A 72089-nucleotide genomic window follows, 5' to 3' on the forward strand; every position below is an offset into this window, starting at 1 on the left:
AAGATAAGCGCAAGTCAAGGGTGGGGGTAAGATGAGTTGGAGGTAATTTTTTCATTCCTAATGAGATGATTTGACATTAATGAGATAAAGATTTTTTTTTTTTTTTTTTTTTTGTAGATATTAATGAGATAAAGATAAAATAAAATAGAAAAATGAGGAGCATTTTTTTTTTTTTTTTGAGAAACTAAAGGAGGACCATTTAAGAGTGTATTAAAAGAGAGAAAACAAGTATTTTGGGATCATAATAGAATAGAGGAAAAATATATATAAATTCTACCCTAATTAATCTTGTTGATGATCCATAATTGATCCTACAACTTTGGAACTAAGGTTTTATTGTTATTGTATATATATAAAAATAAATAATATATATTATATTATATTATTATATAATAAAATTTGAGCTTAGAAGTCGTGATTGCGCAAAGTGGCTACTCTTATTAATTAGTAAATTAATTATATATTTTTGTTAGGATATATTTCCTCAATTAAGGGATAATGTTTAACAATTGTTTAATTTATGTAAAAATTTATCATTTAAATTTCAACAAATTTAAATCCTATTCAAAGTTTCAAACTAAAAGTCTATTATAAAAAATTTATAAACTTTAATCCCACACAATAACCCATGTTTTCTTTCTAAAAAAAACAACTCATGTTTTGATTAAGGGATAAGATTTAACAATTGTGGGCGCCGTTCGATCAATAGGCCTATTAAGGTCAGGATTGTTGGGCTTGTGGCCCATCCGAGGATGCATATCCGTCCGAAGAAGCCAAGTCCAGTCATAAGGTAATTATTGAAGGGGGTGGTAGTCAATATCATGAGGGTGAGGTGCTGTATTCGTCCGAGGACGCCATACTCCTCAGCACTGTGCGTCCGAGGACGAACAGGGCGCTGTCTTGTGGCAGCCGGGCCTCAGAATTATGTCACCAATGCAGATAGGATCATAGACCAAGGGTAAAAGGGAAAAGATAAACAAATATCTATAGTCACAGCTGCCTCCGCATTAATGACTTCTTAACCAACTCTCTGACCGCATTAATGTGGAGGTGATACCTGAACAGTAAGGAGGTAGCCTTACAGCTGCCCATAGGAAGTTCCAGGAGGTGCTGGATGGGACAGAAAGAAATCCTCTGAACCCAATCTACACGTGTGCGGTGAGGATGGAAGGCAAAGGGTGGTATATAAACTGAAAGAAGAACATACAAGAAGGAGGATCGAAACAGAAAAAGAAAAAAAGAAAGAAAAACACAGACAAAAGAAGAAGAGCAAAAAGAGAGAAAAAGAACTGTACCGATTACCAAAGGGAACGATCGTTGTACCAACTTAAGACTTTCAATATACGTGGGAGTAAATCTTTTCATTATACGAAAGTTAACCTAGTTCTTTACACCCACGCTCTACAAATCATATTGTTTGGGCCTTTTTACGTGCGAACCCAACACTGTTACGGGTCGTTACAAATCACGTCCTTACAATTGGCGCCGTCTGTGGGAAGAGCTTGTGTTAGCTTAGAGGACTTCCAGTGCAACGTTTCTGATGGAGGAAGTGGGTCCACATCACCCCGTGGCGGGACCGCATCAGGAGGATGTCAACTTGCACCAGGCGGAGTCAAGGGGCTCTCAACACGGTGGTCCTCGAAGGAGTCCTGAACGGGAAGAAGGCCATGAAGGGAGTGTACATACAACCCATACAACCAGGAGCCACTCTCGTGGGAAGAGTCACGTCTCCCACGCGAAGCATGATGGGAATCTGCAACGTGAGATTGCAAATTTGAAGAGAGAATTGTGCCATGCACGGCGGGAGCGTTCCCCACCTTGCTCCGAGCCATCGTCTGAGGAATCGGATGGAGCTAGTTATAGGCGGAGATCGAGAACTCTGCCAAGCGAGACTTTCTCCTATGAAGAGGAGCACCGCTATCGACGTAAGCGTAGAAGTCCAACTAGCAGGGGCTTGGGAAACGATGCCATGAACAAAGCCTTGAGCCAAATTTCCAAGTCGCCCTTTACGAGAAACATAGACGATGCTACCCATCCTCGGCAGTTCCATCAGCCTACGTTCTCTCTGTATGATGGCCATTCAGATCCGGTGGAACATGTAAGCTATTACAGCCAAAAGATGGCTATTCACTCCAGGGATGATGCTTTGATGTGCAAGATTTTTCCATCGAGTTTGGGTCCGACGGCGATGAGGTGGTTTAATGGCTTAAGGGCCAATTCTGTTGGATCTTTCAAAACACTGACTCGGGCTTTTGGTGCTCGTTTTATTACATGCAGCAGGACTCCTCGGCCTTTGGGATCCTTGTTGACTTTGTCTATGCAAGAGGGCAAGACTCTCAAGAGTTACTCAGATAGGTACTGGGAAATGTTTAACGAAATAGAGGGAAAGAATGATCCTGTGGCTATAACCACTTTCAAGGCTGGTCTCCCAGCTGATCACGATTTGAGGAAATCCTTGACGGGTAAACCTGTCACTAGTGTGCGCCAGCTGATGGACAGAATAGATAAGTACAGAAGGGTAGAGGAAGATCAACTTCAGGGGAAAGGAAAGGCCAAGGTGATCCCTCAGGAGAGGAGGGATTTCAGGTCGGACCGTTATAATAACAGCCGACCACGGAGGGATTTTGTTGGGCAGTCAGGCTCGGCGGACGCCTAGGTTGTTAATGCAGTATTTCGGGAGCCTGTTCAGCAGGTTTTGGAGAAGATAAAGAACGAACCATTCTTCAAATGGCCGAACAAGATGGCGGGAGAGCCTAGAAAACGCAACCCGAGTTTGTATTGCCATTATCATCAGGATCATGGGCACACGACGGACAACTGTAGGAATTTATGGGACCACTTGGAACAGTTGGTCCGTGAAGGGAAATTAAAACAACTCTTGCATCACTCCAATGGAAGGGCGAGCCAAGCAGGTTCCGAGGTGCGTGGGGACGCTTCATCAAGGCTCCCCCTAGGTACGATTAACGTTATCTTTGCGGCCCCGGGAAGGACTGGATCTTGCCCCTCCAGAGTGTTGTCGGTGTCCCGTTCCCCAGCCGAGGATCGCATTGAAGAAGGCCAAGAGGCGTGTCCCCCTGATTTTGGGCTTTTCAGATGAGGATATGGTTGGGACCATACAGCCCCATGAGGATGCCTTGGTGGTAACGTTGAGGATTAGCGGGTATGATGTCAGAAGAGTGATGGTTGATCAGGGAAGCGCTGTGGATGTGATGTATCCAGATTTGTACAAAGGGCTAGGTTTGAAACTAGAGGACTTAACAACCTATAATTCCCCTCTAGTAAGTTTTGAGGGAAGGTTGGTCACTCCCATGGGGCTAATCAGGCTGCCCGTGCAGTCAAGTACCGATGTGGTGGAGGTGGACTTTATTGTCGTGGATGTTTTTTCTCCATACACGGCTATTGTGGGCAGACCTTGGCTTCACACCCTTAAAGCGGTTTCGTCCACTCTACATCAGAAGGTGAAGTACCCATCCGGAGACCAAGTGCTGGAAATAGTAGGGAGTCAGGCGGCTGCTCGGCAGTGCCTAGTAGCGGCTATACAGCATCGGCTAGAAGCAGAAACCTCGGTTACGGCCGACAATGAGTTATAGCAATTAAAGTCCCCAGTATCAGGCTTAGACGTGCCAGCCAATGGGGTAGAGTGTGAAGATTTGGAGAAGGTAGTTGTTGCTGATGATCTAGAAAAATTCTTCCAGATTGGGGCCAATTTGCCTTTGCAAGAGAAAGCGAGTTTGCTGGAATTCCTCCGATCCAATGTGGATGTTTTTGCATGGGACCCGTATGAAGCCCCGGGGGTGGACCTGAATTTCATTTGTCACCGACTCAATGTGAACCCTGCCGTTATGCCCAGGAGACAACCTTCTCGGCGACCATCGAAGGAGCATGCCGAGGCGGTTAGAAGCGAAGTTACCAAGCTCAAACAGGCTGGGGCTATCAAGGAAGTTTTTTACCCTCAATGGTTGGCCAATACGGTGGTGGTAAAAAAGAAGACAGGAAAATGGCGGGTGTGCGTGGACTTCACGGATCTTAATAAGGCCTGCCCCAAAGATCCATTTCCTATGCCGAAGATCGACCAGTTAGTGGATGCAACCGTGGGTCACCCCAGGATGAGTTTCTTGGATGCCTTTCAAGGGTATCACCAAATACCGCTGGCCGCCGACGATCAGGAAAAGACTGCTTTTGTGACCCCGATTGGGAATTACCATTACAAAGTGATGCCCTTCGGCTTGAAAAACGCTGGATCTACCTATCAACGCATGATGACGAAGATGTTTGAACCACAACTGGGTAGAAGTATTGAAGTTTATATGGATGATATGGTTGTGAAAAGTAAAGTAGTGTCCGAACACGTGGAAGACCTCACGAGTATCTTCGGGATACTGAGAAAACACAAGTTGCGCTTGAATGCTTCGAAGTGCTCCTTTGGTGTAGGTTCCGGGAAATTCTTGGGGTACATGGTGACCCATAGAGGAATTGAGGTGAATCCAGACCAGATTAGGGCCATTAACGATTTGCAAGCACCTCGGAATCCAAAAGAGGTGCAGAAACTGATGGGGATGACTGCCGCGTTGAATCGGTTCATCTCCAGGTCGGCTGAGAGGTGTCGTCCTTTTTTCCGCCTACTACATAAGTGTCAAGGATTTAAATGGACTGCGGAGTGTGCTGAAGCGTTCCAGCAGTTGAAAGATTACTTGTCCAGGCCGCCTATCATGTCTAGCCCTGAGGTAGATGAGGTGTTGTATGCTTATTTGGCGGTAGCCCCTCATGCAGTTAGTTTCGTCTTGATACGAGAAGACAATGGTGTCCAAAGGCCGGTTTATTATGTAAGTAAATCCCTCCATGAAGCCGAGGTGAGATATCTGTCGTTAGAAAAGGCTATACTGGCGGTAGTTCATGCAACACGCAAACTTCCGCACTATTTTCAAGCCCATACTGTGGTTATCTTGACCCAACTGCCTCTCAAGTCCATACTCAGAAGTGCTGACTACACTGGAAGAATTGCCAAGTGGGGCATGATTCTGGGTGCTTTTGATATCAAATACATGCCTCGCACTTTTGTAAAAGGTCAAGTCCTTGCCGATTTGGTGGCTGAATTCGCTGAGTGCCCAGAGGAAGTTAATAGGAATCACGATCACATGGATGAAAAATTGGTTGGCCTAATATCCGCACAAGGAGAGTCTTTGTGGAAAGTGTACGTGGATGGGGCCGCAAACCAACGGGGAGCAGGATTGGGATTGGTGTTGATATCCCCCGAAGAGGTCATCATCGAGAAGTCGTTAAGACTAGGGTTCTTAGCTACTAACAATGAATCAGAATACGAAGCTTTGATAATGGGAATGGGTATGGTCCATAAAATGGGCGGAAAGTCAGTGAAGTTATTCTCAGACTCGAGATTGGTGGTCGGCCAGGTGAGAGGAGAATTGGAGGCCCGGGATCCGAGGATGCAAGGGTATCTGAACCGGGTTAGGCGTCTACGAACGAAGTTCGAGTCTTTTGACTTGTTGCATATTCCTCGAGGTGAAAATACCTATGCTGATTTCTTGGCGACCCTTGCCACCTCCTCAGTACGAAATTTTCCTCGGATGATTATCGTCGAAGACCTGTGTTCCCCTACCTCACCAGAGAAGGAGGTTTGCCAAATCAGACAAACTAATCTGTCGTCAAGCTGGATGGATCCCATATTAAAATTCCTTGAAAGTGATGTATTGCCCGACGATAAGATGGAAGCTGAGAAAATACGAAGGAGGGCTCCTCGGTACTGGTTATCCGAGGATAAAAAGTTATACAAATGGTCCTTCTCTGGGCCATACCTGCTCTGTGTGCCTCCTGAGACAGTAGAGTCGATACTGGAGGAATTGCATGAGGGCATTTGTGGGAGCCATACAGGGGGAAGGTCTCTATCATGTCGAGCCCTCACACAAGGTTATTGGTGGCCAAATATGTGGATGGAAGCGCAGGAGTACGTCAAGAAATGCGATCAGTGTCAAAGATATGCTCCGAATATCCACCAACCGGGAGGAGTTCTTAACCCTTTCTCTAGCCCTTGGCCTTTTGCGCAGTGGGGGCTAGACATTGTCGGCCCTTTTCCTAAAGCCATAGGAAACAAGAAATACCTACTGGTCGGCACAGACTACTTCACTAAATAGGTTGAAACTGAGCCCTTGGCGAACATCAGGGACGTAGATGTGAAGAAGTTTGTTTGGAGGAACATTGTTACACGATTTGGTATTCCTCGAATTCTTGTCTCAGATAATGGACTCCAATTCGATAGCAATGCCTTTAGGGAATATTGTTCAGAGTTGGGAATAAGAAATAGATATTCCACTCCGGCTTATCCACAAGACAATGGGCAGGCTGAAGCTGTTAACAAAGTAATAGTCAATGGGCTTAAGAAGAGACTGGATGACGCGAAAGGAAAATGGGTGGAAGAATTGCCACATGTGCTTTGGACGTATCGGACAACACCCCGACGTTCGACGGGGGAAACTCCCTTTTCCATGACCTATGGGGCCGAGGCCGTCATTCCCCTGGAAACTAGATTCCCAATGTTAAGGACCAGTACATTCTCTTCGGGTAGCAATGATGCGATGTTGGAGAAAAGTTTGGACCTAATTGAAGAACGAAGGGAGAGCGTGATGGTTCGACTAGCTTACTACCAACATAAACTCAAGCAGGGCTATGATAGCAATGTGAGGATGAGGTCGTTAGCCATAGGAGATCTGGTGCTGAGGAAAGTCCTGGGGGCCACTAAGAATCCAAATTAGGGAAAATTGGGACCTAATTGGGAGGGGCCATATCGGATCACTTCTGTAGCAGGAATAGGAGCCTACTATCTAGAGGACCTAGATGAAAAACTTGTACTCCATCATTGGAATGTAAATAATCTCAAGAGGTATTATTATTAATAAAAGTGTTTCAATTCAAATATTTTCTTTTAACTTATGTCAATCATACATCCTGTACTCCTGCATCTTATGATTTATATTGAATTGTTAAATAGAAACTAAGTTATGCCAGGTCTTCGAATCGCCAACTTAGTGGAAATTAACATCCTACATTGTATATTGAAATGTTAAACAGAAACTAAGCTATGCCAGGTCCTCGGATCGCAAACTTAGTGGAAATTAACGTCCCATAATTTATATTGAAATGTTAAACAGAAACTAAGCTATGCCAGGTTCTCGGATTGCAAACTTAGTGGAAATTAACGTCCCATAATTTATATTGAAATGTTAAACAGAAACTAAGCTATGCCAGGTCCTCGGATCGCAAATTTAGTGGAAATTAACATCCTATATTGTATATTGAAATGTTAAACAGAAACTAAGATATGCCAAGTCCTCAGATCGCAAACTTAGTGGAAATTAACATCCCATAATTTATATTGAAATGCTAAATAGAAACTAAGCTATGCCAGGTCCTCGGATCGCAAACTTAGTAGAAATTAACGTCCCATAATTTATATTGAAATGTTAAACAGAAACTAAGTTATGCCAGGTCCTCAGATCGCAAACTTAGTAGAAATTAACGTCCTATGATTTATATTGAATTATTAAACAGAAACTCAGTTATGCCAGGTCCTCGGATCGCAAACTTAGTGGAAATTAACATCCTATATTGTATATTGAATTGTTGAACAAAAACTAAGTTGTGCCAGGTCCTCGGATCGCGAACTTAGTGGAAATTAACATCCCATAATTTATATTGAAATGTTAAATAGAAACTAAGCTATGCCAGATCCTCGGATCGCAAACTTAGTAGAAATTAACGCCCCATAATTTATATTGAAATGTTAAACAGAAACTAAGCTATGCCAGGTCCTCGGATTGCAAACTTAGTGGAAATTAACATCCCATAATTTATATTGAAATGTTTAACAGAAACTAAGCTATGCCAGGTCCTCGGATCGCAAACTTAGTAGAAATTAACGTCCTATGATTTATATTGAATTGTTAAACAGAAGCTAAGTTATGCCAGGTCCTCGGATCGCAAACTTAGTGGAAATTAACATCCTATATTGTATATTGAATTGTTGAACAGAAACTAAGTTGTGCCAGGTCCTCGGATCGCGAACTTAGTGGAAATTAACATCCCATAATTTATATTGAAATGTTAAACAGAAACTAAGCTATGCCAGGTCCTCGGATCGCAAACTTAGTAGAAATTAACGTTCCATAATTTATATTGAAATGTTAAACAGAAACTAAGTTATCCCAGGTCCTCGGATCGCAAACTTAGTGGAAATTAACATCCCATAATTTATATTGAAATGTTAAACAGAAACTAAGCTATGTCAGGTCCTCGGATCGCAAACTTAGTAGAAATTAACGTCCTATGATTTATATTGAATTGTTAAATAGAAGCTAAGTTATGCCAGGTTCTCGGATCGCAAACTTAGTGGAAATTAACATCCTATATTGTATATTGAATTGTTGAACAGAAACTAAGTTGTGCCAGGTCCTCGGATCGCGAACTTAGTGGAAATTAACACCATATAAGGTATATTAAAACGGTGAACAGAAACTAAGTTATGCCAGGTCCTCGGACCGCAAACTTGGTAGAGATTAACCTCCTATGTTGTATATTGAATTATTGAACAGTAACAGAGTTGTGATAGATCTTCTAATCATAAACTTGACGGGAAATAATGCCCTGTAACATTCATTGAGGAGTCAGAGGGGGATCTTTGGACGCAAGTTGGCATACAATCAAGAAGGTGGTTGAAATGAACCCATCTAAAATTACAATGACAAAGTGAACGAGTGCAAAAATAATATAGAGCCGCAAGAGCGATAAGAAAATAAGTAAGGAAGTCCTCTACTAAGTGTCTAATTAAGTTACAAAGCAGGTTCTACTTTTTTAAATTTCAACTAGATCTGTGGGTTCTGGCTGGCGGGTAGGTCTGCCTCTGAAGTTGAGATTTCATCTTTGGCTTTGGTAATGCCCCCAGTGGGTAGAACTGTGGAGTCCAATTCCCGTTGAAAACCCTGGGAGGCCATCTCTGCCTCTGAAGCGGTGGTGGTCTTGTTTGGGGAAGCTCCTAGAGGAGCAAGTCCCTCTTTAGCTGGTTCCGGTTGGCCGCGAGGAGGAGAATTGCGAGGCAAAACCTCCTCGTTTAGGTTAATAACTGGGGAAGGAGCATCAGCCTGATGGGGTTGAAGAACTGAGGGGCGTATCGCCTCGGGATAATATATGTTCTCCGGCCTACGTAACTCGGATGAGGCTTCAACCCCAGCACGGTTAAGAGCCTCGCTCCAAGTTCTTGCGTAGTAGATACGGCATACCTCTGGAACCTTGGCTCTCAAAGCCTTCTCAGTTTCAGCTATACCAACTTCGTAGCCTCTCTGCTCAGCTTCGTTCATTGCCTGTTCGGTGTTGATTTTCGCTTTCTCGGCTTGCTCTTTGAGCTTTTCAGCTTGCTCCCTTAGCTTATGAGTTTCCTCCAGGTGCTTCTTAAGAGCAAGAGCTTGCTCCTGAGTCTTCTTTAGCTCGGCATTCGCCTCGCGCAGAAGCCTTGCTTGGTCCTCAGCCTGCTTCTGGTAGCCTTTTAATGCCGACTCGGCACTCTTGCGAGCTTGCTCTTCGACCTGTAGTTTTTTTCTTGCGTCGGCCAAGTCCTGATTAGATTTGGACAAGGTCTGTACAGCCATTGCCCGTCTTTTCCTTTCGCCATCTAGCTGATCGGAACAGGCATTGAGCATCTCATCTAGCTTGAAAGTATTTTGAATGATCTGTAAAAAAAAAAAGGGGGGGTTAACACTGTAGTCAATGAAAAGTGCATATTAGTGAGTAACAGTCATAGAATGAAAAAGGATAAAAGATAGTTTCTTACCATGCCCAAATATCGTTTGTTGTCGAGGACGAGTTCATTCTTCCTCATATTCTTTATTTCGGCCATGTCTTTCGGGAGCAATAAGGCTTCCTCTATGGCCGAGGCTACGTGACACCCTATGCCGCCGTTAAAGTCCCTTATAGAGGCATCATCTCGCTGGGGCTCCCCACCGTGCATAGGTGCTGGCAACCATGCTTATGGCTCAAGATGTGGGGAATCAGATTTCTCTTGGCCCCGCGTGGATTGGTGCTTAGTTTTCTGCTGCTTTGCAGCTCGTTGGTCATCCTCCTCTCGAGTGGGACGAGACTTGCTCGTATCCGCCACCTCTTTGCCCTTCTGTTCTCTGCACCTTTTCTGCTCAGCAACGTTGGGAAGCGCTGGTTGTGGAGATGACCGAGGAGGGTGACGAGGAGCAGGAGGAGGAGACCTAGCTGGAAGAGATGAAGCCTGGGATGGTATTGTTTTTGCAGGTACAGTCTTTCCCGGCTGACCTTCCATCAGCTCCAACAAGCTTTTCTGGGGTTTTCTTTGTATCCTCATCTCGTCAGGGTCTTCCTCGGGGCTTGTGGGTTGATCAAAAATCCCGAAATCGTTCGAGGACTCAGATACTGTTACAACGGTTTCCTCGCCTCTTTCCTTTTTCCTTCCCCTTTTTATTCCCTTTTTCCTGAGGGAAGGTAAGGGCGAAGAAGTTCCCGCCGAGACGCTGCCTATGAAAAGAGGCTCTGTGCGAGGTGTGTACTAGGGAAGCGGAATACCCTCTAGAACAATGAACCCTTCGTAGGCAACACTGATACAGTGAAACCGAGGATCGCGTGCTCTACTCACGCACTTCGGCGCCTGAAAGGCAAAAGAAAGGGGGGTGTAGCCGAGAATTAAATGTGCTGCCCGGAGCTGACCGTTAGCCTCATTCACGTATATTTCAGCCTTCAATAACTTATCTAGGCTCGCCTTATTGACTAACCTGAGATTAGGCTTCGTGTAGCGTCTATCTGCAAAACCGTTGATTCTAAAGTTAAAATTGTAGGAGACAAAAATAATAAAAGTAAATGAAATGTGTTCACGAACTAAATAGTATAGATCTATAACTACACGCCCACCTGGTGTTCCCTCTACTGTTAGACAAGGCAAACCATCATGCCATTCCCCAGAGAGAATAAGGAAATCCTCCTTTAGGTTCTTATTTGAAGTGGGGAGGCACTGAATTAGCCTTACTTCAGGATATCTCGACTTGAGATAATATCCCTGGTCAGTTAAGCGATGAAGGTTGTACACCTAATTCACGTCATGGTGGGTTAGCTTTAGGTCCATTCTCTTATTCAGAGCGTCTATGCTTCCCAAGACCCTAAACATATTCGGAGCACACTGGGTGGGGGATAGCCTAAAGAAGTTGAGGTAACTCCTAGTAATACTACCCATGGGGATAGTCATCCCGCCCTCTATAAAGGCGATCATGGGGATAACTACTTCCCTAGTTTGCCTGGCATCAACCCACTCCCCTTGGGCTGCATACCTCATCCCTACCATTGGGGGGATCTTATACTTAGAGCGAAAGTTTCTAATACCCTTCTCGGACTCAACGAGACATCGAAATGGATTCTTTTGTTTTCCCATTTTTCTAAAAAACTTAGTAGAAAGGACTATTGGGTTTGAAACGAAAGTGGTAAAAACTTCAAGAGGACTTACAGGTTCAAAGGAAGGACCTTGGACAACGTACGATTATTTGTAGTCGCCAGGAGAATAGCGAAGACTGGAGAGAGGCAGGTTCAATGTATGAGCTCTGGAACCATGTAATCATCAAAGGTAAAGTACAGGTTTAATTAGGGAACGCCTTTATAGTCATGTGAGGATTGTGAGCGGTGAAGTTCCCGCTCATAAAACAAGGGAAGCCTTCTGCCGTTTGATTTAGATCTCACCGTCGAACGTGGGAGACAGGGGCGTTGTCAAAATTTAATGCTGCCAAAATCGGGATGCTGAAGTGTCAGGGGCATGCCCCAAAACATGCATAGGTACGGGCGTATGACGTCAAAATCCACCTTCTTTCCCGAGGAGTCGAAAAGTAGGATTTTGAGGGGCTATTGTGGGTGTCGTTCGATCAATAGGCCCATTAAGGTCAGGATTGTTGGGCTTGTGGCCCATTCGAGGATGCATATCCGTCCGAAGAAGCCAAGTCCAGTCATAAGGTAATTACTGAAGGGGGTGGTAGTCAATATCACGAGGGTGAGGTGCTGTATTCGTCCGAGGACGCCATACTCCTCGGCACTGTGCGTCCGAGGACGAACAGGGCGCAGTCTTGTGGCAGCCGGGCCTCAGAATTATGTCACCAATGCAGATAGGATCACAGACCAAGGGTAAAAGGGAAAAGATAAACAAATATCTATAGCCACAGCTGCCTCCGCATTAATGACTTCTCAACCAACTCTCTGGCCGCATTAATGTGGAGGTGATACCTAAACAGTAAGGAGGCAGCCTTACAGCTGCCCATAGGAAGTTCCAGGAGGTGCTGGATGGAACAGAAAGAAATCCTCCGAACCCAATCTACACGTGTGCGGTGAGGATGGAAGGCAAAGGGTGGTATATAAACTGAAAGAAGAACATACAAAAAGGAGGATCGAAACAGAAAAAGAGAAAAAGAAAGAAAGACACAGACAAAAGAAGAAGAGCAAAAAGAGAGAAAAAGAACTGTACCGATTACCAAAGGGAACGATCGTTGTACCAACTTAAGACTTTCAATATACGTGGGAGTAAATCTTTTCATTATACGAAAGTTAACCTAGTTCTTTACACCCACGCTCTACAAATCATATTGTTTGGGTCTTTTTACGTGCAAACCTAACACTGTTACGGGTCGTTACAAATCGCGTCCTTACAACAATAATTTAAATTAAATTTAAAATTTATTCAAACTAAATATTTATTATAAAAAAAATTTATAAACTTAAATCTCACACAATGCTTTTTTTTTTTCCTTTTCTTTTTTCTTCAAGTTGCATGATTTAACAATCATTTAAAACAAATTAGGATAATTTCCTCAATTAAGGGATGATATTTAACAACTGTTTAATTTAGGTAAAACTTTATCATTTAAATTTCAACAAATTTAAATTCTATTCAAACTACAAGTTTATTATAAAAAAATTTTAAACTTAAATCCCACGCAACAACTCATGTTTTCTTTTTTTTAAAAACAATCCATGTTTTGACTAGGGTTTAGATTTAACAATAATAATTTAAAACAAATTTAAATTTTATTCAAACTAATAGTTGGTCATGTGCCCTGGACACATATCACTTTAAAATTTTGCCACCTACCCTTGTATGCAGCAGCTCCAGCAAACTTGTTTGCAACAAATCATTGTCCCCATCCAAATAGGAATGGTCAAATTCATTCCATGTCTCATATTAAGAAATTAACACAAAACACATAGAGAATTTTAAAATATAAAAATAAATAAACACTAATAAAATCTAAATTCTAAACAATCAAAACTTAAATTAATTTTTTTATTAAACTTATTTACTTATTTTATAATTTATTATAACTATTTATCTAATCATTTAGTTTTTAATTATTTTAAAAATTTTGAGCTTACATATAAATCTTATCTAACTATTTATCTATTTATCTAATCACTAGTATACTAAATAAAGTTATAAGAAAACTTGTGCAGGACAGGCAAATCAAATGGGACGTGAAATTTTTGCAATCCTAATCCCACGTATCACCAGCTAGGCAACAGTCGGATGTTCAAAAAACTGTTTACATTACACCCATCTTAAACCCCAAAAATAGGAACTTCGTTAGTACCGTCGCAACGAAAAAATTACTGTCGTTTTGTAAATGTCAAACGAGGACTTTCCGTCAGTAATTTAAAAACATTAGACATGTTGCTCACAATCGTGCCGCCGTTGCCTACAGGCCCTACACAACCAGAGCAAGCAAAACAAAATCAAAAAGCATAAAAAACACAGAAAGCAAAAACACAAACGCAACTCGGCGTTCTTATTCTCACCAGTCAGTCAAACTCAAAACTCAACACCATGACCCCAAAATCCCTCTTCTTCTTCTCCTCCACCCTCGCCCTTCTCATCCTCCTCATACCCATCTCTGCCCAAATCTCCGACCCGAACCCGAACCCGAAACCGACACAATCCCTATCCGCGGCCCACACCGAGCTCACCAACTATGGCTTCCCCGTCGGACTCTTACCCTCCTCAGTCCATGGCTACTCCATAAACAAGACCTCCGGCGACTTCTCCGTCGAGCTCGGCGGCGACTGCAAGATCACTCTCCCGCCGGACAACTACCTCGCCACCTATTCCAGGACAGTCAGGGGAAAGATCGTTGCGGGTAAGATCGCTGAGCTCGACGGGATTCGGGTCCGTGCGTTGTTCAGCTGGTGGTCCATCACCGGGATCCGATCCACCGGCGAAGACTTGGTGTTCGAGGTCGGCATGGTCAGCGCCAAGTACCCCTCCAAGAACTTCGACGAGAGCCCCGATTGCCAAGGCAAACACTCCTCTTCGTGAGTGAGCGAGTGAGGTATGAATTCAAATCCCAATTCAATTCAATTCAATTCTCTCTTAATTAGGGTTTTGGATTGATCAGAGAAATTCGAGACTAAAGTATGTGTTGTGCGTTATGATTAGTATTGAATTAACATCTCTGAGTGATAATTCTTAATTAGTAATTATTGATTTAAAATATAAAAATTGATTGAATCGAATTGTGCTCTATGTTTCTCGATTATTCCTGAATATTCTGTATAGCACGAGCAAAATAAAATAGTTGCTGTCTTTTTTGATTTTGTTTTAATTTTAGTTTACTAGGCATCTGTTTGTATCGAATATGTTCTTTTCCAGATAAATTCCCTATTTGCAAATAAAAACATTACTGGAAAGTTCCCAAATTTGTCAATATGCTTTAGGGTTATAAAGTGTTTGCTAGTTGTACTTTTTTTTTTCTTTTTGTTTTTGTTTGGTTAAAGGTTGGTTATTATTATTATTTTTTTGAAATTAAAAGATTGAAAAGGGTGGTTAGCTTTTAAATTATGGGAAATTGCTAATGTCACTACTAATCTTACTACAAAAAGCTTACAAAGTATCACTTTCAATTCAACATCATATTAAATAAATGTTTGAATGGTGACACATCAGTTTGTAAGGAAAATATAGTAAAATGTATAATATTCCTAGCATCAATCTTTCTCAAGATATATGCGTGTGCATTATATAATTATTACTGGGATTATGGTGTTTTAATCAAACGTAGGTATGGTACATTCCCAGGAATTTGTGAATGCTGAGTAATGAACCAAATGGTGGTAATATAATTCTAGGAATCTATAAAGATTCTGCTAAACGAAAGGGCCACAAAAGCTATGGGATTGCTTGAATCGTCAAGATTATATAATTGGATATTGGATATGACTTTTTTGTATTATGAATCTTAGATGATTTACTAAAAACAATATATAATTGGAAGCTATGAATGCAATTAGAAAAACTCTTACGATTTTAATTTAGTGAGCTCTGGGGTATTAGCCATTCTAGACTATTGATGATTTGATACAAAATTGGAGGAAAGACTACTTACCAATAAACTCTCTTAGTCTCCAACAAAGGAGTAGGAGTTTTGTGCAATAGGTACGACGTTTATTGATGATTTGATATACTAGTGCTATCTAAAAGGCTTAGCATAATTTAAGATATGATGAGAGATTTCTTCAAGCCTTTAGATAGCACTAGTATGATTTAAGATATGATTTGTCTTTTGTTTTATGTTTTTTTTATTTTTTTTTGGTGTTCATCCATGCTGATGAGTTCTTTTTGTATTACTACCTTTGAATATAGTAAAATAACATTTCCAGCCATGCTATTTGTCTTAGAGGATTTTTGATTTGTGGATCTGTTATCTGTTATTATTTGTTTAATCTGGATTATGCAATTCTAGACCTGTTTGTTATTTCTTGTTTGGACTTGTATTGTGATATCATACTTATGCTCAACTTTCCTGTTTACCGTTCATTTATTATTGCTGTCTTTATAAAAGTCTGGTGCCTACAAAAGAACTTTTGTTACTTGGATGCATCTGCCAAAAGTGTATGCTAGTCTCAACCATATGTCAATGACAGAAATTCCAAACAATTACTGGAGTTACACAGCTGGATTTGATGAACTACCCCCGCAGCTAATAAGTAGACAAATAAATTATATATAATGAAATTATTTTAAATTGTGGGAAAACTAGAAAAGTACATATTAAGCGCTACACTTTAGGTGATTTCAGTCTTTCAGATTAAATTTTTATACCTTTTAATTTAAAAAGTTTCAAATTAAACTCTGAAGTTTACAATTGTTATAAATTAAACCCTATAGTTTTGTTTGTTTCAAATCTAACCATGAACTTTTAAAATCCTATTAATTTAACCCATTGTTGGTAGGAATACTTTTCACCTTGTTCTATTATTTTCTTTAGATGGTTATGGAGGCTTATGCGGTATGGTATACTTTGATGTAGGCACTTTCTAGATTTTATTTATTTAGGGTTCTGAAACACTTCATAGAAAGTTTGAGTTCTTGTTCAATTTTTTGTGAAATCTCAAAGCTGACGACTGAGTTTTTGTGCCCATATGTTTACTGCTGTAGTACATGCATTCAGCAGTGATAAAGTACATTTAGATCAAAATAACCTTGTTTTTAATGTTACTAAGAGCTAGAGGTTTGAAATGATATGAATTCTTTTTTGATAAGTTCAAATTGATATGAATACAGGGGCTCAAATTCAATCAATCTTCAGAACCTTGGTTCTTAGTTCTTACTTTGTGCTTATTACCTGAAATCTTCTTTCAAATTTTCCTTGATTTTGCTTTGCCTTCAAGCTATCTTTTTTAATGCTAATTAAAAACTAGGTGAATCCTTCAAATTCTCTGCATCCAAATGTGAAGCTTTTATCACTCTATGTAGGTTCTTCAGCTTTTGGGTAATAGAATAGTTAACTAGTTGACTTCAAGAATGCTAAACCTTTGTTGTTGTTGTTGTTGTTGTTGTTGTTTTTATTTTTTTTTTATTTTATCAATTGGCAGCAGACTGACTTCTAATTGGTCTCTTTCCTCTGCAGGGCATCTATTGCTGCTTTGTTGGGCATAAATTATGTGACAGTATCCGCTCATAAGGTTGGAAGTACTTATCGAACCAAAGTATTCGGTGCTTGCAGCATCTAATATTTGACTGTAAATCACTAGATTGTAATAATAACCTCAAAATGCTCCTAGACTTCTTTATTGTGTAGTAGATGCCTCGGTGTCTCTGTAGTTATGTGTTACTTTTTCTTGGTAATGAACACAGGGTTTTCCTCGTCTTTAATATATATTATCTTTAATTAAGAAAATGGAATGACCTCCGTGGCCTCCAAATTTGCCACGTGGAGCTAAATTACGGTTAGTTTTGATTGCTTGTTAATTTTTATATACATATCCTAAAGTAAAGTAAGAGACTTTAAGAATAAAAATGGGTTAATTGAATGATCGCTTGCTTTTTCCACTTTTGAAGTTAGGAGTAAAACACTAGTGTATAAATAACTCAAAATTAGTGATACGTATCAAAAGGAACTTGCATAACCTTTCAAAAAAAAAAAGGAACTTGCATAGTAACATGCACTTTCTTTGTGCTGCCTGCTGCTACTCTGTTGTTGGAGGCAGTATTCTGTGAGTCTGTGGGTCTCACAGCCACAGGTGAGGGCACAGTTTGGGGACAAAGGAGGATGGGAGGAGAAATGCTTTTAAATTAATAATATTAGACTAAGTAAAGTTTAAGATATAAAGTAAAGGTTTTTTATTTTTTGGGTAAAGTAATGGGTTTTGATTTGAGGAAAATAAAATGTGACCAAGTTTTTATGCATTTTTAATAGGTGCGGTTGGTCATTGCCTCAACTAGAGTTTTGGAATAGGATTATAAGAAACATTATCATTTCTCAATCATGTCAATAGGGATCGATTGAAGCAATTTACTGTTGTGATTGGATCTTGTGGCTTATTGAAAACGTTATATAAAAGGATAATTTATAGCACGAGAATTATTGGAGGTTGTCACTTTCGTTTGCGTTAAATCATACCATGCTTAAGAACCATTTGAGTTATTTAGTGTACATGTTGCACAGCATACAACCAGAACGTTTTATGTCTTAACAAGGAACAATGAAATTTTTATCAAAATGAGAAAGAGGAGAAAATTTAAATTGGAGGCCAGTGACCCTGTTTATTATTGCTAATTCTTCTCTTCAGAATAGCCTGATGATTGTCGCCATGAAGAACTTCTTACAAGTGGCAAATCATGCTATTTGTTCAAAGTTTTAGTAAGAAAAAAAAAAGTTTTGTTAATTATTTTTACTTTTTTTCCTTAATATTCATTAATTTTACCAATATTTCATTATGCAGAGATGACACATTTTATTCACATTTTGGTATAAAATGTGTAGCAGTAATGGATTTATTCATAAAAGAAGTGACTAAATTTTATATTGACGGTCAACTCACCGTAATCTATTTTTTGGGTTGGGAATCAACCATAAATAAAATATATGATACTTAACCGCTAACATTGACATTTGACACATTTCATGAGATATACTTAACTATTAAAATTTTGAAATTGAAATTTGGTTATTTTTTTGAGAGAGTTTCAACCTATAATGTCCACTCCTGATGATAGTTCTTTATCATCAGATCAAGATACCAATTAGTTTTTGGTGTAGATGGGGATTGAATTTCAGATCTCTTATACAACCATGAGAGACTTTACCAGTTGAGCTAATTAGAACTCACGAGTGTGTAGAATGTCATGTGGAGTCTTTTTAAGAATTCATATCCTACTAACGAGTTCTAATTTATTTTAAAATAAGGTCTATTTTCCTTGCATCTATTCTAATAGAAGACAAACCCTGTATCAAAAAAGAAGAAGAAGACAAACCCTTTCCAATAGACAACTGAATTACTCACCTCCTCTCTTTCTTTTGTGTGTTGTCTTGGACTTGCATTATCACCGATGGGAGGATAGACAATTCAAAGGATGGACCGAAAGGGACGGGAGAGGGAAAAGAAGGAAGGAGTGAAGATTTTATACTCGAAAACAAAATAGGAAAGTTGAAAAATGTATTTAAAGTTTTTTATTAATAAATCCATCCCTTTTTATAAAGTGGGAGGATTGGTTTTGGTGGGGACCTTGAACGAGCCTCATCGTTCCCTCCCTTTTTTTTTTCATCACTATCCAAGGGTCAATTTTTTATTAAACTCCGGGTTTGATTCTCTTTCCAGAAGAGTTAATTTTTTAATTTATTTTTTGAGAATCACTTGGCAGAAGAGTTAGATTGGGTATATATGTACGATGGTATTAGTAAAAAGGGATCGAGGATGCTCGAATCCAGTTTTTGTGAAGTGAACGGAAGTAAGGTGGACCAAAGGAAACCGTACTTAATTACTTATTAGTTATTAATAGCGAATTAGCAATAGATGGCAGCTTGGTGAAAGAATTTTCTTTTTTTTAGTTTTCAGTTTTTGGAAATTTATTAGAGCATTCACATCCACTTGTTCAAAAATATTTGCTTATTTTAGGGTAAGAACATATTTTTTATTTTATTTTATATAACCATTTTTCAAAAAATCTATTTATTCTAAATCCTATATCATTAAAATATCAAAAAAATTTATTGTTTATCTCTTTTTACAAAAAAGAACCATCATCCACTCTCTTAATTGATCATTGGGATATCATACGATACATAAAGAGAGAGAGAGAAAAAATAAAAAAAAATAAATACAAAATGAATAGTACCAATGTAAATTTAAGCAGTTACTTTAGTAATTTTGCAAATTTACATATCTTTAACTTGACTGATGTGAGTGATTTTGAGGTTAGATGTGTAAAATTGAGCTCTTTCTATATTTTGCATTGTTGGATGCAGATGCTCTTAGGTTATTACTTGATGAGAAAGTTTAGGAATACAACAAGATCTCATAACATTTCATAACATCCCTAGAGCATTAGCATCAACTATGCTAAAAAAAAAAAAAAAAAAAAAAAAATTATTTTGACAAATCAAAAAAAGTTATTTATTTTAACACACCACTTTACAGTATACCACACATCACATCTTCTATTCTTTTACCATTTTATTTGTATACTCTTTCTTTATTATTATTATTTTTTAATTATTATTTTTATTAATAGAAGAGAGAGAAAGTAATAAAATAATATGTAAATTTTTAGTACATTAAAATTGTGGGTTAAAATAGCATTTTTTAGCACATTTGATGCTAATGCTTTTAGTCTTGCCTTCTAAAAGTAGAATATCACTATAGCATATAGCATATGCCAAATGGTACAAATTTAGCATTTGACATTTTTTTTGTTGTTGAGAATACTAAGTATTTTTTAACACACACACAGGGAGAGAGAAAAATGTTTTTTTTAAAGAAACTTACAGTGGTGTATATTTAAAAGGGTCTAACTCTAGGATACACAACACAGATTTTAAACCTTTTTAACTCATACTCATTTTCCAATGTGGGATTAACCCACTATTTCCAAGTATTATATATATATATATATATATAATTTTATTTTAACCTATGATACATCTTATATTGTTACAAAAATGTTATAAGATTTTGTTATCTGTAAAGGAAGTATTCTCTACTTTCTCATAAATGGTTTATCTCCGTGTATTTAGTTAGTATGACTTAGTATCAGTGGCGGAGCCACTTAATGACCAAGGGGGGCCTAGGCCCCCCCAAAATTTTTGAAAAAAATAATTTTTTTTTGAAAATATCCTTAAAATTTTGTAAATTTTTAAATAACCTTATCATTTTGGCCCCTCATACTTGATAATATACATATATATTTAAGAAAGTCTAAAAATAAACTTCATTTTCATTTAAATAAAATACAATCTATAAATACATATGTCAACAAATTACAATAAGTAAATATTCATCATCTTTAAAATGAACACATAAGTATTTTAACAATTATCTCAACAAATAAAAGGGAAAAAATTGAGTTATGAAGTATTGTATTTTACTATTTTACATTTCACACACACACACACAAAAATTTATATATGGCCCTCCCAAAAATAAATTCCTAGCTCCGCCACTGCTTAGTATTACGTTGTTATATTCTTGGAGTAAAGTAATTTAACTTACAATTTTTTTTTTCTCGAATAACAAATGTTATTGCCAACAAAAGGAAAAGACAAAAAAAGGAAAAATACAATATTCACTCCCTCCAGCTCAGCCACACCCAAGTTGTTCTTCCTTGCTAAGAGCCGTTTGGTAGTTAAGAGATTTATCATTATTTATGTGTTGTAAAAATACGTATGGTTAAAAAAATATTATAAAAATACATGTTATAATATTTAAAAATATTATAAAAATACGTGTTATGATATTTAAACATAAAAAACTGTTGTTTAAACAACTGTATCAAACAAACCCTAATATTATTGTTCTTCCTTACTAATAATGTTAACAAAATGAGAAGGACCCGTCCCATCAACAAAATAGCCAGGAACAGAAGTTTGATAGAGACTACTTTGCTAAGACATGAGTAGCTTAATTTATTTGCATTCCTATACACCCACATAAACTCCAGCCGGTCAAAGCTTGCTGAAAGCAATCTGACTTTATTAACAAAGTCAGCAAATCTCCAGTGCACTGAACTTCGACACAATTCTTAGAATCACCCTCAATTATCACTTTCTTAAACTGCATTTGGCTTGCTAACTGCACAGCACATAGAGAAGCTTTGGCTTCAGAGACCTTAGTATTCACTTTTTTTGAGCAAGTAAAAACCAATTTCTCTCTCCAATCTCTAGCTACTACTGCTACATATGAGTGCTCCATCCCAATAGTTGCATCACAATTCATCTTTAACTGATCTTGGGCTTTGCCAAATCGATAATCTTGCTCTTGAGGGCGTGAATGTTTTGGTTTTTCTACAGCTCCAATGCTCATTGAAAACTTTGAACAAATTTCTCATAAGATCTTCACATAAAACACTCTTCCTTCGTGAACAACTTGGTTCTTACATTTCCAAATCATCTCTAAAACCAATGCACCAAATAGACAAAACTTCATTTTATCCTCATTATCCTTTGCAAGCCTTAAAGGAGGATCAATCAAAATATTTGAAGGTTAATATGGAAGACAAGAAGGTAATGAAATGTTTAATTTCATATTGAAAATGAGATAGACTATTTTATTCCTTTTAATTGTGTTGATAAATGAGTTGATATTTATAGAATCAGATATTGAACTAGATACATGTGCAAAGAAATGTTAAGGGAAGAGATTTTTATTCTTAGCCAAAAAGGATATTTTTTGTGGTGGAGTTTTGAGCTTGAATACTTTATGCAGAGTTTGTCCATGCACTACTAAAAACGCCAGTTTAAGCTGCGTTTTTGAGCTGCGTTTCACAGAAACGCAGCTCCAGGATAGTAATTTGAACCGCGTTTTATAAAAAGGCGGCTCCACCCTTGGTCTATAGTCGCGTTTTATAAACGCGGCTATAGACCAAGGGTGGAGCCGCGTTTTGTTCAGTTTAAAACGCGGCTCTGCGGGGAAATTTTTTTTTTTTTAAAATTTTTTCCTGAGCTGCGTTTTACTGAACGCAGCTCAAAACCGTTTGGAGTTGCGTTTAATAAACGCAGCTCGATCTGATATGGAGCTGCGTTTTTTTAAACGCAGCTCCAAATGTATTTGAGCTGCGTTCAATAAAAAAAAACGCAGCTCCAAATGTATTTGAGCTGCGTTCAATAAAACGCAGCTCCACATATGGTACTAATTAAATTTCAACACTATTGAAATTTCCCAATCCCTAATCTCAGCTCTCACTATCTCAGCTCAACCTCCCAATCCATTCTCGCCGCCGTGCTCTCAACCCACTACCCACAAACCTCACGCCTCCTCCCTCATCAAAACCCGAAAAATTTGCTGACTGAAGAGACCCAAGCTCTTCACATGGCCATGAAACCTAAAACCCACAACGGAAATGGCAACTCCAGCGACAACAACAGCTCTTCGATGTCGGCGGCTACCTCATCGTTCGCCCCAACGGCAGCTGTATCAGACCGATGCCCTTTTTGTTCTGCTTCTTTACCTTACTTGCACTCAAGATTTTTACAGCAGAGCAGGTTTGATGTGTATCTAACTTTTCTGCACAGGCTTTTCCCCACATAGATCTTTCCTGTTCATGAACTTTGTTGCTATTAATGAAGTGGAATCAGAAACATCCTCTTTAATATAATTTTCTTTTCCCCACTTGAAGTTTCCTACTCAATTCATCTCTTTGCACCCAAACCCATCTCTCTCTCTCTCTCTCTGAGTAAGCAACAATGTTACCCACCACACTCTCTTCTCCTCACTCCACCAATGTCACTCCCACTCCCTCTGTCTCTCCTCTCTCCTTCTTCTTCTTCTTCTTCCTTTCTTTCTCTCCCACCATCTTCTTCTACCCAACGTCGTCGTCGTCTCAACTCTTTATGCGTATTTGGCGACACCCATTTGACGATAAGCCCAAAACCCAAGGTTGGTTCTTGTTTTATTGCCCAATATTGTGTTCTTTTAAACTTTTGCTTACTGTTCTCTAATAAAAATGTGTTCTTTATTAGGGACTGAAGGTGAGGTGTTTGGTGAGTGAGCCTTTGAAGGTGATGATATCAGGTGCACCAGCATCGGGCAAAGGGACTCAGTGTGAGTTGATAGTCCAGAAGGTAGCTAAGCTTAACCATGTGTCATTTATTATTTAATTGATTAATCATAGTGCAAAGTTGTTATTTTTAATTATTAAAGATTGCAATGTATAAGTAGCTTGTGTAAGTAATATGATCAAGTTGGTTCTTTGATGAAAGATACTCATTTGTTAGTTAAGAGGTTGTAAATTCATCAAATATTCATTTATAATGTATTTCAAGGTCCACCTAGTATGCGTGTAATGGAATCTGTCTATATGTATCAGTCTCATTGGTTAGATTCAACAAATTTGGTATGTGTAATTGTTGCGGTATCTATTGATTAAATTCAGCTTGTTCATGGTCTAATGTTGACATCATATTCTATACAAGAAAAGTTGTGTCTTACAAGCTGTGGTTGTGCCAAATAGATGCCCTCTCCTTCTATTATTATTATTATTTTCCCCTCCTTATGCCACATGACAATCCTTTTGCCTCTTTATTTTACATACTTTTCTAGAATTTGAAAAAAGTTTCATTATTTATTTTAAATTATTTGAATAATACTATCATTTTTGTTTTAAAATTAAAAGTTAGAAACCTTTAACCAAGTTGTTTTGGAAAAATGGTTTTGGATATTTGGGATGGAATAAACATGTTTGTGGGTGCATGTTGTAGCTGCGAAGTACGGTGAGGAATGGGGTAGCTGGAGTTTGAAATCTGTCAAGTACCAAAATTTTAAGATATTTAAATGGATTTTCACTTTTTTATTTTAAGTTATTCTAATAATCTATTATAATTTTTGGTTTTGATAACAACTTGGTATTACATGAGATGCTTTCGCTATATAACCTAAAGTACTTATTGTTCTTTTTATTACTGTTATTTATTACATTGTTCAATTTCTATTAGATTATTGGAAGATTTTATTTAGGTTACATATAATTTTTTATTAACCCTTTGTATTGGGCTTAGTATTAGTTTTCTACAAAGATAATGCCCGGGAATAACCTGAGTATTAATGCTCTAACATTTCAGGTTCAGGCACCTATTGTGTGTGGTATATGTTCCCTTGGGTATGATCACGTGGAGATTCTTGGTTAGTGTTCTAATTACATAACCTTGGTAATTCATGTAAATAATTGATGCATAGCTATTTTAAATGTAAGTGAGTGAGCTGATATATTAATATAGTTTTCTAAGATAGAGCTATCATTTTGTATTGACTTTTAATGTGCAATACGTGCACTACTAGTTGAAATTTAGGAAACAATTTGACCTTTTGCTGCATTTCTGGTTTATGTTCCATGTAGCAATTTGTGAAATATGCAGATTTATATAAATTTGCTGATTCTCTATCATGCCCCTTCAGTGTTATATTCACTGTGGTACAGTTAGTGAGCGTTGCTTTGACATGGTGTAAAAACTATGACAAATATCCTTAAACATGACACTTGATCTGTTTATATAAGATTTTATTAATTTTTCTTCCAATGATTTTAATGGCCAGAACCTTGTGTCTGCATTTGTATGTGCTGTCATGTTTTGTGAGAATAGAATACTGGGAAGCATGTCAAACTAATGCCTTTAAAGGCTGTTTACCTTGAACAATGGCATAGTAAATGATGAAAAAAAATTTGCACCTGAATTTTATGGATTAAGCCTTATTGGTGATTATGTCAAAATTTAACAAATAAATGCTTGTTATATATATAGTGATTGTACAAAAATTATTTGTAAATTTATTTAGGTAAAATTGTTAGATCATAGTCAACTACTATGGTGCTTCAAGAGTAATTCAGTCTAATATGAATAAGTGATTCCTTCTCTTTGTTGGATTCTTTAACCAGGACATACTCTGAGACAAATTGCTGGGGAGAAGGCTGGCATCTTCAAGGTTTTCTGTAGAACCACAATTCCTTAAAGCAAATGCCAACAGGAATTGTAACAAAATTCCAGTCACTTTTACTAGTCTTTTTTATACTTGTCTATCCTTGTTGCAGCATGGGGTTCCAGCTTTTACTGTGTCTCAACCTGATGAAGCAATGAGTGTTCTTCAAGAAAAGGCTTCTCAATTGGGTGTAAGTTGCATAGTTCTCTTCCCATATTATTTGGAATATGCAAGACTCTGAACTTGGCTTGACTATAACAATTGATTAGCCACAATAATAATGAAAACTATTGTTATTTGTTTTTGGAACATAAAACACGAGTCATAAAACCATTAACTACATGTGTAACTTGTAGAAAATAGAAAAGAAAAACCAAATATTAGAAAACATGCATAATCACCTTGGATTTGTGGATGTAATCCCATGAATTATCGACAATTGTATTTCTTTTTTCCTTTCAAAAGACATGCATTACCATTCATAATTGATTTTTAATTCCACTTAGCCTGTGCACTTAGAACACTTGTTAGCTGGACCCTTTATTTGATTTAATGCGCTGTACTTAAATGGACCATAAAATCTATACTATTACTAGCATTGAGTTGTTGTTGGTTGTTTGATTAGGAAATAGAATATGTTTGTTAATTACTAATGACCATATCCATGACAGTGAGCGAGTAACACTTGTTGAGCACATTCTTATCTATGATTGGATACTATATGACTCTTTTGCAGCAACTCAAGCCTGAGATCATGGTTGAGTGTTTAACTTCTGATTTTCGGGGGGACTTGAAGGCTGTAGACGCTCTGGTACACTTAGGATTGGATGTGTTTGCCCACAACATTGAGACTGTGAAACGGCTCCTGAGAATTGTTAGAGATCCTAGGGCTGGGTGAGTTGCAGTACTTGTCATCTTTCTGCTTAAGTTTGCTGTATGGTTATTCATTATCTGTTACTCATTTGTAGATAGAATTTATTATAAAAGCATACTTCACTATTATTATTAGCCATGAATAGATGTAGTAGGAGTTAGATATAACATGGGATCAAGATTTGTCAAAATTTTGTCCTCAATTGGTATCAACTTTCAAGTGGCTGTCCAAGTATTGGCTCCAGATAATGCGTTCTTCAAGTAATCCACCTCTTGCTATGTTTGGATTCTTTCTGTCCTGATCTTTTAGGTTTATAGCTGCAAACGTTAAATTTTAAAAGAATGCTTTTTGATATTCTGCAAAGAAATGCAAATATCAACCAACACATGATGCTCAGATTCAGTAGTTCATTTAGAAGACAAGCTCAGATTTTGTGTACAGGGGAGGGGACTCTGGAGCTTTTGGTTGTAAGTTTTTGGCCTCCTCTCTTTTGCAAAAGAATTCATACATATATATAAGAGTTTGGATGAAACTCAGTTAGTTACAACATTGTAACTGCATGGGCAGCTTATGCGAATTGTGAACCACAAAAGCACAAGTAGAATACTAGAATATGATAATTATAATAATTTGGATGTGCATTGTCAGGCAGACCTAGTCTGTTGATTCCAGAATTTATAGTTAACCCACATATAGCTTTTTTTTTCATAGATTGTCTTTACCTATTCAGAGTATATGATTGCTGATTCTATTTTTAACTCTTGCATTTTTTTTCTTTCCCCTTTTTAAATGCAGGTATGCACAAAGCTTGTCAGTTTTAAGACATGCAAAAATCAACAAGGAGGGCATGATAACAAAATCTTCTATAATGTTGGGCCTTGGAGAATCTGATGATGAGTTGAAAGAAGCTATGGCTGATTTAAGGGCTATTGATGTTGATATTTTGACTCTTGGACAGTATTTACAGGTTAGTTGATATACAATAGTTCATTCTTTCTTGCTTGGGAGATTAATGCATTAGTCATGACACTGAAATTTGAAACTTAGGGTCCATAAAAATGGGAATCTTAATAACTTGACTCCTGCCCAAGTTTGGGCCTGTAATATTTTCAGAGCGTAATCTTATTTAATGCTTAAAGATGGCTGTGATCTAATTAACAAAAAAAAAAAAAAAAAAAAAGATGGCTGTGATCTGGCACTACTTAGCTTTTGGTAATTCTGATGTTTCAGAAATTGTTCAAGTAGGAATTGTCTACAGGTTGCCTGAGGTTATATTAAACCTAGTGGCTAGTAGCTCTATTTTTCTCATTCTTGATAGGCTTATTAACTTTAAAGTGGTTACAATTCTTGCAGCCAACTCCACTACACCTGACTATCAAAGAATATGTCACCCCTGAAAAGTTTGCTTTCTGGAAGGAATACGAGGAGTCCATTGGATTTCGTTATGTAGCCAGTGGGACCACTGGTAAGTTAGCTGTTGCAGTTTGAACTATATGATGATAAAGTCCTTCTCTTTTATTCTCATATAAATGTTTTTTTTTAAAAAAAAAAAAAAAAATACAAATCAGCCAACAAAATGGACTAGCAGGATTACTTTCCCTTTCCAAATGTATCTTGGTTTAAATAATTATCTGACTAGTACATATGAGCATGGACTAGATGCGTTAGGGAAAGAATAAAATATAAAAAGAAAATTCTCTCCGATGAGTCCAAACTAATTTCTTAGGAATGACAAGAGTTACTAATTTGCCCAAGCTTTTCAGACTTTGGATTTTAAAAAATAGATCCTCACCAGAGTTTCCTACTTGTAATCATTTTACAGGTCCGATCCTCATATAGAGCTGGTGAGCTTTTAGAGATAAGGCTACCAACACTGCTGGCACATCCTATTGATTTTTGGCTATTGTGGACTTTCCAGTGGATGGCTCATGGCTGACAAGTTGACCACAAATTGGTAAATGAGAGCAGTATGTATTGGGGCAAATGACTGTAATGGTTGTCCTAATTTATTATAAAGTATAAATTTTCCGGATCTAGTAAAAAATATCTTCATTTCTTTGAGGATTTTATGTTTTATTTTATTTTCATTGTTTTGTTTTGCTGGTAATTGGTTGGGAATTGTTGAGTGTAGGCAATTTGTTTTGTTGGTTCCAATTGGTTGCATCTAAGTGTTGGCAGGAATTACAGGTCTTGTTTTAAGTAGGATTGTGTTTAGGAAGAAGAAAATAGGAAAAAGTAAGGACCTATAGCCTATAGCCGCGTTTCTGAAAACGCAGATACAGGAAAACCCAATTTGGTATCTAGAGCTGCGTTTTCAAAAACACAGCCCAAAACGGTTTATAGTTGCGTTTTAGACACCCTATAGCCGCGTTTTTACACACCCACAGATGCGGTACCTATGGCCGCTTTTTTTTAGAAAACGCGGCTATAGACGCTGTTTGGGCTGCGTTTCAAACGCAGTTCTAAGTTGCACCAATAGCCGCGTTTTCATAGAAAACGCAGCTATAGGTCCCGCATCTGGGTTGTGTATAAACGCGGCTCTAGGGTGTCTAAAACGCAGCTATAGACCCCGGTTTGGGCTGCGTTTTTAAAAACGCAGCTCTAGGTCCCCGCAAGGGGCTATAGCCTCGCTGCATAAGCTGTGTTTTGCAAACGCGGCTAAAAAACGCAGCCCTAGCCTATAGCTGCGTTTTTTGTAGGCTATAGCTGCGTTTTGCAAATGCAGCTATAGCCCTTTTTTTTTGTAGTGATGACTACTCTCTATTGCAAAGTGAGCATTTTTTATACAACCCAGGAACATATTTGCTTAGATTATTTTTTGTGGGCAAATCATATGAGTATTTGACACCACTCTCCACAAAAACATCTTGAGTCTGTCATGGATGTCCAACTCCAAATTTTCTTCTTTTTATTTTTTTTATTTTTTTATTTCACCAGTCTAGATTAGGGATTTATGTGGTGGGGTAATGAAAGCTTTTCCATATTTGTATTCCATGTGCTTGTGTGATAAAAGTAGTTGTATCAACTTTTTGAAGAAAAAAAAAAGTAGTTGTATAAACTTAATTGGTGAATGTCTCTAAGAATTCGTTGAACGGTTCGGCTTGTTTATAAAATAATATATATATATATATATTCTTTTTTTTTTTTGCAAGAAACTATAATATATATTATTATATATTATAATTTTTTTTTTTTTTTTTTTTGTCTAGTGTATGTGAGATTAGGAATTAAAGAAATCGGAAATTCAAAAAAAAAAAAAATAAAAGAAACATTTTTTTTTTTTTTGAGAAACAAACACACACACAAGGGAGAGGGAAATAAGTTCTAACCCAAAGGCACACCATAACTCCACTCAAAAACCATGGTAACTTTTAAGGGAGGGTGAGGCAAGTTATACTTCACATAACATACTCTCTTAAGCAATGTGGGACAAAGTAAAGAAACTGGTGAGTCTTTGATAAAGTAAAAAAAAAAAAATTGGAATGTGGTCTTGAAGGAAATATCAAAGTGGACTGAGAAGTTTTTATTTATTTATATATTTTTTATTTTTATAATTTTAATTTTTGGATAAGTTTGTGTAATTTTACAAAACCAAGTATGAATTTGGTTTTTAAATTAAAATTTTGAAAAAATTAAAATAAAATAAAAAGGTTTTCATTCTAAAATTGTAATCATTTGCAAAATTTTTATAGTATCTAGATAAATTAGATACTATCAAAATTAGTTATCCAATATTATTTTATAGACTCTCTATTGGTGTGATTGATGATCTTCATCTTCAAACAATCCATTTCTAAAATTTGCATTTTTATGTACAAATTTAAGCCTGTACACACGTAGCTATTGGCTATGAAATGAGTTAATTGTAGGTAATCTCTCATTGGTATTTATTTATTTATTTTTTATTTATTTTTTTTAAACCTATTGGTTTTACTTAATAGAGTAATAGTACAATTGTAGGTATTAAGAACATTATAAGCCTACTAACCTCATCACACGCGCTTTACGTGTGCAACGAGGCTTTGTTTTTTTTTTTTGGTCTAGTGTCGTAATTTTTTTTATCTAAATTTTGGATAAGTTTTTTTTGAAGATATGGATTGGTATGAAAATGTCCTATTTTGTAGGCATTTTAAGTGGAGTTGAAAATATATTTTTACTAGGTTGTCCTCAAGTTTTTCCTGTTAAATGTAAGGTTTAAGGATATTTTTAAATCACATAAAAATCTAGTTCAAAGAGGGAAATTCTCTTATATATAGTATAGATAATATATATTATTATATATTATAATATATATATATATATATTTACATATTCATTAGTTAGAAAGCTTATCCATTCACTTAGGATATGTTTCTTTTGATTGAAAAAAAAAAATATATATATATATATATATATATTTCATTTCCGGGTATTTGGTCAGGTTGAAAATGTCCAGCTTGAAAATAGTTATAAATTGACCATAAAATTACCCACTTTGATACATAAATTATTTTGTGCCTTTCTCACTCTAAAACAATTTCATGAAAATTTACTAGTCGCTTTCTCTCTCTCACCCCACCCATTACCGCCATGACCTAGCCACAACCACCAACACCACTAACCCTTCTCTCTCTCTAACCCATCGACCATCATTGTCGAAGACCAACCATAGCCCACCCACGACCGGCACCACCACCCTAGCAGTTTGGCACTACCATAACGCAACCTCAGCGACCCTACCTCTCTCTCTTTCTCACTTTATGACCCACCCACCCACCTAACTCTGCCACAACCATCACTCCAATGACCTCAACCCTTCCTTGGCAACCCCTTGCGAGTTTAAATTTTGTGTTATGATTTTTTTCCATACAAGCCAAAACACCTTAAAAGTTTTCTTGTGCGTTTTTAGAACACAACCAAACAATTAGAAATATTTTCTTTGCAATCATAATATTTTCACGAAAATATTTTATAGTCATAAATAATTTTTAGTTGAAACAAATGGAGGCTTAGTGTACTTCTAGAACCACACCATTTGTTACAACTTATTGAGGTGATTAACTGTGAGTGGTGGGCAAACACTTTCACATAAACCTACTACATTTTTTTCCATCATTTAGAGTTGAATACATTGAAATTGTGACAACAATTATGGCACAAAAATTGTGTCCCAAAAATTTCTCGTTCACCTGGTCAAATCCAAACACATTGTTTGCTCATTAATGACATGATAGATTAATAATTGAATAGAAAAAATTTGATTATAAAATAGTTACAAAATTGATTCTAAAAAAAACAATTAAATAGTTAGAAAATTGACAAGAGTTCTTTCACAAGTACAGATTATTACTTTATATTTGATTTCAATAAAAAAAAATTTTATTACTTCAATATATTAAGCTAACTAATATTACCAATACGTAAAATGGTTTAATAATAATATTTATTGTAATTTAACTTTTTAAATTTAGAAAATGTCAAAGTTAAGAACTATTGATAGCCACTTTTATGAGGAAAAATTTCATGTGTTCGATAATTCATAAGCCATTATAAACATTATATAAAACACTTTTTTTTCCTAACAATTTATTGACAATATATTGAACCAAGACATGTTTAAACCAATCCTAAATGCAAAAGCATAATTAAAACAAATTGAAATATAATGGCATAATAAAAGGATCAAAATACACTTTTGGTTATTAAAATTTGAGATTGTATTCATTTTGGTTATTTACATTTCAAAATTTTTATTTAGACCTTTTTATCCATACCAACTACCAAGTCATGTTCCAACTCTTTAGCAAACCGTGCCAGTTGATGTGCAATCTTATTGTATACCCTACGTGATTGCGTCACCGCAATAAATTTGAAATTCGCGAACATACTATATATATATATATAAAAGTAAAACCAATTATTTAATTATTTTCCTTATTTGTTTCCATTCTTTTTCCTACCTACGTACATACACATAGAGGAAGATATTTTCTTTTTTCCTTTCCTTTCCCTTTCTTTAGGTGGAACCAAACATAGCCTTAGGATCAAATAAGATAGCTTCAACTTATCGTATTGATCAACCCAATGCACAAGTTGGGTGGGTGGACACTGGACACCATTTTTGGCTCTATTATCTTGCGTCAAAATGAACGAACAAAGAAAGTGGCAGCTTGGCGGGCAGTGCTGAAAAATTCATGCATTTGCACGTTGGCACAAAGCGAGGACCTGTAGGAGGAATTAGGATCCGACCTTCCAAGTCACGTAGTACATCATACAACAGCACGGCAGATCCAGAAGCAGCCAGCCCCATGAATTCCTGACCCTCCAGAGTCCAGACTTGTCAATTCACTCACGCCCACCAATAATGCTACAAGGACGGTTTCTCAAGTTACCCGAAGTGCAATTCGGTGTAGAAAAAGCACACAAAAGTGTTACTGACTCAGTCATTCATAATTATAAAAATAATAAAGCTACCTAAACCCCGTGTTTTGACATGCACATTTTGCTGACTGATTCTCGATCTCCGAAACTCTCAAGATTCTTCGTGACACCTCACGTTGATTAAAACTTTTATTTCATTTTATTTTTTTAGTATGAAAAACATGAGCATATTTTAATTAAAATTCCTAATTAAATCATTCCCTTCGTCAAAACTAAGGAATTAAAGGGGAAAAAAATCATTGGTCAACATTCCCAAAAAAAAAAAAAAAAAAAAGAAGTTTCACGAGGCGGCCTGCTTTGAACACACCCTAATCTATCTGCACTTAATTTTGCTTAGATGTAACTTAAATGTGATTGGATTAGGAACTTTAGCGCTTTACTAACTACTAATCATTGATTGACATTTAAGTATATTGCAAATTTAGGTGCATCTCTTGAGTGTTCTTTCATGAGGGCTTAGATTTGGGTGATGTATTTGGTATTAAATGATATCACATAACTATGTCAAAATTTAACGGGTGCTTTTAGGATAATTATTAATAAATTAATTAATTATTTAATCATTTTTTCATAAAATATTTTAAAAAATAGTTTCTAAACTAATGCTTGTAGGACATCCATTAACAATATTATCATTTCACTAGTCTACTACTTTAAGGACCCGTTTGGATGGAAGGGAAAAAGAAGAGATAAAATAGAGTTGACTGAAAATAGGTTAAATTATAATTAAATTTACATTATTCTACTTTATTTTCCTTCTATTCCTTTCAATCCAGACGAACTATTAATAGCGTTAGCCATTACTTATTAAATATTACTTTTTCCTAGATCCAACGGTCTAAATCAATTCATCCAAATGGGAATACACATGCAGTAAATGCTTTTTATTTTTGAGAATCTCATGCAGTAAATGCTAAAATGACGTGGCCCTGATTACACATTAATTTTCCAACAAAACCTCGATGAACAAAATAATTATATAAAAAAATCAGAAAAGTGGTGTACAAATTATTTAATAAATAAATACGCACAAATGTCACTTCGACGCGCCTGTGCTACATTTTTTAACACCAACCAATCACAACACGAGGCCGTGCTTTATGTACTTTTTTATTATGCACAACAGAAACCAACCCTCGCTTTCCTTTCAAACTAACCTAACTCCTCCTCTCCTCAACGCGCCTCATCCACGCGTGAATTTCTCACCGCTTCCCCTCAGTCTCTCACACAAAACGTGAACAACTCGTACAAGCACCCCCCTCTCTCTCTCTCTCTCTCTCTCTTAGGCCAACAACTAACCAAAACGAAGAAGTTTCTTTCTCTCTTTCTCTCACGCTTTTGGATTTTTCATGCTCTCTTTCTCTGAGCGAATTCTTCGGCTCTGGCGTTTCGAAACCCTAGATTCGCTCCCATTCTAATCCACAGGTATTTTTTTTCGTTTTTTACAGATATGTTTTTGTTTTCGTTGTTTTACGAAACCCGATTTTTTAAAATTTTCGCGAATTTTGGACACTTTTTGCTGCTCAGATCCGTTCTTCTCGTTCTGTCAAAAATTGTAATCTACTTTCAAATTTCTTAATTTTTTTTAATCATAATCATTCTCTATGTTTAAATTCGCGAATTAAATTATTTATTTTACTCACAGAAAATTTTTATTTATTTATTTTGCCGTTAGTTCACACAATGTATATGAGGAAGACTGTTAAATACTAGTTTTACTGCTTTCAGTTACATTACGATGAATTTGTTTGATTTTTTTAAAAATAATTTTTTTTTTTGTTTTTGTTTTTCGAAAGTGTTTTCTTTTAGTAGTGTTTGAAGGAGTCAATAGTAAAGCTTACTCTTGTATTTGAATTCTGCCTGACAATACGATGGAAAGTTAGTTAATTTTTTTGGCTGCGTTCAATTTGTATGATAGTATTTGACTTTCTTATAAAGCAAAAGTAGTAGTAGTAGTTTTTTTTTTTGTTTGGTTTACTTTTCTTGTTTTATGAATTTCTGTTTTCTAAATTCTTATTCTTGATTCCAATTATTTTTTTTTGTTGCGAATTTTCAAATACTAATTTTGTAGCATTGCATTGTAATTCTGTATCATTTCGTTGAATTCGGGATCTGCATTGTTGCTAGGAAAGCCAAAATTTGTTTCTTTAGCTTAATTTGATCACAGAACCTGAAATAAATATTTGATTCCTATGCTTCTGGCTTTTTCTTTCTTTTCATAGAAACTGTACTCAGCTAAACCAACTCAGTGAGAATGGAATCTTTGGTTTATTTATTTAGCTAGATAGTAAAGATGAAATATTTAACCTTGCAATAAACAATTTATTTTTAAAATTTTCTTTTTTTAATTACCTTTCCTCGTCGATTTAGCTATATTAATGGAAATTTCTTGCTAATATGGTTTTTTTTTTTTTTTAAAACACTGTCCCTAATGTACATATGTGCTAAGGCTTTTAGTGTTTTTTATGTTTCCAGAGGGAGCACTGCTTCAGTTGTTGTCTTTAGCTAATGAAAATGGACATAGAAGATAAATTTCTAGCTAAAGGTATGGTTTTGATGTATCCTATATGTTTTATTTTTCTTTCATGGGTACAAAGTTTTTTTTGTGTGTTTATATTGCCATTTTAATGCTTCGTACTACAGGTGGCTACTAGTAAAAAAAACCATAGAAGTGGGTGGTTATCATTTATGGTGTGTTATAATTATAAAGTTATTGTAGCTACTTCTCCTAGTTAGTATTCAATTTCTTTTGTTTCTCTTGGTTGTGGCGTACCTTTATGAACATTGTTACATTTATGTTGCCTTGCTGTCAAATGTAATTTTGTGCTTGCAATATTACTTTAATCTAGAATTTCATTTATTTGAAAAGTTATGATGCACAATCAACAAGCTCTTAGCATTCCTGATAGGTTCAGAGGTAGGGATTAGGGAATCAAGCATTTGCAGCGACGCTTATTGCTTAAAATATTAAGCCTTACTAGAGGATTGTCTTATAACTGATTCTGTCCTACACGTGTTTTTGGTAAAATAAGAAAGAGGTCTATTGGTCCTCCAAAGTCAGGATAAGGCTTTCGTTCGCTCAGTTTTTGGAAATTTGCTTCTTTTGTGCAGTAGCTTGACCATGGTGGCATTATTAATTAACTAATTTTATGAAAATAAAAGCTTGCATTGAATTTAATTTATGATTGTTGCTCAAGATGTTTGTGACTTGTGAGTATTTTTTTTGTATGCTATTAACATATCCATTAACTGTATCAATTTTAATTGGCTTAAACATGTTGGGCTCAACAGAAATGAAAACAAAAAAGATGACGGGTATTGGCATTGAGCTCTAGCTCAAATGGACATATCTTCTCCTATAAGGATGGAGTGGAAGGTAAGGTTTGTGAGTTCAAGACCCATTGTATGCGCATGTAAAGTACCATTTAAAGAAAAAAGAAATAAAATACATGATAGTTATCTAGTTGAAGCCTTAAATAAAGAATCTTGTTAATGGAAATGTGATATGCATTTCAAAGTGAGATAGGAAGCCTTTTGGAGGAGGTGTCTGGTTAGATCAAAATTTTTAAGAGAAATGTTGGATTCAAAGGAAGCTATTCTTGATAAGAATACATGCAGCATTCAAAGGAACTTTTCATGAAGAGAAGCACTTGTTACTTATTGGTAAGGGAAACCATCTTAATTATGGTGGACTATCTGTCTATCATGGGGAAATGTTTACATCTTGGAACATAATTGCATTTTTAGTTTTTAATTTGATGACCATAATAGAGGCCATGAAATTATGTCACAAATTTGTCCAATGAATTTCATAGGTAGGGTATGAAATTCGGATGTTGTTTTTCATCTCGCGCCTCCCTTTGTCATCCAAGATTTTATTATTTGGTAAGTAATTTCATTAATGGAGAAGTACACAACCCAAGTACACAGGAAGTATACATGCGATACCAATATTTTCTTACTATTTTAAAAAAGTACAAAATGAAATTTGGGATTTTAATTATGTTTATTTTCTATCATATTGAATTCTTATATCTGGAAAATTTTTTCAGTTTTCCAAAGAAAATAGATGCCAAATTAGAACTTTAAATCTCTTGTAAAATTTTCATGTCTTGTCTAAAATTCCTAACGGAACTGATTATTGAACTTAGTGACTGCTAAATATGAAACGATAGTCACTTATCAAAAAAGAAAAGAAAAAGGAAACGATAGTTGGTGCGGGAAACACCATCCGTATAAGTTGTAAATGATTTGAACTCTCATTCTTTAAGTGTCGGTCCATTGAAGTAATGTCTATGTACATCTCAAACTTTCTGTTTATATGGATTTTGAACATTAAAGGGGATAGACAGATAAAGGAGTTCAGGTCGTTACATTGACATGTAGGCGTGTTGATAGACCAGTCTTTGGTCTGACCCATTGCAGCTTTTGGATTCGGTAACTGGGTTATAATTTGTTAGATCCATTAAATGGAAAATTGAGTTTCAATTTGGGTCAACAAATTCTCTCTTTCTCTCTCTCTCTCTCTCTCTCTCTCTCTCTCTCTCTCTATGTATATATGTATATATATATATATAGTCCTTTTTGAACCCTGGCGGTCTTGAATATCTTGAATTGGGCTGCTCCTTCAAGAATCTGAGTCTCCTGCAGCCCACTTCTGGGATGCCCCCACAGTTTCAATCTTTTTCCCCATTTTCTTCTCATGGTAAGGAAGGATCTGTTGTTGATCAGGTGTTCCCAAATTTCTGTAAAATCTTCACTTCCCCCCTTGTTTGGATTTTTTGATCTCTATTATTGTTGTGTGGAAAGGATTTGGAAATTTGTGTCCTTATGAAAAGGTTATCAATGTACCACAATCTAGTATAGTGTTCATTTGGAAACAGCTTATCTAGCTTTTTACTAAAAACTTTTTGTTGAAAATGTGCTAAAGTATAATTGTACCTTAAAAAAAATTGAAAAAGTGAGAAAAAGCGGAAAAAAGTGAGGTTTTAAAAAGCTGTATATAAAAGCTAAAAGCTAAAGCTTAAAGCTGATGCCAACCTCACCCATAGTTAACATAAACTACGTTGATTTGTGGAAATAATTGTTTACTAGGATCAGCCAGGTTGGTTTGTTCTTTTATCAACTGTTTATGATTTCAGTAGTGAGCTCTCAACTGGTTAATTACTGGTTAGGATGACTGGTTTCCCCGGTGTCACATGGTTTTGGCAATTTTAATAGGTCACGTACATGGCTGAAAAAATATTTTGCATTCATGTTCCTTAAGAGTTTTAACTTGTCTACGAGAAAAGTGAAATGACAGACAAATATATTTCATATTTTTGGCTTACACAACGATATAATTATTTGGGACCTGGTGTTTCAACCTTGCATACTTCCCAAGTACTAGGGTTGCGCCCCTTCTTGCGCTTTTTTTACTGAATTTGTTTACTTGTCGAAAAGAGTGATTATTTGGGAACTCCTTTCCTCAATGAAAGTTTTATTTATTTATTTTTAAATTATTCGGTGTTGTATTTATTTAAGTATCTCTTTTTCTATTGCCAATAGAGGTCTAGAACAAGTTTTGGGTAAGGGAAGTAAATGTGTGGGATTCTATCTTTCAAGATGTTATGTTGTATTCAACTTAAGAAACTGTACATGGAAAATTTAATGGGACTAGTATTCTTCCATTGATAGAGCAATATGTTGGCAAACATGATTTGATGTTCTCATAAGATTGGTGTAATTGAGATGAAAATACTGAGGTGTTTGAGTGGAAAGATTAAGGAGGTTAAGTTAGAAATAAAATTAATCAGGAAACAAAAATTTTGGATTACGATCTGATTGGTTATGTGAATAGAAATAAGTAAGCAGCAAATTTGTGCTTGAAATTTAGATTTTTGAAAATTTACAGATTTGAGTACCTACCTTAATGGTTATATGCATTTAAAGTTTGTATTTTTGGTTCAAATTTGTTTGTAGTATTTGTTCCTGTCAAAGACTTACTCTAATTCTTAGTTGGTTTCTTTTTTCTGTATAGTTTCTGGTGTTCAGAGCCTTTCTTCCAGTGTGCAAAGTACCCCAGAGAAAAATGGGCACTCAGATGATGCTTCAAGAAGTCCAGAACTCCTCCAAGAGTTTCTGAAATCTGGTCCAAAGAAGGAACTTCTTCGAACATGTTTTGATAAGGAAAGGAAAAACTCATCGAAAAGCAAAATGACTGAACTTCATAAGACTACTAACAAGACCATCAAGAAACAGGACTCAAGAAAAACTTCTTCTAGTTCAAACAATCAGTCTTCTAAAAAGCAACATCGGAAGGGGGAAAATCCCATGCGACTCCCATCATCTCCGCAACAGTCTTCAGATTTTGGAAATTTGAACTCATGGATCTGTAAAAATTCTGCTTGTAGAGCTGTTCTATCCATAGATGACACATTTTGCAAGAGGTGCTCATGCTGTATCTGTCACCTATTTGATGACAATAAGGATCCTAGTCTTTGGTTGGTATGCACATCTGAACCTGGTCAGGGAGACTCCTGTGGGTTATCTTGTCACATTGAGTGTGCCCTTCAACATGAAAAAGTGGGGGTTGTTGATCTTGGGCAATTGATGCAGCTAGATGGTAGTTATTGCTGTGCTGCTTGTGGCAAAGTTTCAGGGATACTTGGGTATGTAATTTTCTTGCATCTCCTGAGTTGGGTATGAAATTGTTGATCTTGACAGGCTGTTTTCTAGCCTTTTCTCTGGAAGTTGTCACTGAGCTGAATTAGTCTTTGGTCAGGCACCTTGTTAATTGTTGCCATACTTCATGATATGGTTGACAGCTCTTTCTCTCTCACCCCCCCCCCCCCCCCCCCTCCCTCCCCCCTCTTTCTTTTGAGATGAATTGGTTTTTTTTTTTATTTTTAGTAGGAATTCTATGGAGTGATCTTTGAACTGTTTGTTTGGCACTAAGATAATCATTTACCATCACAATAGCTATTGCTGCCAGTGAATTTCTTTGCTGGATTGATTTCTATGAGATACACTGGGCCTTAGTGAACTTAAGTGGCTGGTGAATAGGAGATCTTCTCTCTGATCCATATTGAGATGGAATCCATGTATAATGGAAAAAATATAGAGCATTGGCTACAAGTTTTTCTTTTTTGTTCTGGTAACTGATTTTTATCCTTGGGCTGATGGGAATGATATGATTTCATCTGGCAGTTGTTGGAAGAAGCAGCTAATGATAGCAAAGGATGCTCGCCGTGTTGATGTACTCTGTTATAGGATATACTTGAGTTACAGGCTCTTGGAAGGTACGTCCAGGTTTAAAGAACTGCACGAGATTGTAAAAGATGCAAAGGCTAAACTAGAAACTGAAGTGGGTCTAGTGAATGGCATATCTGCCAAGATGGCACGTGGCATTGTCAGCAGACTCTCTATTGCAGGTGACGTGCAGAAACTCTGCTCTCTTGCAACTGAGAAAGCAGATGAATGGCTGGCCGCTGTTTCAAATGCGAATCCAAATTGCAGAGGTTGGGAAACCTACTAATTGGTCTTCTTTGTCTTTCTAATTGTTTGAAATGCCTATACAAAATTTACTTATTAATAGATTTTGTTGGTTTCCTTTGCAGAAGATTCACTTCCTGCTGCTTGCAAATTCTTTTTTGAAGATGTAACATCATCGTCTGTTGTGATTATCTTGATTGAACTGTCTAATGCATCATCTGATGATATTAAGGGCTACAAGCTCTGGTATTGCAAAAGTAGAGAAGAGACACACACAAAAGATCCCATTTCTGTATTTCCAAAAGCTCAGAGAAGGATTATGATCTCCAATCTGCAGCCCTGCACGGAATATACCTTTCGGATAATTTCATATACAGATGCTGGGGACTTGGGTCACTCTGAGGCCAAGTGTTTCACCAACAGTGTTGAGATACTTAACAAGAATTCCAATTTAGCAGTTGCCATGAACCGTAAGAAAGAGAATCCCCACATTGGAGGCAGTTCTTCTAGTCCCAAAAGGGAGCTCAATAATACAACAGCAGATGGTTCTTCTGGATTTAAGGTTCGAGACCTTGGAAAGATCCTGCGTCTTGCTTGGGCTCAAGAGCAAGGCTGCCTTGATGGGTTTTGCAGTCCAGAGGTGGAAAAATGCTGTGAAGTAACAAAAGTGATCAAGCCTGAATCTCTTGAAGAAAGGTCACCTTTTGTTTCGCGTGGGCTTGACTTGAATGTTGTTTCAGTGCCAGATTTGAATGAAGAGCTCACCCCTCCATTTGAGTCCTCCAGGGATGAAGATAATGGATGCACTTTGCAGCAGGCGGTTGAGGCAGATGATGACGCTGCTTCTCATGACTTAGAGAAGAATGGTTTCGCCAGATCACATGGAAGTGGCGACTCACAGACATGGACACATGGGCCAGCTGTGGAAGTCCCAGCTGTTGATTCGCGGGCAGAGTTTTGCAGGAATAGGGCTGCAAACTCTAATGAAGAGACACATGATTGTGACAGCACTTTGATAAATGGGTCTCCATTCCGAAACCCCAATGGTTCATGTTGCTTAGATGAGAGCTTTGAGTACTGTGTGAAGATAATCCGACTGCTGGAATGCAGAGGTCACATTAAACAGGAATTTAGATTGAAATTGTTAACATGGTTTAGCTTGAGATCAACAGAACAAGAACGTAGGGTGGTCAACACATTCATTCAAACACTGATGGATGATCCGAGTAGCTTAGCAGGCCAGTTGGTTGACACCTTTTCAGATGTTATATACAACAAGAGGCAACGAAACGGATTCTGTAGTAAGCTGTGGCATTAAATAAGGGCACAGCAGTCTGATTTACAGGATTGTTAATTTGCTTCATGTTTAATTTTTTCCTGCGATAATTTAGCCCTGATTGTTTTCGCCGTTCTTTATACAGGCATTTTTTCTTAGTCACCATCAGAAGTGATTCATTTTTATCACGGTTGTCCGGCTAAAAGATTTGAGTTGCTGATTGCGGAGACAGTTCCTGATGATTCTTGGAAGGGGGGGGCCTAGCACGTAAGGTTTCGTGCTGTAGAAGGCATATTCCATTTCCTATTTTATTCTAATTACATTGAAGTAGCTGCATTATTCAATCATGGAGGATACATGTATAATTACTTCATCATTTTCCCTCTTTAAATTAAAGAAGGGTACATGGAATCGATCCTGAATTTACATGATTAAGTTATCTTCTTCGTTGTCATAGTCTTTGTTTTCTATCGCTTAGTTTGTACTTTCCATTTTTTCATTGAATTGAGGATTTGGAAACAATAGAAGAAATTCTAGCAATTTCCTGATTTTTGGAGTAAAATAGCACTGCATCTCCGGTTTCACATATCAGGGGAAAAGAAAATCCAGTTTCCAGTCTTTTCTTCAGGGACAGTGTAACTCATTGCATATTTTGGTTTCATCTCTCTCTCTCTCTCTCTCGGGAAAGGGATTGGGGGATTTGAAAATAATAAGTCTATTTGACAACATTTTGAGGTAATAAATTGTGATTAGTAGATAATAAAAATAGTTAGTAAGAGATTTATGTGAAAATAATATTACACCAATTACAATTTCTGACTTTGCAACCAATTGTGAAAAAAAGAAAAATAGAAAAAAAAGAAGCGGATTCAAACATTACTCATTTGACCTTGAACATGCCCATGATACAGGGGATGGATTTGTCAATTCACCATTGGCTAGTTGATTGGTTCAAGTAGGCAATAGTTAGACAAAGAACAATAATTTAGGGGTGCGCTTTATAAACCGGTCTCGTAAGATATTTTCTCCCATTGAAATTCTCGTTTTTCATAAACAAGGGATTTTTTAGAAAATAACTATAAAACCCAAACAATATCATTAGTTAGGAAACGTTTCAAAGTAATTTGGTTTCTAACAATTCGAGTCCAGAGGATTCGATTTTTGGGTTGTTATTTTATTATTTTGCCAGCAACTAAGGTGGCCAAAGTGTCCACGTAGGCCAGAAATCGAGTTCATTGGACTCGGTTTGTAAGCCTAGAAACCAAGTTCATTGGACTTGGTTTGTAAGCCAAGAAATCAAGTTCATTGGACTCGATTTTTATACATATAAATCAAGTCCTTTGAACTCGGTTTCTATGTATAAAAAACGAGTCCAATGAACTCGATTTTCTAGTCTCATCAGTCTTATCTCACAGCAGCATCAGTCTCATCCCACAACATCAATGGTCACGTGGGCTTACCCCAAATCGAGTCCAAAGGACTCGATTTTCGTGAATGGTCCCCAGCCCTCCACGTATTGCCGTGGGTCCCAATTAGGACCTGTTTTCCTCCTTATCGTGGGGTCTCACAGCTTCAGCTCTATATTCTCTTCAGAAACTCAGCTCTATACTCTTCGAAACAACTTTCCTAAACTCTCACTTGCACTCACAGAACACTCATCTCACACAACACTCTTAGGTAATGTTTTTACAATATTGTGATTATTTGCTAGTTTTTTTTTTAAAGAAAAATTTAGAACATATTAGGAAAAGATTTGTTTTTGTTATTTGTTAATGTAAATATTGTGATTAATTTATTTGTTAGTATATTGTGATTATTTGCTAGTTTTTTTTTTTTTTTTGAAATTAATATTAGGACACATTTATATAAGATCATGAATCTACTTAAGAAAAAATATCTATAATGACTAGTAATATTATGATTAATTATTGGGAATATTTAGTAAATAATTGTGATTAAATTACAACATATTGGGAAATTTTTTTTTTGTTAGTGCAAATATTGTGATTAAATTATTTGCTAAGTTGGTTTTTTTTTTTTTTTTTTTTTTTCAAATTAATATTGTGATTATTGGGAATATTTAGTACCAAATATTGTGATTATTATGTTATTACAACATATGGGAATATTTGTTTCGTTTGTTAGTGTAAATATTGTGATAATATGCTAAGTTTTTTTTTAAAATTAATATTGTGATTAATTATTGAGAATAATTAGTACTAAATATTGTGATCAATTGTTAGGAATATTTAGTACTTTTAGGTCTTTATCATGGATATGAAATGGATTATGAGTTTGATACCTAAGATAGTAGTCTTTTTACCATAAATTATTTTAAGATATATTTGTTTAAGATTTGTAACAGAGATTTCAATGGATAACTGGTTGGTATATAATATTTTTGTTCATCATAACTTATTTGAATGAGTTTTGAAAGTCATGCCCCTAGAATGATTTGGAATTTTTAAAGAATATGAAATTGGTAATGACTATTTTTGTAAGATTACTAAAGGTGAGTATATGCAAATTTGGTTGAGATTAGTATTGTTGGCATTTCATACGCAAAATTTTGTGATTGATGTTGATTGAGCGTTATAAATTTGTCACTAACACAATTGCACTTGATGATCTATAAGTTGACAATGATCCATATAAATATATACTACGGTGGACCCCTTAGCAATGCCAACCCTTATGACGGATTCTCATTTCAAGGTCCGGGTATCCAATGCTGCTATATGATGATATGTTGTAAGCTAAAGACCCTGAATGAGCTGAAAGTAAAAATTATAGAAGAGTTGCAAGTGAACCCTGCTTTGCATGACATACATATTACTTTTCGTTCTCCATATGAAGTCCTTAATCAATGCATTAATTATAGATATATGGCGATAACAGAGGACAAACATGTGAAATTCATGTTTAGTAAGATGCAGAAATGGGAACAAGTAGCAGATTTTGAGTTTTACATCACTTTGGAGCTGCGTGCGGAAGTCGGCGTTGAGGAAGAAATTGTACAAACAACTACATCTCTACAATTTGTAGTCCTAGATGATCAATGCACCACATTGGGAGGCTATACACCCCCTTTTCAATAGACACCAGCAACAATTGAGAGCAAACCTGGAAATAGATATGAAGATCAATTTTGTACACATCGAGGTAAATCCTCTATAGTTCCAGTAGTTGAAGATGAAGACAAAGACTGTTTTGGGGGAAGATCTTGACGATAGAGATGAGTACGAATAGAGGATTGACAATGGCGACTTTGACAGGGGTGTTGATGACCATGAAATTACTCCCATTTCTCATGTTGATGATATGGCTGAATGTGATGAAGATGATGCGGACGCTAATGTTAGAGTTCAACATGTTACAAATACGACCCCCGTTTATGAACCTCCTGCCTCATCATTTTATGAAAATACTTGGAAAAATATAGTTGATCCTGAAGTTGTTCAGCAAGCATTTGGTTCTTCTTGGAATGCGGACATGAATTTTGCGAAAGGGTTGATTTTTGTGAATAAAGAGGCGGTGAAACGTGCATTAACCATTTACGCCGCAAAGCATAACAGAAACATTATGACTAGTAGGTCAACCAAAAGTAGACTATCTGTGAAATGCGGGGATGAATCATGCATGTGGTACGTTGGGGCAGTTGTGAAGCTTGAACTTGGACTATGGATGGTCACATCTTATAGAGGTCCTCACAATTGTATACCCCTTGCCACGGCCCTTGATGGTAGAATGATGGATTGTAATTTTTTTGCAGCAGAATTTGTTCCATTGTTGTAAGAAAAACACATGGCAACAATTTATCACCTCGGAGATTTCATTAAAGGAAAGTATTATGGGCATAAGCTTTCTTACTATAAGATATGAGATGCGAAACAACGAGTTATTGCAAAGATATTCGAGGATTGGGAAGAGTCTTACCAAAGGTTGAGAAAATTATTATTGGCATACTGGGATCAAGAACCTGGCACCCGGTTCTGGTGTCACACCATACCCAGGGACGAGTTCGGTGATACAATATTGCACTATGTATTTTGGGCTTTCGCTCCATGCATTGAAGGATTCAGACATTGTAAGCCAGTGATTAGTATTGATGGGACCCATTTGTATGGTAAATATCGAGGGGTGTTGTTGATTGCAAATGGCCACCGATGCCAACAACAAGGTTTTGCCTCTCGCCTTTACTGTTGTGGACAAAGAGTCAGGGCCTAGTTGGGGGTGGTTTTTAGAACGCTTCAGGAATTCATTGGGGGATATGATAGCAGATAAGGACATCTGCGTAATTTCTGACCGACATAAGGGTATTCAAAATGCAATTGCAAACTGGCCTACAGATGATGATGGACGACTACGAGTAGTTCACAGATATTGCCTTCGACATGTTGCTAGCAACTTCAACACACATTTTCAGGACGCCACTTTAAAGTCATTGGCCTTGAAAGTGGGGTATGCAACTCAAGAAGCTAAATTTAAGTTGTACATGCAACCTATCAAGGAAGCTGAGACCGAGGCCCTTAGGAAGAAACGGAGAACCGAGCGGCAGGAAAGTGATCCCAACTCATCCACCATGCCATACACATATCTAATGAAAGAGGATCTAGACATGTGGACCTAGCTACATGATGGTGGATATCGTTATGGGGCTATGACAACCAATGTCTTGGAGTGCTTCAATGTTGCTAGCAACTTCAACACACATTTTCAGGACGCCACTTTAAAGTCATTGGCCTTGAAAGTGGGGTATGCAACTCAAGAAGCTAAATTTAAGTTGTACATGCAACCTATCAAGGAAGCTGAGACCGAGGCCCTTAGGAAGAAACGGAGAACCGAGCGGCAGGAAAGTGATCCCAACTCATCCACCATGCCATACACATATCTAATGAAAGAGGATCTAGACATGTGGACCTAGCTACATGATGGTGGATATCGTTATGGGGCTATGACAACCAATGTCTTGGAGTGCTTCAATGGAGTACTCAAAGGTGCCCGTGGCCTACCCATTGCTACAATGGTTGAATTCACTTGGAGCAAACTTGTTGCGTATTTCCATGATCGACACAAAGAAATTACTCATGATCTCTCAAAGAGCGAGGTATGGAGTAAATATGACTTAAAAATCTATGGACAAAACCTACAAAAATCAATTTCACACCAAATAAATGCATTTAATAATCTGAATGGTATATATCAAGTAATTACTACATACAACATCCATAGCTCTAGAGGGGGACACCATAGTTATGAAGTAAACATAATGGCCAGAACATGTCGTTGTGGAAAGTGGCAAATGAGAAAGATCCCTTGTTCACATGCAATTAAAGCTCTTCAGCACTTGGGGCAAGATGCGACTACATATATTGACCCATGTTATAGTTTGAAGAATGTCATTCGCACCTACTCACATGCATTTGTGGTGCCAAAGTCAGAGTCATTGTGGAGGGATGTGGACGGTCCAAAGTGGGTGCCTGACCCAAACCTGTTGCGGGGCAAAGGTCGACCTGTGGCGTCTAGGATACGGAATGAGATGGATGGGGTCCGACGAGAACCGGGAAGCCGGAGGCCAGATTCTGACTTGAGGGAGATTCAACAAAAGCAGAGTTGTGGACTGTGTCATCAACATGGGCATAATCGTAGAAGATGTCCGCTTTCCCGTGGGGCTTCAACAAGCAGTAATGATCCAAACTAGGTAAGTGATGCTTTTATATAAAATGCCATGATTGTATCAATTAGCCAAGTTACATAGATTAGTACGTATGTTTTGGGTTTTGGTATCTAACAACAATATTTGAATTTTTGTCAGGCATGCAAATACTCGATTTTGGAATGGCATTGTAGATGTAAATTGGGGTTCTCTTTATTGTGTATTTGAACTTACTATTGGGTTGTATCGGCACAATTATTATTTTGTTTATCATTGAATGAACTTGTAATTGAAGTATTCTATATCCAATGTACCTGTTTCTAGATTGTGATATTATGACTGTTTAATTTTGTCTTTCAATTAGTTTTTAATTATTTCCATTCTTTTCCCCCTCCAAAACATGATATAGCATCATTCAATTATCCTCAGTCTAAGAAAATCTCATCTTGCAAATAATGCTGGTCATAGTTTATTTATAGTTTGCAATCAGCAAGTCAAGAGGGAAGAATAGTGTTGCTTTTTTCAGTTACATGTCTTCTACACTTATTGATATAAGAATTTGTATTGAATGTAACTACTGTTTATAGTTGAATTTGGGTTTTGAAACCCGACAAAAACTGATCTGACAGAATGCAGACTCGTCGGAAACTACCATCCCCCAAAGTCGTCGTTTCATGGTTTCGCCTGAAACCAAACTTCGTCCACTCAATGATAAGACCAACTCGACCCATGCATATGTTGAGAAGTTTAGGAACTATGGCGATTTTTTTGGGTTTGATATGATGGCCTTGATGGGTTTCAAATTTGTTGTGTTTTAATGAATAAAATCAATTTGTGAATTATTCGAATTCTATGTGTGTGATTTTTCTGCGCTTGACCAAGTCTTAAATTTCTTATTTAACAACAAACAACTTTATCATTTATCATACCAACAAAAAAATATATTCAATCACATAAGGTTTTTCAAAAAAGAAAAAGAAAATCTCTTTCCATTCAACGTCCGATACAAACAAATGATACCATATGGAAGAAGAAAGAAAAAAAAATCCCCACAATTTTGTAGTTTATATCGCTTACTACTCACTAGATCACAATAATTTTAAGCAATGAAAGAAATGTTCAAAGACATTTGGGTCCTCCTCTCTTGGTCTTCCAGTTATTGTAGCAAGGGCAGAATTCCTTGTTCCCATAAGTTCCTGGAGGAACACATAAGCATTTAGCACAACACTTTTGGCAGAAGAACATGCATGGCTTTTTGAATGTTGTTTTTGAGCATCTCTGGGTGCAACGTGGAGAACACTCTGCAATATTCAAGTATATACCAAAACAATATGGTGAGTCTCTTTTCAAAAATTTACTCCAAAGAATAATCTAAAGAAAGTGCTCCAGTGGAAAAATTTTCTCTCTTCTTTTTGTTAATTTAATTTATTTGTAATTTGATTAAGACAATAACAATTTTCCAAAAAATTATTGAAATTTACTTCGAAACTTTTATCAGTCATTTAGTACATAATGTTGCCTAACATAATTCTATTAATTTGATGTGACTTCAAGATGCTTTAATTAAGCTGCCATTACCTTGAGGTTGAAGGCTACCTTGGGTTACGCCATGCTAAATTTCAGGATCTTAGAAAAAAAAAAAAAAAAAAAGGGCCACTAACATAAGAGTTTCACAAAAATTCTAAAAATAATTATGGGATTTTCGGAAATCATATGGAATTTCCATCTACAAATACAACCGGAGAAAAATTTGTTCATTTTACAAAAATCTCACCATGGGAAAGGGGCTAATTTGATGTGGCTGTGGAGTTGGAGCCTCAGTGATGATAGCCGCTTGAAAAAGCATTTTAAGGGCATATTATTAGCAATAAATAAATAGGGAGATGATTAGAGGAAAAAGAAAAAGAAAAAAAAAATAGGTACGATGAAATTTAAATAAAAAACCCTCATCGATTAAACTAATTGAAACCCACCAATTTGAGAAAAATATTTACAATGACGCATTTGGGGACAAAAGACCAATTGTACAATGATACAAATACATAGTGGACAAAAAGGGACAATCATGAAATAGATGACGTGAATGTCCAAGAATAAAAAAGGGCTGCCCAAATAATTCTCAATATGGTCTCACTATTAGCATAACTCTTTCTACCACAAATCATAGCATGTTATCTCAATAATCATGAAAAAAAAATTATAAAAAATGTTATGTGGAGTAAAACGCACCGCATTAACAACTATGTCCGTCAATTGATTTGCAAGTGCTTCATACAACTGCAGATAGAACACAATGTCAGAGTCAAATTACAAATAATGGATTTTTATGGGGATAGGTTAATACAACTCATGAACCCATTAGGTCATTTACCAAAAAAAGAACCCATATAGTCTAAAACCCCATGACCTAATCCTCCATCTAATTTATATGGGCAGGAGGTGCCATTTGATCTAAGACCATTGGTAAATTATTTAATAACAATCTTTTATCTAGTTTTTGATAAACAAAATACAAAACGAAAACCTAATCCCATTCCACCTCATGCTTCCAATGGAATATTTAAAAGAGAGATTACAGGTTACATTTGTTCTAAGTGTTGTCCTTGCTATCATTTTAATTTGAAGTCTTTGTCAGGCTCATCAATACATATATATATATATATATATATATAAGCAGAGACCTCATGCGAGAGTGCATGAGGTCTTGCCAAGTGGCATTCTAATTTTACATTTAACATTTTTTTACCTCTTTCATTAAGTTTTTTATTTTATTATTATTATTTTTTTACTGTTACCCAAAAGTTCACATTAACTAATTTTACTGTTATATCATTAATATCTCATTAATTGCCTAAGCTTACACCATGTCTTTCACTATTCTTCATGTCTTTTAGCATACCCACTGTTTTAATATTTTCAAAAAAATAACAAAAATAAAATAAGTAAAGACTAATAGTAATAACTAATGAGATAGGGCTCTAAAAAAGATAGAGAGATACAAAAATGTTATGGATTGTTAAATAAAACGTACTATTTCACTATATATTACCAAAATAAAAGACCCGAGACTAACAAAAGATTTGAAAAAGAGAAAAAGAGGAATCTGACGGGTCACCACCTCTGTTATATTGGCCTCCCACCACCATTAAGACATTGAAACCCGTATGGGTAATTTTTTTTTTTTTTTTTTTTTTTAAATTAGGGGCTTAAATATGATTTAGGTTTAGGTAATTTGGTTAGTTAGTTTTTGTTTTGAGTATATAAGTAGAGAGAATATTTGATGTGCAATGTAAAGCCATATTCTACAATGGTTTAATTTTAAATCATCCATAAGACATAAGTATATACACTTTCCCACACCATATCTTAATGTCGAACTATCGATAAGTGGAAGACGGTCAAAGAGTTAGGCATACTTTTATTTCATAGTATGAAATACGTGAACACAACACAAATTAGTTGATTTTCATGGTCCCGTTACTCTTACATTTATTTTTGGTTTCATGATTTAAAAAAATAATAATCTTACCTTAAGAAGGCTACAAATATGCAATGAAGTTACTAAACTAATTTTTAATATCTCAAAATGTACATGTTTCTTTACTCTAATTTAATTTACTTTTTCTTTATAATATATATACAATATTATCCAAAACCGTTTTATATAAAATTTCACAAAATTATCTGTGCATCGCATGGGAAACTTACTAGTTACCCATAACAACAGGGGTTTTAAACTTTTCAAGAAATTGGAGAGTTGCTCTTTTTGCAATCTCAAAACCATCAACAAAGACACGGGGATGCATTCCTGGAACAAGAATAAGTTTCATGAGCATAACTATTTATTTTTTGATAAGAAATTAGTAATAAATTTTATTGAACAAAAAGGAATGCACTAAGTACACAGAGAGTATACTAGATGAACAACACAACTAAGTTCTAAGATTACAATAAATCATTCCCTTCTTTTTTTGATTTCCTAGACTCTTGCAATTTTTGTATTTAATTTCTTTTCCCTTGTTCACTCCCTGTGCACTAGGGTGTTCCTTTTTTATCAATATATCTTATTACTTATCAAAAAAAAAAAAAAAAAAAAAAACGACTGATGTCATCTTGGGCAACGGTTGTCCTTGCAATCATAGCAGTTGTTGGGTTTTGAATTTGCTGCAACCATTAATGAAATACCAAGCAATGAAACACCATTTAGAAAGATACACCCATTAGCTAGCATCTGAATGTTCGTGAGGAAGTAACAAATTACAATCACACAAAGTCATTAAAATACTTCTTAGTCTATAATAGTTTATTGTCCTCGAATTGACCCAACTCAACTCAACTCAACTAAGTCAAATTGGGGTGGATTCTATGGATCCTCATCAACCAATCTAAGTTAGCCACATACATTGTTTTCTGCCATTCTAACTGACCTAACATCATTCCCTCTATCATCAATAATTTTTTTTTTTATTTAAAATTATTGGTAAGTTTCATGTACCTCTATTATGGGAGAAGAAACACACAGAAATAAATAAATATATACCCATTGAAAGCCAACACTGGGAACACACACACTTTTGAAAGCCCGAGCTGCTATAGTAAATAAAATCACCACAAAAACAAACTGGTGCATTTAGGTTTCTATGAGACAGCCATAAAGAAGAGCATTACATACCTATAGTGCTGATATTCCCGTCTGAGGCTCTCAAGTTTTGAAACAAGTGCAGGAATCTGCTGAATATCTGAGTGAGCCCTCTGCTGTAACTCTAACTTAATAGGCTCTGCTGATTGCAATTCAGCTTCCATCTTGGCAATCTTGTCCATATATTCAGCAGTTGTTTATATTTAGTGCAACTGTTGTTAATATTTTAAATTATACTTTTATCAACAGAAGAAGGGCCACCATGAAGTTATAATGAATAACAAGGTCCTTTCTCTTATCAAAAAGGCAGAGGCACATTACCAGGAGCTTCAGAAAGACTGTCCTTTCTCTTATCAAACGTATCAGACAGTCTTTCTGAAGCTCCTGGTAATGTGCCTTTGCCTTTTTGATAAGAGAAAGGATCTTGTTATTCATTATAACTTCATGGTGGCCCTTATTCTGTTGATAAAAGTATAATTTAAAATATTAAAAATAGTTGCAGAAACAACATTATATAAAAGTATAACTTCATAGTGGGCCTTCTTTAGCACCATATGCATTCTCCAAGTCAATATCAGGTCCCTGGTAACCATGATGCCAAACCTTAATAGACTCCTCTTCACTTGTACTGCAGCTATCAGGCTTGCCATTAGATTTGTTGGGGTAACTAGTTGGCTCTCCATAGGTTTCAAAGCCAAGTGCAGGCACAAAAGAAACACGCCCATTGTATTGCCTCAAATGTAAAATTCGTTGAAGACCCTAAAGAAAAGAAATAATTAGCATCAGTGCCTTGATGCAGACTACTATTAAAACAGCAACACGTGACTCCAACCCAGCCATTATTCAAATTAGGTGCAACTCAAAGAAATAAGCAAAAAAGATCACATGGAAATCAACATTGTCAAGGCTATCACATTTTACTCAACTCAAAGCTGATGGATATCATTATACAAATTCCACGACTGATGCTTATGTTTTGCAGTCTTGCAAGTATATTCCCAAGTTAGAAAACAAAAAAAAAGTAATGCGGAATTGATAAAAACAAGTCAAATATTAAATGAGAAAAAGTAAAGTGTATGCCAGTATATGATACAAGTAAATTTTATTTATTATTTTCCTATTAAAATTAAACTCTAGCTTATCTATAGCCTTTCTAATAGCCAACACAAATACAAACCTCTAACCTGCATTCAGCTTGGAATTCAAACAAAAGCTCAATTTTCCCAACCTTCTAAACATAAATAATTATCAGGATCTTAGAAGTTATATTGCAACTAATACAACATAATATTTATTCTGTTCAGTCTACTTGTAACTTTAGATTACATAACTAGATTAAGTGTTGTAACTAAAAAAATAATGGGATTACAAGTCATATACAAATACATACACACAAATGGCCCAAAAATATGTATGAATATGCGTATTAAATGGCCCAGAAATACCTTGGAACACAAGGCGTCAATTTAATTGCTTTAAATCCAAACTGGGAAACTGTGCTTGGTCATAAAATCTACAAGTTTCTAAGACATGTACAGTACAAAGTACACAAATAATGGCAAATAAAAAAATTTAAAAACCGGACCAACCTATCTTAGCCAATGACATAGCAGTACACAATATCACCACAATATCTTACCTTCTCTAACTACAGGGGATGCCGTCATTCCAAAAATCTTTGGCTTGTTATTAGAATTATGAAAAAATTCCTTCACCAAAACAACACAATTATTAAGATGTTCATAAAAAATAAGAACGAAAAATCAGCTTAAGTTGGTGTACAACAACGAAAATGGAAAATAATAGATATTCACCTTCATTATTTTTGTATATGGATGGTTACCAGTAGCACGATGACATTCATCAATTATCATTAAGCATACTGCTTCTGGACTCAAGAATGCCTTTCTTAAGACATCCAAAAATATCTGGGGTGTCATTACTAGTACCTACAAGATAACATAAAGAATTTGCATTAACATAACACTAGCAAAGGTAACTTGTGAATAGAAATTTAAATCTAGGATTTTAGGAAAATTATTTCCATGTAATAAATTAATAATTAGTAGGGGAGATTTTTTTTTTTTTTTTTTTTTTTTTTTTTTTTTTTTTTTTAACTTTGACTACATAGATATATTTTTAAACTAGCACCAATTTGGAGTTCTCAGAGACAATCAACTTACTGGTGTGTGATGAATAATGACTAACCAAGCAATATCGGAAATAGTAACTAACTCACTTATGCTAAATGCCAGAGCAAAAAAAAGTGCATAAAGAAAGAAAATTAAAGCAACAATTAAAATAGAGGAAGCTCAAACTGAGATTTTAACAGTAACATGCCATTAAGAAGTAGAAATTAGAACTGCCCAAATAAAAACATAAAGAAATAATTTAGTATATAGATAATCATTAATATACTTGGAGCTATTTAAGAAGCAACCTTACATCATTCTTATTAACTTCCCTTTCCCAGGTCTCTAAACTCCAATTATCAACTCCCATGTCTCCATAGTACTACCCCATTTCCATATTTGTATGGTTTTTTATAAACTCAAATTGCTGCAGACAAAAAACCCATTTGTTTCAGTATGCGAATAAATCAACTAGCCACATTACATGTAGGTTCACAAGTATACTTTATTAGCACTAAAATGAAATTCTTTTCATTCAACAATTGAAGAGAAATACTACATTAAAAGACAGAAAGAATTCAAAAGATCATGATCAGCTTCATTCATATCACTTGAGCTCCGCTTGAGAGGAAGAAGATTCTGGGTCTGATTCTGTTGCTCTAAACAAAGCATGTTGAAAGTAGTCTCTTTGGATTGGGAAAAGGGGATTTTTAAAAAAATAATAATTATAGAACCCAAACTATATCATTAAAGCAACAAACCAATTCACACACACATATATGCATTGAATCAGGCTGCACAATTTCATTCAATAAAACAATAAAAGAACACACCCAAGCTCACACATGTATATGAGTTAACTCGAACAGTTAGACCATTTGATTCACTCTAAAGCAATAAACTCTCACACACACAAAGACAAAATATGGTTTCAAAGAAGGGTGTTTGGCATGTCATTGAACCAAACCAAATAACAACAATATAACCAGTTAAAACTGTTTTCACTATGGTAACTTGAAAAAAAATAATAATAAAAAATACCAGCTGAAAATTGGACTCTTAAATATATTCCTAATGCTAGTGCTACTATATGATTTAGATGTCCTTTCTTCTGTTTGCCTGCCAAAAGTTGCAACTTTTTAAAATTAAGTGACGAAAGAAATCTAGCTTACACCAAATTTCGGAGATAACAATATATTACATTTAGCCTAAAATAAACAAATTGAAAACCCAATAACAAAATTCACATACATATTTAGATGGGGTGCTGATCTTAATGCATTTTACGCTTATGCTGTCTCGTATAGTGTCTGGTATGTGGGGGAAGGGGTACCGCATCTCCTTGGTAAGGCTCCTCGCGTTGCTGCAAAGATGGAGTTACAACCAAACAATGGATTACATGAATTCTAATACCAACCATAACAACAATTACTCAATATGCTCCATGCATTAAATGACTTGTCATACCATGGGGCCAGCCTTGTGTCCTGCTTTGTGACCACCTGTCCCACAAGGAGGTGCTTTTGTTGTGCGTTTAGGTCGACCTTGTGAGGGTGACTGTAACCCAACTACTTGCTCATTCTTAACATGCACATCTCGTTGTTTTGCTTAACTCCTAGCAACTGAAGATCCTACAATTGCGGGGGAGGATGGTGTAACAGATGAAATGTGAGTGAGGCCTGTAGTCATGGGATCTGTATACAGTCCAGGAGTGGGCATGAATGACATGGACACTATGGGGTGGTACATGGTCTATATGACCAATGTTGTACAAGGGGGATTGAGTGTGCATGACAGGAGGGGTCTGACTGAAATCATAGCTGAGATCAAAGGATGGCAGGGAAATGAAAGATGAGCGGGGTCAAAAAATGTACATGGGGTGTGTGAAGGGATCTCAGGGTGAGAAGATGCATGAGCAGTGGGTAGAGGGATCTCTAGGTCAGGAACTACATGAGTAGTACATGGAGGGATCTCTGGGGAAGGAGATGCATGTGGAGGCGGAGGGAACTCTGGGGCAGGAGATACATGTGGGGGTGGAGGGAACTCTGGCCCAGCAGATGCATGTGGGGGTGGAGGGGGACCTGGCCTACTGACAACTTGATGGGGTGCAGCACGCTGACCATGGCTATGGCTGGCACGAGTTGAGCTCGTGCTTGGTCGTCCAGTATCTTCTGGCACTTCTGGATTTTCCCCATTGGTCTCTTCCAAGGGAAGTTGGGCAGTTATACGGTGAAGGTGTTCCACTGCCTTAAGTACAGCTGTAATCTGCTTGTACTCAGGACTACCTACTGCATGACGCATTAACAACTGCTTGTGACTGGCAACCTGCAAGTAAATAAATACAATTAGTACATCTAACACAAAAATGGCGATACGCAACAAAATTTGAAAAGAAAGGTCGAAGCAATTACCATAATAAGAAGTGACGTAGTAGTGTGGTCGATGAACCTCCAAGTCACCCTACCGTACCAATTGAAGTATGGATGAGCAGGTGACATAACACCCTTTAGTCGTACTCCATGATATAGAGATCGTGCTCGACTATTCCACACTTGGATATGGCCATAATGTTTTTCCCTCCAATTCACCGTAATCTTCCCCCTCAGGTCTATGTCATGAAGGGCGTCGTCAGTATCAACATATAGGAGGATTTCTTGTACCATCCCAAACTGACGAATAAAACGGTCCGGTGTATGTTTCTCTACTAGCCAGAAACATACAAGCGACACCTTCACCATCCATACATCCCTTCTTGTGACACAGAACGCAGGCAGGTGGGCTAATTCAGCTTCATATGGTTGCCACACCACCTGAAGTAGCCAAATAAAAGGGCAGCACATTATGCAATGTTCCATTATTTTCAACTATGAGCTATTTTATAGTTATAAATACAATAGTCATAAACAATAGAAGAAACACAATTTGGGTATCTGCTTGGGATGCATAAAATCTAAAAGCTGACAGCACCGGACCAGACAGATTTCTTGGGGGCTATTTTTCGTACTCACGACCCAGACAATCCTACAATTAAGAAAGAGGGAGTTAATACTTGGAATTGAGAATTTGAAGTAATCAACAACAATAAATGATGGGCAATCGCAAATTTAACATTACATACGACTAAGTTTATACCAATAAATGATTATCTAAACATATGATTAGTGGTGGAGCTAGAAATTAATAACACCTGTATTATACATCAATCATAATATATGACCTCAGTGGTTGTAATACGATATATAAAAATAAATAAAAATCCTATTAATTTTCAAAATTTGAGGAATATCAAGGTTAAAATTTTATTCTCTATGTCTAACAATGTGTCATGTCGTTTAAAATTATGGATCTATTTCCAATAGAGAAAATCGGTCAAGGAAGAGACTTAATGGACAGTGGAGAAGGTGCAAATGGTGGGCCATATGCATCATCAGGTGGGAGGTCCTTCCTTGGGCACAAAAAAGGGAATCTGAACCATGCCCAATACTGAACCAGTAGCAAGGTCCCACCAATCTGACTGGCACCTTTGTCGGTTGCCCTGCATAACTCTCTGTACAACCATGCAAGGCAAGCGCTCCCCCAACTGTACTGAGGTGGATTGCAAAGGTCCCTCAACATTTGCAACCACATTGTATGCACCCTATCGCTAGACTTGTCGGCGAAAATTGTGTCTACCAGGAGTGCTAGAATATAACACCGTGCATATTGATGCATAACCACCTCTGCTGCACCATCGGGCAACCCTTGGTCAATTTTTTCTAGTAGCTTGTTAATTAGGATCCTTTGTTCTTTAAGCACCACAACATTAGTAGCAATTCCAAGCATACTCTGACATTCAGTAGCCCATGTCAAGTCAGTTATTCCAACAATTGCCTCACCATCGATTGGAATCCCCAAAAGAACCTCCACATCTTGTAATGTGATCATTGTCTCACCATGTGGCGGGTGGAAGGTGTGGGTTTCAGGCCGCCATCGCTCAACGAAGGCCGTTATCAAGTTATGATCAATCTCTCTACATAGGGTCCTATACAGCCCCTCTAATCCAACTCTCTTGACAATGTCGAGGATGCGATCATCCACCACTATCGGGCGTCGTTTTCGTAACTTGTCATTACGACCACGACATTTCAGTGCCCCCAAATCCTGCACATGATAGAACCATGGTGATGAGATGCAATATGCCATAAGGGTGTAACCTTTGTATAAGGGTGTGCAACAGTCTGCCAATCTAACTTAACCCAACTAATCGGCATGACTATGCATTCAAAGCTAGTAATACCATTGACAAACTTAGAATTTTAGAAATGGGAAGAAAAAAAAAATCAACATAATGTAAAAGGATAAGAAGAGAATATTCAGCAGGTGGTCAATTTCAATTTTACCTTACCTTCCCAAACAGCACACGATCGATGCTCTTTTAGAAACCTTGACACCGAATCCTCAATGGGACCAGAATTGAACTCATCAAGGATCTGAGCAGGAACAGTAGTCATACTGCACGAAGTTTAGGGAGTCAAGAGTAATATAAGCACATGTTGAAGATAAATTGGCAAGGATCTCAATGTATAGCCTAATTTCTTACACAAACGATAAGTATGACAATCAACCACAGGGAATAAAGATACATATAAAAAACTGAATATGCTGCCAAAAGCTCAGTATGAGCTAATTAATTAAGCCTTCTACATTTCTTCATTATAAGCTTTGGGCCGGATGTAAAACAAAATGTAACCTTTTTTTTAAGGCAAGAAAAATAAAATGTAACTTTGAGTTGACTTGGGATAATCCTAATTCTTTGGGATTTATAGTGTCGAATTGGTTTATTTTTAAGTGGTAATTTAGTATAATTTAATTTATTTCTATTGGTTTATTTTGTTTAAAATATAAGCAGAACAAAAATATAACTATCTAAGATGGCAAGTTGTTAATAGTGGATAATAAAATAGTATTTAATGATGAACTCTTATGAGATTCAATAATAATATGCGAACTTAACAAGTGTGAAATTTGTTGTCAAAAATGTTGTATCAATAACATTGCTCAATTTTATCACACAAGACAAGTTTCTCTATGTAAATTCCTAGAATTACATGAGGGTTCAAAATTAAGACACCCATCATAGAAAGAATCCCTATGGTTTGGTTTGGTTTTTTTTTTTTTTTTTTTTTTTTTTCACATCCTGAATTTGAAAATAACATTATTTTCAAAGAAAACAAATAGCCAGTGCTCTAACCTCACTGATTGGGGTTGCAAAAAATCCATTTTAACTTATCTCAAGAAACAACAACAACAAACAAACAAACAAAAATCCACTCTAAAACCACACACTGAAGTAAACCAAATTGTACTTGGAATTAGACAACGGAAAAACAAATGACTCACAATTTCCTCATATTCACCATGGATTACACATTCACACATGAAGCAGAAACTACAACTTCTCTTCTAATTAGGTCAGACTTCACAAACAAATCATTATTAATTACTTCCACATACAAAAAAGACATTTAAAAGGTAATATCAAGCTCTCATATCTGGCCCAAAAAGAATCCTGCCAAGCTGAAACAACAGTACCATCATTATCTTTCAAAGTCTGGTTTTTGCTAAGAAATACCCTTTTTAACAATATAAAGTCCAGATTCAGAGTTTAGCCAAATTAAGTTCTCCTTAAATTTTCCTCTAGACAATGAAATCTTATACATTTCACCTGCCACTGTAGGTTGGTAAACATTCCTAGTGAGATAAAATTTACAACACAATCTGTCACAATCAATTAAATCTGCAGCAGTTTGCATAAGAACTCTAATTCAGTGAAACTGAAGTACCATCTCCAATACAGCATGTAGTTTCAGTCAAAGCTGAATACTACAAGACAGGACACCTTTCTAACCCAATAGTCAGAATGCTTAGATCTGAAACTAAAAATGCTTTCCTTCACAGTACTTAGCCATTAAATCCTTATGCAGCAAACAATTTGGTTTACAAATAACTCCTTTATAACAGAACTGCTTTGCTATCAACCCTTATTTAAAGGACCCATTTTCTACATCCTAACCAACGATCTTTTCCTAGATCTGCAAATAAAATTCCAGTTTAGTAAAAGAATTTGCTTGCTCCCTACAATGTCTCTAGAAAGAATTACAAACAATACCACGTAAAAAATTTCAAAAAACTATGTTGCATATCATTATTGCCTTGAACAAAGGGCCAAAGACAAGCTATTTGCACACTTATAAGGTGAAAGTGAAAGTGGATCCCCTTGCCTTGAGCTATATTGAGGGAAAATAATTTTATCCAAGGAACCATTCAATAGAATCTGATAAGAAATTGTGCAGATGCACCACTTAATCAAAAATTCATTTCTTCCAGCATAGTCAAAATGAAGTCCCAGATACGTCTTATCGTAAACTTTATTCATATCAACTTTATAGGCAACCAACCAAGTTTTCCTCCTCCTAGTCTTTCTAATTTTCTCAACCAGGTCATGTGCTAACAACAGATTATCATAAATCATTAATTAAAAATGAAATTTTTTTTAACAAAATCAAAACATAGCTGCTCTTTATTAAAATAAGGTTAAAGTGAAAAATACTTTATTAGGACTAGAAACAATGATGCAAATCATGCTAATGAAGGAAAGATAACAAAATAGATCCAGGAGGTATCAATAGGTCATGATCAATTCTTATTTCTTAATCACCCAAAGCAAGCAATACCAGCTAAAGAGCTTAATTCTCCTTGTTTTTCAGTAAGAAGATAGGCATTTAAGGCAATGGAAGAATTAAGATGTACAAGCAAAATCTTTAGCTTACACATATTACATTTGACAGAATGAGAAACTTTTTGAATAAATAATACAAGTAAAACATGAAGAACATTTAGTATAAGTGTAAAGACAAGCTATTTAAATACGTAACTTCCCCAAGAAAAAGCTCTATTGAGCACATTTTATTAAAGGCCAGCTAGATGACCATAATCAAAATCCTACATTTTCCTTGAATTGAACAAATCCTTTCCTCACATAAATTTGGTTATACAAAGTTACAAATGTCTCACAGTATCAGATATGGTATTTGCAACAAACTTTGCACTCCCCCAAATATCAAGTACAATGCATGCCAATCATCCATTACCAATAAACCCAGAAAAAAGAGAGAGTCCTTACTTTTGTGAGGTAGTCGGAGCCAACCACTGAGCGAGAAAGACTGAGCGAGGCGGAGACGGAGCGATGAGAGCAAGAGGGGGCGACGGCGACGGAGCGAGAGGGAATGAGAGTGAGAGTGAGAGAGAGACTGAGAGTGAGAGGGAATGAGAGTGAGAGTAACTGTGTGTTTTTTGAACTTGAGTTTTTTTAAGTGCGTGGACCGAAAGGAAACCGAGTACAATGGACTCGATTTCCTTTAAACCAAACCGAGTCCAATGAACTCAGTTTCTAGGCTTGCAAACCGAGTCCAATAAACTCGATTTCTTGGCTTACAAACCAAGTTCAATGAACTCGATTTCTGGCCTACGTGGACACTCTAGCCACCTCAGCTGCTGGCAAAACAAGAAACTCGAGTACAATATACTCGATTTTATAACCCAAAAATCAACCCCTCTGAACTCGAATTGTTAGAAACCAAATATGTTTGAAACGTTTCCTAACTAATGATATTGTTTGGATTTTATAGTTATTTTCTAAAAAAATCCTTGTAAACGATCTTTGCCAACTAAGCAAAAAATAAGTGTCCTTTACCCCCAAAAAAAAAAAAAAAAAAAGAAAAAGTGTCAGACTTTGACATTTGAAAAAAAAAAAAAAAAAATGCAACACGTTGTCGTTCTGGCTAAGTGGATTGAATTTCCAACGATTACATGACACATGACACGAGAACTTGAGGTTCATACTCACAGACCACTCACTTTATTTCTCTCTCTCTCTCTCTCTCTAAAATGCAACTCCTCCATGCTCCATCTTCACCATATCTCTCTCTTCTAAGCTCAAAATCACAACCGAAAGCGGGTAAGCTATACTGCTTTGGTCAAAGTTTCATTTACTCTCTATGAAGTTTATGCATTAAGTTGCTTACTTTTTTTGTCTATTGTTGTAACTTGCAGTACGTCTTTCACCAGAGAATTGTCTCCCAGTTCAGCCTCGAAGACTCGAAAGGTCCATATGGGTATTGGACAAACGCTCCATTTTGAGTTCTGTTTCTACTAAAGCTGCCTCTGTTGAAGGTAAACTTCTTTACCATTTTAGAAAGAAAACGCTGAAGCAGAAGCTCACTGCTACAATTACAAACAAAACCCATTTGTAGAAATTGCAAAATTGACTTAAATAAGGCTGGGAGCTTTCAGGTTCTTATTAATGTGTAGTGTTGCTGGCTTAGTGTTGTGGAAGTATCCAATATGTTTTAGAGGGCATTTTAGTTGATCCTTTGAAATGAAATGCACAAGTTTCAGATAGAGAAATTTGGGCGTCCTCTCTCGCATCAAAGGCTTTAAGTTTTATGTGGTGAAAACTACAGCACTAGTCTGAAATCATAATTCATTTTTCTAATGAAAATTCGTGAGAGATTTAGACAAATTTTATGTATAGCTTTCCTTTTTCTCCTTAATAATATGCAACATGCACGCGTGTGCACACTCACACACGTTTCTGTAATAGATATTATATACTTATATGGAGAATTAATAATACTATCAACATTCAAAAGTGTAGCACCTTATTTAAGAATTTTAGTACCGGCATCCATATGGACATATGGTCTCTATGAAGTTAAATAATCCATCATGGAGTTGTGTAGATAGCTAAGTCATCCACACTGCATTTCTTTGTGAGACTTTATCTTGCATCTTCATGTGTAACTAAATTATAAAAATTACGTGTTTAGGCCCCTAGAGGGACTTACAACCAGTTTTATTAATTTTACAATTAATAATCCAAGTAGTTAATGAGTCAATTACAGTTGTGATATGGATAAGGCAGTGAGCAAACAATCACAAGAACAACCACTTACTTTGGACGAGAGATTGTTCACAAAGTGAAAACCCAACAGTGGAAAATACTTCGTGATCTAGCTCAGCTCGTCAAATCCACTTTGAAAAGTTGTGATACAAGCTAACTTCCAAGACCTCCAGTATAAGTAATTTGATAATGTATCTGCAACTGCTGATCCAGCCTTCATCTTCACAGTGATCCAATGCTGCAAGTCAATCGTTGATCATGAAACCAATCTCTTGATTACTTCAAGGTGACTTGAAGATTTTCGTCTTCTATGTGATTCACAAAAGTACTCCAACAACACAGGTGGTGATCTTGTGTTTGGGTGGCAAAATCTCCTCTAAAAGATAACACAATTGGAAAGGCTTGGAAGACAAGAATGGGTTAACTGGTTTTTCTTTATATTCCAGTAGCAGTCTTCCTTCTCTGGAGAGTAGGGTTAACATAGGGTTTATATGTATGTAGGGTTCTGCTAGAGGTGGTCACAAAACAGACTCTAGAAGAAAATCTCAGAATTTCCATAAAAATTGGGTTTTGGTTGACTTAGAGAGTTTCTGTTTGATTTCACACAATTGAGCTTGAATTGCATGACTAAGGCTTCAATTTTACACGACCATGCTTGTCTTTTCTTGTACAGTAATCGAAGCTTCAACCCTCAGCCTTCATTACCATATTTATACATTACAACGTCAAACCCAACAATTACAAGTAAATTTATCATGGAACCAACATCTAAAAATCATAATAAATTTGTCCATCCAACAATAAATTTAGAGGCCAAAAAACTTCTAGCTATTGGAAATTAAACCCTATATCTAGGTTTCTATGCTTTATGGACATCATATTTTTCTGTTGGTGACTGAATCAAGTAAACTTATGGACACATGATTGAAGGCAGTGTATGTAGTGATTTATGATCTGAATTAGTGACACAATTGAAACCTTAAATTTGGTAGAATGGTAAGGAATAAGGATCTAATCAATTGTTAGAAGCTATTTGATCCCCTTTTAGAAGTCCTACATATCATGATATCAGTATGCGCCAAGCATGTCACCAGCACAGTAAGATAGATCCAAAGTATACTTTTAGCTACAAGATTGTTGGGGGAGATTGAAACATGGACAGTCTTCCTGCAAGGCATTTGATATACATTTTAGGTACAACCTCATTCTAAAGACCTTAAGCCACCAGATTTTGGGCCAAATGTACACGTGCACACACACACATAACCAAGTCACTTTGTGGTGCTGTTGTGGTTGTATAAAAAAGTTCACTTTTTTCTTCCTGCCAACATTCATGGGAGCTGTACTTTCACGTATTACATTTTGAAGAGTTAATTTTTATACATCCTCTTTAATTTTACCATTTTTCTTGGACTTGTGTAGCTGGCTCTTCTGCGATATCTATTGGAACAGCTGAGAGTGATGTGTTGAAAGCCTTGTCCCAAATCATTGACCCAGATTTTGGGACAGATATTGTTTCATGCGGATTTGTGAAAGATCTGCACATCAATGAGGCTTTGGGGGAGGTCATTTAGAATGTGAATATGAAATTTCTATGCATGTAAAAATAATGTCCTGACTAAAATATTTCAACTTTACATCTCAGGTTTCATTTCGATTGGAGCTCACTACACCAGCATGTCCAATCAAGGACATGGTAAATGACACAACCACCGTTGTTTGATCAAGAACTGACATATTTTTTGAAGGGTAGACTATTTTTTTTTTGTCATGGATTTCACTTGAACTACTTTGTAATGAAAACATGCGAAGGGTTTCCACTTTTCATTCTCTTTCTTTCTTGTCCTCTGTGTGAATTGTTGCCCTAAAAATTGATGCACACTCTTGCTTTCAGTGAATATTTTTAAAGACCCATGTGCAACGTTTTCAACTTCATTATGCTTTTGTTTGGCCTTGGTTGGAAATGTAGATTGCTTTAGTCCAATATTCATATAGGAAGTTTAACATGATTTAACTGGATGGCAGTTTGAGCAGAAGGCAAATGAGGTTGTAGCGATGCTTCCTTGGGTTAAGAGTGTGAATGTGACAATGTCAGCACAGCCAGCACGACCCATTTTTGCTGGGCAACTTCCAGTGGGTTTACAGAAAATTTCAAATATCGTGGCAGTTTCAAGTTGCAAGGTAAACTTTCATTCACCTTATATTTTTTTTCTTTTTCTTTTCCCCCCATACGTTGATTTATTGGTTTAATGTTATTATTGCTATCATTATACTAACATATTAGGCACTTTATGGTCCAGTCTGTCAGGTTACTGTTCAAGTTTCAATTGTTTGTGTGTGAGGAACACTTTCCACAATACTATATTTATTTCAATGAATTGATCTCCCTCTTTGTGTATATGCTATTTTATAGGGAAATCATCTTTTTGAATGAAAATCTTCTTGATTAAATTGAGAGAGGCAAGACAAATACCTTAAAAATTTGGAGCTATATATATATATATATATATGGGTTGGGTTGGGTTCAAGTTACATCTAGTGTAACTTTAAGCAATGTTACACCACTCAATATTTTTTAATTGGATGCAAATTTTGATAAATCTACCGTAACTTGAGTTACATTGCTTAGAGTTACACCAGGTGTAACTTGAATCCAACCATATATATATATATATATATATATCATCAAGAAAGTGTATCCTGCAAGGGCACACTGCCAACTTACTTTGTATTTAACCTGCTTTCCAGATCCCAACTAAAGGTGTTATTGACTATTCTTTTTCTCTAACAAATAAACATTAAATCTACAGATGCTTAAAAAAAAAAAAAAATTATTTCATACCATCATTTCTGTTTGATTTGAACTGGGCAGGGAGGCGTTGGAAAATCTACTGTAGCAGTAAACCTTGCTTATACTTTGGCTGGTATGGGTGCTAGAGTTGGTATCTTTGATGCTGATGTCTATGGTCCCAGTTTACCAACAATGGTCTCCCCTGAAAACCGACTGTTAGTAATGGTAAATTTTCAAAATATTTATTGATTTTTTACTTGCAAGGTTAGTGAAGTGCTGCAATAATGATTTTGGAGAAACTTCCTCCAGAACCCAGAGAAGAAAACCATAATACCAACTGAATACTTGGGAGTTAAGATGGTATCTTTTGGATTTGCGGGACAAGGACGTGCGATCATGCGAGGTCCAATGGTTTCTGGGGTCATCGACCAACTTCTGACTACAACTGAATGGTATGATGTACTTCCAATATTAAATTAGGACAAACATAGCAGCAATGAAAACTGGAGTAAGATTTATGTACTATTTGGGATTTTATGAGAGTTCCTGTCCTGCTGGAGTATCTTCTTGTAATGTATTGTTTTACAGTGCCTGAATCTTTGGGTTTCAATTACAAAATTTTACTTATAAGGAATCTTACGAATTTTCATGGTTACGTTCTTGGAATTGCGTGGGGTACCTGCATTGTTATAATCATGATTGGTTTCATAATGCAGGGGAGAGCTGGATTATCTTGTTATTGATATGCCCCCAGGAACTGGTGATATTCAACTTACTTTATGCCAGGTTCTGCTTTTTTCATGCACTTATTCCCTTGCCTAAATTACTAGCACCCTATCTTGATCTTCTGTTAATTTATTTTTATTAATTGCCTTTTTTTTTAATGTGGCATATTAATGTGGATGTGGATAGCTATTAAGATACTTTTGCACCGCACATTGCTTCATAATCTTAACCCATCTACATTTAGTGGGTTCAATTGACATATGCAGGTAGTCCCTTTAACCGCTGCTGTTATTGTTACCACTCCTCAAAAGCTGGCATTTATCGATGTTGCGAAAGGAGTTCGTATGTTTTCAAAGCTTAAGGTGTGCATTCTTGTTATCCAATTACCAAGTTCCTTTTTGAAGTGAATCATGAATTATTTAAACTAGACATGCTTTTTGACATTTTAAGGAGGAAAAATGTTAGAAATTTTCAATGAAGAGTGACAACTTGATTTTAATCATGAGTTTATAAAACATTTTCTATTGCTAATCATCTTACATATTTGATCTCTTTTTGTGCTAAGCATACATTTGTGATTTCTATTCATTTACATAGGTGCCATGTATTGCTGTAGTTGAGAATATGTGCCACTTTGATGCTGATGGAAAACGTTATTATCCATTTGGTAGAGGTTCAGGCTCTCAGGTATAACACCATCTGAACAGTATTTTTCTTGTGAAACATATAAATTGAAAATCTCAGTAATCTTGGTACTTTTATATACAAGAAATATATTTCTTATAACATTATACACATCTTTGCAGGTTGTCCAGCAGTTTGGAATCCCTCATCTATTTGATCTTCCAATTAGACCAACTGTATGTTCTAAGTTTAGTTTCCTACCAGTTCTTATCAACTAAAATTTACTCTGGATGCATACTTGAAACATTATTTCTGTTTCTACTTTAGACCATGGTATTGATCCAACAATTTCAATGGTTGCTTTTCTGCAACCATGGTGTATATAAGTTGCATTTTATATACACGTTAGTTAATTTCCCTTTAGTTTCTCTCATAATTTTTTTGACTGAAATTTCCACTCATAAATTTTACTTCACCTTTTTTTGTCTAAGTTATTATGGATAGAATTTGACTGTTGTCCATTAATTGCGATACTAATCCCCTGATTAATTCATGTTTCCACCTAACAAGAAAATTTAATTATGTTTCTTGTATATTTATTTTAGGAGTAACTCCTTTTTATGTTAGAGAAGTAGAATGTTGGAAACTGTAACATTTGTGCTAGGCAAGCAGAGTCAAATTATAATTTTCATTACTTTATTTTGACAGCTGTCTGCTTCTGGAGATAGTGGAATGCCTGAAGTGGTGGCCGATCCTCAAGGTGAAGTTGCAAATACATTTCAGAACCTTGGAGTTTGTGTGGTGCAACAGTGCGCCAAAATTCGGCAACAAGGTACCCTGTCTATGCTGAGGCTTTTTAGTCTTAGGAAAAGTGTCGAAGTATGGCAGTGAGAATACAATGCTACCTCTCTTCATGCACTTATTATTTAGGTTATAACAAGCTTTGAAACTGCTTGAAATCAAAACAACTGCCTAAATTAAAATTTAATTTTAATAGTCGAAAGACTTCATGAGTTTTATAAGTTATTATCAACTTTGAGAAGAAAAAAGAATCAGATTTAATATTTAGTAAGTAAAATGGAATATTGAGATTTTCAGAAAAATTCCTAATTTCAAAATTCTGCAATTTATACATAAATAATGGGCTTGCTCCTTCATATGGGATTATTTCAGTTTTGACTTGTTGCCTACATGGGTTTTTTTTGCACCAAGTTGAGGGATAAGGGGACATTCAAACAAGTGACTTCCACTTCATGAGGCGTGGTCCCTAGCCAATTGTGCTGCCCCTTGAGTTATTTGAATTTCCCTACTTCAGCTTTTACCTTAGTTTAATGAGATATTGTCCTTTTTCATTCTAGTGTCCACAGCTGTCACCTATGATAAATCTTTCAAGGCAATCAGGGTGAAGGTACCAGATTCAGATGAAGAATTCTATCTGCATCCTGCAACTGTGAGACGGAATGATCGCTCTGCACAAAGTGTGGTATGAAGGAATTTCTGTGGAAAACTAAATTTCTTTTCTAAATGTTTCTAATTGAAATAATTGTTTCTATCTCATAAAAAGTAGGACATACAGGCACTTATTCTCTTATTGATGATACCTGAACTTTAATATGGACTGACACTGAATCACTAATCTACAATGACAATGATATAACCCCAGACCCGGTGGTTTCTGTTACCTTTCTGCTCAAGACTTGTCCAATATTCAGTTATAAGAAATTTTGCAGAGCATATGATGAATTATATAGCTGAATATGTGTGCTTCAGCCGAGGATTTGTTATAGCTAGTTGCTGCATGCAATATTTTCAAACCTCTTTTGTTCCAACAACAAACACATGGCACTAAGAGCATTCCAATTGGGTTATCTAAAACTCTTAAAAATGCATTTTTCATATTATTGTTCACCCAAAACTCTATAAGACACTCCTCCATCAGCACATGCATATTACAGTAGCAAATGCATTTTTGCTACAGTAATATCTAAACATAAAGAATACTGTATCATCCTTCATTTTTACTTTTTGATCATTTAATTGATGCACTTTCCTTCTCTCTCTCCTCTGCTCTCTCCTGGATACATGTGTTGGTGCTTTTGTTTTTGTTTTTAAAATATATTATTTTAATGTTATGAATTAAAAAATAAAGAATGGGATGTGGGGTGTGTTGTTAAAGTGATAATGTAAAATAAATAAAGTGTGTTTTGGTGATGCAAAATGCATATATTTTTAAAGAAGCCAATGGGAATGCTCTAAGAACTTGGACATCTTGGCTTTTGTTTCTCATTAATAAAGGTTGATCAGAGGGAGTGTGCAGCATGGTTAAAACTGTGCACATTCATGCATTTGTGTGTGTGTGTGTGTGTGTGTGAGAGAGAGAGAGAGAGAGAGAGAGAGAGAGTGGGGGGAGGGGGGGGGGTGTTCCATTTGTGTGTTTGAACATCTTGAAATATAATTTTGTTTGAAGACTTTCCTCTCTCTCTCTCTCTCTCTCTCCATGAATCTTTCCGTGATTTATATTTATAAGAGATATATTTCGCAAAACATACCCTCATTATATTCTAGACAGGCTTGAAAACGAGACTTCATGAATAGAAAATTAAAAATAATTATAAATTTCCTAAAAAAAATTTCCAATGATCCGTATTAAAAAATAGAAAATTAAGGAGGTGCATTAGTTCCTATGTAAGTGTGGCAATCTTACATAGGTAATAAAAATTAGTGACTTCAGCCCAATTTGGGGCTTCAGCCCTAGTTGGTCTTCCCATGAGGGGGAGTTGTATGGTTAGAAGAAGAATCTTAGAAGAATATGGAATGTGTTTATTTGAAGAGTTACTTTGGTAGATTTGCCGTTTGTGAGAGCCGAATGTAAGCTGAGAGTTTGTTAGTGTAAGAACACAATGAGTGTAATGGGGTCTGGCGTTTGTGAGATTGTTATATTTGTGATTTGAAGATAAGAGTTTGTGTTTATGAGTTTGAAGAATAGAGTTTGTATTTATGAGTAGGGTTTGAGAGTTTAAGTTGAATGTAGTGGAAGTTGAGTTGGTTTGTGTTTGTGTTTGTGAGGTTTATGAGTGTATTTTGTTAGATTTACCTTAGTGTTTATAATCTGTCCCTTATATTAGATTTTAGTTGATGTTATTGATGATGTGAGCATGGAATTGGTTGAACCACATTAAATCTTGTTGTCTTGCCTATTTTTACTTTTTTTTTTTTTTAAAGTTTTTTATGTGGTGTGATTTTGCTAATTCTAAATTCCAAATAATTGGTATAGAGCTTCTGTTGTTACAATAAAGTTAATTGCCATCATATGTTGTTTTGGTAAACACTTATTGGTAGAAAATTTTTCATATAATCTTTATTCTTTTGGTGGTTTTCCATATTTTGTCAAACTGTGATGATAGTGGAAAGCAAATATCCAGAATTTCCTTTGGTTGGGTTGACCCTTGCTTGCCACTTGTCCCTGACTCATAGCTTTTGCCTTCACCCTTGCTTTTGGAAGTAAAAGCACTAAGTAGAGAATCTATTTCCAGAATACCTCAGGAGAGGTTGCAAGATAATGTACAGATTATTTTCTAATATATGATATTGACTCTTTGAGATGATGCTGTTGTCATTTTACATCAGTCATAATCCAACCATCAAAACCTTGCTCTGTGTATTTTTAACATAGTCATGGATAAATCTATAGGTCACAGATGAAGAAGATTTAATTTAGGATAGATTTTAAATGTGTTCAAATTCTATACTAGTCCATGTTCATGCTAATTATTGAAAGGGAACAAAATGTTACTTTCTAGGAAGAAAAAATGAGCCTTGACAAATCCTCCACTGGAGTTGATTTTGGTTATTGTAATTATGAATTTAGAATATTCTACGTGTCTGACTTTTCGTCCTTTGATTAATGAGGGGCTAATTTCATTCAAAACAGGATGAATGGACCGGTGAGCAGAAACTCCAATATACAGATGTTCCAGAAGATATTGAACCTGAAGAAATTCGGCCTATGGGGAACTATGCTGTTTCAATAACATGGCCAGATGGATTTAGCCAGGTGAGAAGGGCATTTGATTTAATGTTAAAGATGAATCGAAAATTAAATGATGGATTGTCAACATTAGTGGAACTATTATGCAGAGTGAAGTTTCTGACTGGGTCTACTATCATTCAAGGGCAGCCATCAACCTCATGGCAAACCTAATAATTCCTTTCTTTGACCAAATCACAAAACTATTTCTGCTGATGCTGTGCTAAGTCTATACGATTACCATTGGCAACTTTTCTCATGCAATTGACACAATAATATAAAAATGGGAGACTGATTGCAGCAATTGAACCAGCTGATTTGGTTGGATCACTTTGCATTCAGCTCAGCCATTAACACTGGGTATCCATATATTAGGGATTTAGTAGTGACTGAGCAGTTTTAACTGTGAAGAATTTGTTAGATGGCTGTCAATGATGATTACTAGCATCTGGAGATTGATTATTGTGACTAAGTGTGCATTTGGATACTGTTTATTTTGCTGAAAATTGAAAATACTGTAACAAAATAATTTTTAAATGTGTGAATAGTGCCGTGGAACTCATTTTTAATGTAAGTTTTGTTGAAAAAGAAGGTTTGTAGGTCCCGTGAACAGTGCATGGGATCTCCTGGAAAAGCTATAAAAAAAAAAAGAAAAAGGCAGATGCAGACGCGTGAACGTGGAACGCAATGCAAACGGAACTTGAGTAGTCTAATGCAAATTTTTTAACCATTTAATTGAACATCTATTCGAGTATTTCTCATTTATACTTGAATGGATGAATGTGTGTATTTGCAGTCGTATCTCCCAATTCATTCATATTTATGTCTATATTTGTTGACTAACGAAGGGATAATGATTTCAACATATCAGTTTTTACAGATTTGTGCTCTATGCACCTTTCTGATTTCTATCTTGTGGTGCAGATTGCACCCTATGACCAGCTGCAAATGATTGAGCGGTTAGTCGATGTGCCTCAACCAACTCCTGCACAGACATGATATTGTTACTATTATTTGCTAGACCTCAAACTAAATTGTATGGACTGCATCAACTCCTTCAT

The 72089-nt window shown here is 36.1% G+C and overlaps 6 protein-coding genes across 11 annotated transcripts in view; all 6 read left to right on the forward strand.

Moving 5' to 3' along the window:
* The first annotated feature begins 3101 nt into the window (after nt 1–3101).
* On the forward strand, nt 3102–3590 carry LOC126704078 (uncharacterized). Its single transcript, XM_050403116.1, has one exon. It carries the CDS (start codon nt 3102–3104, stop codon nt 3588–3590), a length of 489 nt encoding a protein of 162 aa, XP_050259073.1.
* Nucleotides 3591–4259: 669 nt separating this feature from the next.
* Nucleotides 4260–6146, forward strand: LOC126704087 (uncharacterized). The gene has a single exon (XM_050403122.1). It carries the CDS (start codon nt 4260–4262, stop codon nt 6144–6146), a length of 1887 nt encoding a protein of 628 aa, XP_050259079.1.
* A 7471-nt stretch (nt 6147–13617) lies between these two features.
* On the forward strand, nt 13618–17222 carry LOC126715265 (uncharacterized). The gene is made up of 2 exons (XM_050415792.1): nt 13618–14375; nt 16953–17222. Exon 1 carries the CDS (start codon nt 13874–13876, stop codon nt 14360–14362), a length of 489 nt encoding a protein of 162 aa, XP_050271749.1. The 5' UTR covers nt 13618–13873; the 3' UTR covers nt 14363–14375; nt 16953–17222.
* A 5349-nt stretch (nt 17223–22571) lies between these two features.
* Nucleotides 22572–28477, forward strand: LOC126715266 (lipoyl synthase, chloroplastic-like). The gene is made up of 9 exons (XM_050415793.1): nt 22572–23415; nt 23499–23600; nt 24597–24657; nt 25409–25455; nt 25562–25639; nt 26186–26343; nt 27119–27290; nt 27677–27788; nt 28146–28477. Exons 1-9 carry the CDS (start codon nt 23260–23262, stop codon nt 28160–28162), a joined length of 903 nt encoding a protein of 300 aa, XP_050271750.1. The 5' UTR covers nt 22572–23259; the 3' UTR covers nt 28163–28477.
* Nucleotides 28478–33929: 5452 nt separating this feature from the next.
* Nucleotides 33930–41948, forward strand: LOC126715267 (VIN3-like protein 1). Of its 4 annotated transcripts, none has more exons than XM_050415796.1 (6): nt 33936–34168; nt 35219–35288; nt 38763–39393; nt 39932–40242; nt 40342–41517; nt 41638–41948. In XM_050415796.1, the coding sequence occupies exons 2-6, from the start codon at nt 35252–35254 to the stop codon at nt 41649–41651; spliced, it is 2169 nt and encodes a 722-aa protein (XP_050271753.1). In that variant the 5' UTR covers nt 33936–34168; nt 35219–35251; the 3' UTR covers nt 41652–41948. The 4 variants fall into 4 exon arrangements, with proteins under 4 accessions (XP_050271752.1, XP_050271751.1, XP_050271753.1 ...); XM_050415797.1 differs by adding an exon at nt 36035–36119 and having other exon boundaries at nt 33937–34168; nt 40342–41948; XM_050415795.1 differs by having other exon boundaries at nt 33930–34168; nt 40345–41948.
* A 19799-nt stretch (nt 41949–61747) lies between these two features.
* LOC126715269 (fe-S cluster assembly factor HCF101, chloroplastic) overlaps nt 61748–72089 on the forward strand; it is a 10575-nt gene continuing 233 nt past the window's right edge. The window contains exons 1-15 of one of the 3 annotated variants that reach the window (XM_050415798.1): nt 61748–61915; nt 62011–62130; nt 64283–64425; nt 64506–64556; nt 64886–65041; nt 65733–65876; nt 65961–66103; nt 66368–66437; nt 66644–66739; nt 66975–67064; nt 67184–67237; nt 67710–67833; nt 68360–68484; nt 70933–71055; nt 71139–71684. In XM_050415798.1, coding sequence (XP_050271755.1) covers nt 61846–61915; nt 62011–62130; nt 64283–64425; nt 64506–64556; nt 64886–65041; nt 65733–65876; nt 65961–66103; nt 66368–66437; nt 66644–66739; nt 66975–67064; nt 67184–67237; nt 67710–67833; nt 68360–68484; nt 70933–71055; nt 71139–71255 — 1626 coding nt within the window. In that variant the 5' untranslated portion in view covers nt 61748–61845 and the 3' untranslated portion in view covers nt 71256–71684. Of the gene's footprint in view, nt 61916–62010; nt 62131–64282; nt 64426–64505; nt 64557–64885; nt 65042–65732; nt 65877–65960; nt 66104–66367; nt 66438–66643; nt 66740–66974; nt 67065–67183; nt 67238–67709; nt 67834–68359; nt 68485–70932; nt 71056–71138; nt 71685–71952 lie in introns of those variants that run through there. The other 2 variants (XM_050415800.1, XR_007651832.1) reach the window with 2 other exon arrangements.

The sequence above is a fragment of the Quercus robur genome, chromosome 2, assembly GCF_932294415.1.
Source record: "Quercus robur chromosome 2, dhQueRobu3.1, whole genome shotgun sequence".
In the NCBI taxonomy this organism is placed as follows: domain Eukaryota; kingdom Viridiplantae; phylum Streptophyta; class Magnoliopsida; order Fagales; family Fagaceae; genus Quercus; species Quercus robur.

Coding starts and splice junctions, on each gene's coding strand:
- LOC126704078 (XM_050403116.1), top strand. CDS start 3,102: ATGGTTGGGACCATACAGCCCCATGAGGATGCCTTGGTGGTAACGTTG.
- LOC126704087 (XM_050403122.1), top strand. CDS start 4,260: ATGACGAAGATGTTTGAACCACAACTGGGTAGAAGTATTGAAGTTTAT.
- LOC126715265 (XM_050415792.1), top strand. CDS start 13,874: ATGACCCCAAAATCCCTCTTCTTCTTCTCCTCCACCCTCGCCCTTCTC.
- LOC126715266 (XM_050415793.1), top strand. CDS start 23,260: ATGTCACTCCCACTCCCTCTGTCTCTCCTCTCTCCTTCTTCTTCTTCT. Junction 23,416..23,498: donor CGATAAGCCCAAAACCCAAG/GTTGGTTCTTGT, acceptor GTTCTTTATTAG/GGACTGAAGGTGAGGTGTTT. Junction 26,344..27,118: donor GTTAGAGATCCTAGGGCTGG/GTGAGTTGCAGT, acceptor TTTTAAATGCAG/GTATGCACAAAGCTTGTCAG.
- LOC126715267 (XM_050415794.1), top strand. CDS start 35,252: ATGAAAATGGACATAGAAGATAAATTTCTAGCTAAAG. Junction 35,289..38,762: donor AGATAAATTTCTAGCTAAAG/GTATGGTTTTGA, acceptor TTTTCTGTATAG/TTTCTGGTGTTCAGAGCCTT. Junction 39,394..39,931: donor AAAGTTTCAGGGATACTTGG/GTATGTAATTTT, acceptor TTCATCTGGCAG/TTGTTGGAAGAAGCAGCTAA.